The sequence below is a fragment of the Physcomitrium patens genome, chromosome 9 (genome assembly GCF_059467195.1).
Source record: "Physcomitrium patens ecotype Gransden chromosome 9, ASM5946719v1, whole genome shotgun sequence".
In the NCBI taxonomy this organism is placed as follows: Eukaryota; Viridiplantae; Streptophyta; class Bryopsida; order Funariales; family Funariaceae; genus Physcomitrium; species Physcomitrium patens.
The window spans coordinates 17,789,927-17,862,015 of NC_143418.1; the positions used below are offsets into that span (position 1 = coordinate 17,789,927).

The following is a 72,089-nucleotide window of genomic DNA, read 5'->3' on the forward strand; positions in this document are numbered from 1 at the left end:
AAGTTGGTGCTATGAATGTATTAAAAAAATAGAAGCACCATAAATGCAATCTATTCTTGAATAAAAATCAATATCTAACTAATTAGTATTGAAAACTATGTTTTATGTCCATTCATTAGAAGAATCTAAATATAAAGTTATTCATGAAGTGGACAAAATTTGAGAAATATGGGCCAATTATAGTGATTGTTATTAAGTGTGGAGAAGAAAAAAAAAAAAAAACTTATAAGTGAATGATTCTTCTAGAGCTATGATTATAGAGAAGAATAAGATCATATATGAGGCCACATTAGGTGGATTAATTGATATGCATCTCCACATAATCTTAAGCAAGCAAGATATTCAGATCATCCATTTTAATCAAAGAAGAATTTTTTATCATCTTTAATTTTTTAAACCTCCAAATTTCAACATTGTCATTATATTACAACTTATATCAATAATTATGGATCAATCAATGTCATTAATCCATCCAAATATTATCTATAGACTAACAAAAGAATATTTTTTTAAAGAAGCAATATAGTTGAATTGAAAGAATATAATAGGCATAAAAATAGATGGTCTTACAATGGTCCTTATATCTTGACTATAGATAGATATAAAATCTAATTTAAATAAATCTTGTACTTAAATTGGGCTTCTATCTCATTTTTTATTTCTCTAAGTTGCATGAGCATAAATAGATGCAATAACAATTCATTGTATTATGTCTCAACGTATTGTAGGTGTTGCACAAATACTTCTTTTACTTATAGTTTGTAACACTAGTGGTATTTTTATTAATATCTGGCATAACTTAATGGATATTAATATATAATGCAACTAATCATCTAGAAAAATCTTATATTATAAGGATTTGATCATTGCTCATATGATCATATATATCTTTGTCGTCCAAGCAATAGTCATGATGTTCTTACATACTTATGTTGGATGTAATAGTAAATGTGATGGTTGCAGACAACTTAGACTTTGTATTCTGTAAAAATATAGATATTAAATATTGAAGGTAAATATTGAAGTGAAATAGTATGGTTTCATCAAATATAAAAGTATTAATTTTGGCTCCTTGCATGAGGTCCAAGGATAAAGACCATACAAAGTATTGTGATGCAACACAATGCATTAACTTATTTTTGTTTCTAGTTACTAGTTTGGCATAATTAATGAAATATAAGAAATGTAGGTCTAAGTTATCTCTACATCGATTTTTGATATTATTCAAGTAATTCTATATCAGACTCTATTGGTTGATAGAAATAATTTCTTACTTGAGTATTAAACTTGTACCTACATAAGCAAGATGAAGCAATCAATTTGAGATAGAAATAATTCTTGGATATCTTTCAATAAAGAAGTATAATATTATAAGATTTGATACATGTTTGAAGTACTATATCCATTAGCTACAATGATGAATTCTTAAATAAAGATAAGATAGTTATCATTGAAAAAAAACTTTCCAAAAACAAATGTAGGTAGTTATATAAGATGAGTATAATGCTCATAAGTACGTTTGATATATGTCACTATAACCAATTTAATTAATGGTGAGGAAGTAGTGATAGGAGGAGCTTGCAAATATACTATTAACTATTTCTATGACATGGAAAATATTATGCAATACTTGATCCTCTAGCATGAATTCAGCTATCGGATATGTTATCATTGCTACCAATTACTCACAAAGAACTAAAAATAAATCCTTGGAATTTGTAGGTGAGGTATCTTTTGCAATTACAAATGCAATGGCTATTTAGGTCTGTATGTAGACCATCTCCAATTCTATTGTTGGGATGGTGATTCCAAATTTTTTTAGTGCTAGAAAAGGACTAAATGCATGAATTGTCAATACTTGCCATTATTCTCAATATGACAAGTTTTTCAATTTCAAGAAAAAAAATAGACATAAGAAATAAGGATTCTTATTAGATGGCATCTAAGGCTGGCTCAATTGATTTTATATTCTAATAGTACTATGAGAGGAAAAAATCCATAAAATGATATATTTTTATAAATAGAATAAAGTCTCATCCAAAGAATCCTTCTTTGGTGCATTGCTAAGGAATTACGCAAAAGTATGTTTGTTTTCTTTTGAAAGATAATAAAATATTATATAATGTAAGTAACTATGATTCTTCTGCCTAGCATCTCAATAATTAAAGTACAATAAGTCAATTATATCCAATATGATGCAAAGATTATTTTACCAAATATAAAAATTAGCCAATGGAATTCAGTTATTAGGCCATGGAAGTATAGCTAGCCATTTATTATGCAATGATGGAGCTTTGTAAATATAGTGCAGGTGATAGCATGGAGTGGTACTAAGTAGGTGGATAATTGCACTGTGGCTAAAGAACTAATTTATGTTACATAATTGATAAAGTATGAAAATTTTCAATCAAGTTGCTAATATTTGAAGTGCCTTAAAGGCTTTAGATAACTCAAGCAAAGATTAGCTATAAATGAGCTAAAAATTCAAAACTCACATTACAATTGGAGTACTCTAGGAATGGATCTTGGATCAAATCTGCTTGGATAAGAAAACAAATATAGTCTTGGCTCCAATGCTAGATAGGATTGCCTTTGGGTCATGAATTTGATAACTTCACTCCTTAAAGTTCTTGGAAATGTCTCATTTTTGCTACATGAAAGGATTGTTTGGAGATTTATAGTGGCATAAAGTAGTTTCTTTAATCAAGATCTTTTGTATTAAATAATTCAATTCCATATGCTAATCTTTCTTTGAAACCTTGTGATCTTCTAAAGAACTTCTAAATTTGTTGACATAGGATTTTTTTATTGGCCATTAGAGTAATTCATCTTTCTAGGAAAATGACAATAATTTTTTTTTCCTTTATCAATAAGCTCTGAGTTCTTGTACTTGTAAATTTTCATATTATAGCTGATGTCTTTAGAAAAGAACATAATAAATGTGATTATTATTATAATAAATTTGATATAAATAGTAATATAATATATTACTAATACATGATAGAATTAGCTCTATCAAAGGTCATCATGAATTTCCAAATAAGACTTAACTTAACAAAGATATATGATGGTGATGAGATGAAATCTATCCAAATATAATATAAATTCAATAGATATATCAAACAAATATATATCTTTATACCTACCAAGATTGTTGCAACAAGCAACTTTTATATTAAAATATTAGAGTGGAAAATATTTCTACTAGTTCTACAAATTAGGCTCTTCTATGATCTTGTTGGCTAATACAAGATTTGTGCTAAGTCCACTTCTTATTTCTATAAGAGTTCTTGTAAAATAAAGTTGTCAGCTAAGCAAGCCTCAAACAAGGCACATATTTGTAGATATTTTTGCCTTGTAAGTTTATCCATTGTAGTTTTATCATCTATTGATTGTATTTTGATTGTAAGCATGGATTTTCAACATATTTCTAAGTCTTTAGAAAAGATAGGTGAATCAAGAATGCACAACCAATAAACCAGATATGCCTCAAGTTGAACAATTACGTGAGCAATCTTGGACCAATTCTTGTATTAAAACCAAAATATGAATGACAAACCTTGTAGCCCTATAAGCAATTGTCAAAATATCAACTTTACTTATTGAGAAATTCTTAATGTCTTTCATTATATTAAATAAAGTTGTTGCTTATCATATTCTTTCACATTAAAAGAAATACTTTAATGGCCTTGTTCAAGTAAGGTTCTTTAGAAACTACACCATATTTGTCAACCTCTTCATTAATGAAATCTTTTCATCCATTACCTAACTAATATATTTTAATCTTTTCTAACTTAGGTACATCAAGAACTAGTCTTAAATCTCTTCCTTGAGCTTGCTCAAATTATTGACTTAAGAAAAGACATTGAGTTCTTATTTTCATCTTTAGGTTGTATGTTAGGTAAATTCCTAGAAGAGATGAAATTATGCAATGAAATTATAGTTTGGAAGAGGTTTTGTTGTAGCATAAGAACTAGTGTTGAACAAATTCTTTGACTAATTACTCCACCAACTCCACCCATATTCCATGTTTTGGATTTCTTGTAGACATGCACCGAAACTGCATATAGAGGCTACTACATGGATCAAAATATTTTTTGTAAAATAGTTGTTTTTTTTTAGCTTTTACGTATATAAATTTAATTTTTAATATTAATAGAAAATCTTACATTTATGAGCTCTTTTTTGGTCATCACAAATGATTTTATTTTATTTTATTTTTTATTTTATTTTTTGTCTTCAAGACTTAATAAGAATAATCAATAAACATGTTTTTTTTTAAGAGTTGTAAGTATATATTAAATATAAATCAAAACAAAACTATTTTAACATATTATGTGTTGGATCAATTTTTTTCTTTATTTTACTTCTCTAATTTTTATTTTTTCTTTTTTTAATTTTTTATATTTTTAAAGCATATACGTACATATAGAGCAAAACAACAATAAGAAGTGAATTTTGAGAATATATATATATATATCTTAAATTATACCAATTAATTTTTAAAAAATTAAAGTGATGTATAACATCTAATATATAAGTGAAATATGACAAGTTTATAATTTATTTTTTATCCAATTTAGTTATAAAATGTAGTGATTTAAATGAATAAAACAATAATTAAATCTTTACAAATTAATTTGATTTTTAAAAAAAATTATTATTAACAAAATGAAGTAAACATATAATCTTATTCCACAAAATAAATAAAGAAATAAATAAATAAATAAATAATAAAGTATAGATTATTCTATATAGTTGAATTAAATACATTAAAATATTAAAGAATTGTTGAAGTTGAATTATCTACATAGGTCATGCAAGTGTTTTATTTTGTTTTCTTTATCTTTTCTATTTTTTTTCTTACACTAATATCAGATTAAAATTAACATGTTTTTTAATCAAAAGATTCTAAAAATGACATGATCATTTTATATCAGAACCAAGATATTTATTGAACATTTTAAAGACTGTTAGAAAGAAATAGCCTTTTTAAAGCACAAAAAACAAAATTTATATAAATATTTTAGCTCAAGATTCTCTTTGACATTTTTTTGACATATAGGCCAATCTAATTCTGACGAGTGGGATTATAAAACCATGATACATGGCACCTAATAATGTTATTAAAATTCAACTAATTTTGTGCTATCTCCAGATGTAAATGTGTGGATGAAGCAACAAAAATTCAAACATCTAATTATAAGTAATCTGCCATGTTCAAGTTAGATTTTTGCCACCATTCTTTTTTATTTTTGCTCATCTCCAAACAATATCTCACACATCTCCCATCTTTTAATCCTGCTCCAACAACTCCCTTATTTGCTAATACATATCTCTTGGCCTTTCTCTTTCTCATTGTGGTTTTCCTTGTTCTTTTAATTTTTTGCTTCTTCTCTCACCCATCTATGTTAATAATTGGCTCTTTCTAAATATAATATGCACCTCCAATATTCTTACTACTTACCATCAAGTAATTTTTATCATACACCAATTTTATATATATATATATATATATATATGCTTAAAAATATAGCTATGCCAGTTTTCAAAGATTCAACATGCTTGGAAGCTCTTCATTGCTATTGCATTATATATAACTATTTATAAGTCAAAATAATTTTAGATAAGTACACATTTAGTTACCTATCATCATTATACAATATATCTTTAAGTATTGCAATTATTAGGCATTATAACCACTTTACAACCATCGTCAATTCAGTCAATCTTTTAGTGACTTTTGTTTTTAAGTATAATAAAACACATGTCAATTTAATATTACATTGTTACTGTTATTATTATTATTATTATTATTATTATTCAATTAAGTTAAAAATGCAAGAGTATTGTTGTTTGAAGAGGTATTAAAGCAACACCTAGTACCCTAGAATTCTAACCATGGAAAAAGGAACCCAATGATCAGGTTTAAAACGGTGAGATTGGTTGTAAGGCTAATAAAGCGGATTTTCAACATCCTTAATCTGATGGCTTCAAGATGTGCAACATGAAAAGGTAAATTTCTAAGTGTTACATTGGAGGGGTAACAGATTTAGTCTCGTCTTCCTCAGGTTCTAAATCCACTACTCGATACCAGTTGAAAATGCTACCCCTACCAAATCAAATACAAATTTGGTAGAAAAAAATTCCCACTGGCATAGAAACAGTAAGTCATACTACCCAAAAAGCCTAGAAACCAAGTCACATTCAAAAATCACCAAGACAGTCGGCTCTTTGACAGCCCTTTGCAAATAAAAATATAATGTACAGAATGAACAGAAAACTTTTATTGATATGACAAGGGTGCTATATACACTCTGCTCACCAAGGGTGAGAAACTGCTCGCAAATTCAGTGAACGTCTATATGAGCAACTAACCCTACCACTAAGAGGGTAGAAGTATCACCACCACATGATGATTATAACAATATCAAGAAACCGTGAGAGAATCAGGAATGTCCCTCCTTATGCCAGTGATACTGCTTACATCTGAATGAATGAGGAACACGAAGGAACTGGACGAGAAGGAAGTGATTCTAGCCTGAATTCAAGTGGGACGGAGAACGATCGAACATGACCCGCCACATAAAAGCGCGAGATAATACCATCTCTAACTCTTGATGAGTCCAATTCTTGGTCGGAATATGCTGTAAGAACAGGACCATTTCCTGGAAATCGAGCTGCTGTAACTGGTCTGACCACTGCATCCAAAAACACCAAACTCCGCAAATCAACAGCTCGATTTTGGAGAAAGAATTGATAAATGCGGCCATGAGTGGTTGGCTGGGTGGCGAAACACTCTCAAGAGAACAACCAGTGTAAACAAACGAAATCTAGCAGAGCTGGATAGTTATGAAACTGAAAAGAAAATTGCAGAAAACACACAATTGCCTCTACTTTGACAAATAATCCAACAAGAAATACGAATTAATTTAAGTTAAAGATATAGTCATCTGAAAGGAGTCGCAACAGTTCAAGGTTCTAATGATTGCAGAACTCAATGCAAATCGAGCACCCAAATTTGATGATAAAAGTCTAAGCCCAACTTACAGTGAGTAGGAAGCTGGCACATACGTATACGAGGTACTCTGGAAAGTTATCTGCTTCTGCTAACCATGTATCCCATAGACGACCCACAAGCTGGAAAGGAACCTGCTCAAGCAATCGTTAAAGATCATTACAAATAAAGACTGGTATGGCATAACTATAACTAAAAATCTGGGGAAGTCTGTCAAATGCAGAACAGTCTGAGCTCAAGTCTTCTTATATAGACTCACAGTTTACGGTGCGAGCCTTGAAAACAAACAAAAGAACATAAAAGTTGATATCCTCTTAATAAGAATCCACGATTGCTGTAACCTAATTCTTTCTAATTCTAACCTAGCTTAAATTACTTAACATACGTCAGAAGCTTGTTTGTAGTCCCTCTGGATGTACTTACGTTAACAGACAATAAGAGCTTCAAACCAAACGGATTAAACTGTTACCTCTCGGATGAGGAGGCAGTTCAGCCAACGAAATGAAAACTGAAGGAACTCCAGTCCCTCCTGCTCCAAGTGCCTCGCAACGGGTTCTGCACGCCCGAACCAATTCTTAAATGCGTAGATATGACAGAATTATTTATCATTTTGGATGATATGAAGATGGCTGTCTTTATCCGTAATTGATCTAATGTATTGATAGAGACCACTTCATTTCAGTAGATGCACACAGGGGCAAACGAAGTACTATTCCGCCCCCATCGTCTCAATAGAAACTGATCATCAGGCACGCTGTACAGCCAACTTAAAAACACAAAGGGGCATACTCTCAACTACGCAACACAAACGAAATTCGGTGACTCTTCAGTTTTAAACCAACAACTAATAAGTTACACAAGTATAACAAAACAGAGATAGTCACCATCAATGCGACGAACAAGCTCTTTGAATCTGAATACAAGCCGTTGTATGCCTGGCTGCGCAAATGTGTAATGATCTTGAATACCATCCAGCAGCTTTGACAGACACCCGAAAGAATCTGCTTCAACCTGTACCACAAACCTCCAAATCTCTTACCAAAATTCTCATAATAAGTTGGTAAGGATGTACGTCATAACAACAAGCAAAACAAATACGCTTCATTTATGGCGAGAGCTAACCTTGGAGATGATGCCTGGAGAAAGCTTGCTCAAGTCCCAGGTATCTATATCACCTTCCAGGTACTCTGATAGAAATACAACAATAAAAGGTGTAGCCAAATCATTGATACCTTGGACATAACCGCTAGCTGGATGTCGGATGGCCCTGATTGTTAAAAAAACAAAACAAAACAAAACAAAACACCAATCGAATCTTTTTGTCAATAATACGGTATCAATTATATATATATATATATATATATATGAACAAACACATCTTACGAGAAAAAATATAACATCAGCTAGCTCCTTTTCTGAGACATCGATACGCTTTTGATCAAGTTAAGCTTGTAAGTTTGTCGGTTGAAAGTGCTGCACACCATATATACAAAATGCGCTTCAAGGTCGCCTGGACAATGGGGTCCTGGAAAAATGGCACTTCAGGCAGTGTCCTTGGTGCATCTACTCCTATCTGCAGGATGACAAATCACAAAAAACTTGGTTTCATCATGTGACAGATAATTTACTTTCACGTCTTTACAACTGCATCTGCACTTACTGAGACTTGTCTCATGAAAACCATCCAATGTCAAAACGAGAAAAACAAACACAGACAAACAAACAAACATGAACAAAATCAGAATAAACTGAAGGGTACCCTAACTGTACAGCTAAATAGAAGCAAACCTGATGCAGCATGACAATTTCATCATCCGTTCGATCACTATCTGGAATATCATAGTATTGTGGAACACAATCCAGGTACTCCTGCCGCTTTCGGGCCAGAGCTGCTTCCCTTCTATCTGCATTGGGTGACGAATACCCCTTCACACGTAATATATGTCACTATCTTCTTGACAAAAAGAATTTTTGTGTAGGATTCTGAAATCGCCGCTATGTTGCTACAGGCCATATGAAGCGACTCAAAGAGATCTACCCCAAAAATATCGAAGCAAAATACTAAAGAACAATGCGAACTGACTAACCAAAAGCAGCCGCCAAACATTTGGCCTAAGAAACGGAGGCACGCCACTCCAAGCAAGTTCTCGTAGAGCATCTGCTCCAACATAGAACGCCGAACATGGTTAAATGTTATCAGAAACCAGTTTTGGAATGGGTGTCTCAGAACTTCATGCGCAGGAGAAAACACTCAAATAAAATAAAGAAGGGTAGTTGTAGCATATCACTGACCAAATTAGTGAACTACTTTCAGCCACCATATGTGTTTATTAACCACAACCACCTTAAAAGCATATTGAGCACTGAAGCTAGATGAAAATGACTCACCTACATCAACAGTTTGGGCAGCTAAAATCTTCTTAAATCTAGCGACCCGAGCAGCATCCGTAGCTCTCCCCCCTGGGAGTCTGGAGCTTTCCGACCCACTGCCTCTGCAGGAAGTATCAAATGGGTATCTGGGTGATGAAGCGAAAGGCTCCCCATTGCTGTCACTTGCATCGCTCGTGAAGCTCTGTTAATAACATGAAGAGGAATTTAGCTGAACAGGGTTCTGTGTTACTTCGACTGTACATAACAAGTAAAGCACGCAGCTGAATGAAAAAAGCTCGAGAAAATGATAACAAGCCGCGCAGATTTAAATCATAGAAAAGACTGAAAGCTTACCTTAGATTCTGTAAGAGAAGGGCCTGCACTGTCGGCGGGACTGCAACCTTCACCTCCGTCTCTGCTATCCAAGGTTGATGCTTCACCATTTGACTCCTTCCGACCCAGCATCCTCCCTACGCCTAGCATCCTGCGAATGAAGATTCGACAAAGATGTACAGATACTTGTACAACAAGATACAGCCGGTAATGTTCTTGCTTGCTGAATTTTTCTAACCAAGATTCCTGTGAGTATAGGGTTCATATTTTCCTAAAAGGGCGAAGGATGTCACATTCACATGCATGCCCACTTCTTCGTATCATTGGCATCAATTTCACATCTAGACCGTCTCAATAAGCAAAATAGTCAAATGCACATATACCGGCCGCTTAGACAAGCGTTCAGCAATGTTTAAATCTCTAAAGCTATGACGCCTAATGGTGGAAGGGGTCGGGCTGCTCTAGAACCTTGGATGTTATTTACAGCTCCATGAACAGTCTTTTCCACTGAGAAATGCTAATAGGACTCAGGGTTCTTCACAGAGCCAGGCATCTCACGCAATTCACTTGTTAAAACTGTCCCAAGCGCAAAGCACAAAGCACGAAGGGAAGAAGAAAGAAGTAGAAATAAATAAAAGTAAAAAGCGGAAAAGAAAAGCAGTGAAACACACGACAGAAATGCGTGCACATTCCTCAAAGGAACAGATCCACCGTGGGCTCCGGGAGCGCCAAGACGATGGCAGAGTGGGTGGTGGATCTGGTAGGAAAGGAGGGCAAGAAAGGCAAAAATAGTAGGTATTGAAGTATGCATGCATGTACATACCCAGTAACTTTGCGGAGGGTTTGATTGAGACTACTAGTGCGATCCCCGTTGAAGATCCCTCCGCCTCCTCCGCCTCGACCATCCATAGCGGGAGACTTCACCACTGGCGATGGTGCTACAACTGCACTAAGCTGGGGCATGAGTGCATGGCTGATCTAACAACACTAGCGCTCGATGCAATCGAATCAAAAAACAGAGTGAGAAAAAAGAGAAAACAAGACAAGTCAGAAGGAGTGTGCAGACGAGACAAGACGAGAAAGCAGGTGGTAAGTGGCTGGAGAGTTCGAAGAGAGTGGCACGAAGTGTGAGACGAAGAACATGATGCTTCAAGATTCAACGTTAGTAAGAAGCGAATTGCAGGAGGACGAGGAGAAGGCGAGTGAGTGAGGGAAGGGGACGAGGACGGGGCTGGACTGAACTGACCTAACTCAGATTGGAAGGAGGGATGGGAGTAGTGTTGGTGGTGCCCAACACAATTGAATCAATACAATAGGAAGTAGAGCTACCCCTCCCTCACGCTGCCCAGGATTCACTTCGGGCAGGGCAGGGTCGATCAAAAACAAATGTCTCCTCCTCCTTATGGATGATAAGTGGAATATCATTCATCTACGTCTCTTCATCCCCCTGTATACATGTTTTTAATAGACTCAGGTTTTTACTAAATCAATCCACCCATTGTGGGAAAAAAATGACTTCTATATTCATTTCTTCACTACTGAATTTGCAACCAATGAAAACCAACCACATTCGTTATGATTATCATATTCTTCATATGGGTAGGTCAATTTAGTAAAAAAACTGGGTCTATTTAATATTCCTCTTTAATTAATGACGTGCAAAATCGTATTTTCCAACTGAAAATTCTACAAATGTGTTGTGATGAGATGTGTTTCTTTTCTTTTAAGCTTTTATTTAATTTTAATTGTAAGGTGATGGTATTTTTGAATCCTCACCCTCATTTATATTTTGGATACATGAAATTGATAAGAAGTAGGGAATTTGTCTTCCAAAGGTTGTCAGCCATCTGTTGTAGAGTCATTTGTTACCTTACAATGAAAAAATTGTTTCTAGACAACCATCAATTTTTTATGTCTGGAATTGTAGAACTTACTACATTGATTGATTGATTGATTGATTTATTATTTTGTTTTAATGTCCTACTCTAGATTGTATGATGTTCTTTTACTATGGAATTAATGTATCCATTATCCTGACATTTATGCCCTTGTTATTTCCATCTGACTTTCAGATGACACGATTTTTCTATTTCGTCAAATTAAATAAGTATTCTGTTCTGGAATAATATAATTTATATGTTCTCATGCATGTAATTCAAACAGCAATGGTTTTGAAGCTGTATCTTTGATATTCAATCAAGTACCACTTATAAAATTAAGCAAACTTTTTCTTTGGTGGAGTTTTCATAGAGCTAAATTATTGATCCTTTAAATATGAAGATTAAATGTCTTGTGTCAAAAACATCTTTGCTTTATGGTTGGTAAACAATAGGAAATCACATGATTTAAGTTGATGGTCCTACTTTATCACTTTATTTCTGCAGAACATGATCTTCAACAATAATTCAGGTCTTATACTATTTTTCAATTGATTTTTTTTTAATGAATTGTGTTGTGTAATACAATGAATTACGTGCATTTCACATGTGTAATGTATTTGATTATTAAATCAATATCATCATTCAAGGTATAAAAAAATTAAAGAACTGAAATCCTTCACCACAAAATTCTATACATTAATAATAAACTTAATTACTAGGTCATTCAAGTTTTTGATGCGAGATTTTAAAAATCACAAGTCGGATATGATCAAATATATAATTGATTGAAAATTACAGAAAAAATTAAAAAAAAGAAAAGAAAGAAGTTTCATAACATTAAATTCTGGATCAAAAGTTAAAGTTTAAAGATGTCCTACTCATGTAACTAAAGGTTAAATGCAAATCAATATACACACACACATACATACATACATACATACATACATACATACATACATACATACAATTTTAAACTCTACAATAATTTTCAAATGATATTCACCTTGCCCTTGCAAACATCAATTAGAGATAGACATATACTTACATATGTCAATTTTTACATTACTTTTTCTGCTATTCCTCACTATGTTCTTGACGTGTAGGTGTAGATAAGTAAGTGAGTAATGTATAAATACGATTGTTTTTTATTTTTTTATTTTTTTAAAGAATATCAACATTGATAATACCCTGCCACTTCAATAAATTGGACTGGTACCATAATTTTTACGAAAGCAGTTATAATTTATACACTTTGTCGAAGTATCATTACATCAACATATATGGATCAGTTATCAATGTTTCAAAAAACTAAATTCATAGTTTTATTTCACACTACTGAACAAAAATATGATCTTCTAATTTGTACATGCAAAAGCATTCAGTTGGTCAAAATTTTGAAACTATTGTTCGATGTCCATTACAACAAACTTTGGTTATCTGTCAACTACACGTCCTATCTAGGATTGAGAATATTTTTGGACAGAGATTTCCTTGCGACTTATCCTATGGATGTGTCATTTTAAATGAGAAGACTTCTGCAAGTACACTTGTGGTAAAATGTGGTAAATACACTTGTGCAACCACACAAATATCGCTATGGTTGTTCTGGTTGTTTTGAAGTACTTCCAAAGTAAGGTTTCACTTGGACTTGAAGCATGTAATACCACGTTAAATTTACTTAACCATCCAAGTGGTCAGTTCGAATTGAATAAAATCTCAACGGTTGAATGTCAAAGGACTTAGCTAGACGTGAAATCTCTCTCTCTCTAAATCAACCCAGCATGAAAGCATTGCTGTAACATTGAGAATCTCGACAACCTATGGGAGATATCATAGAAGAACACGTTTGTGACTCACATGCCGTAGGATCCGCATTCAGATCGCCGAAATAAACACTCACTGCATTTGGATTCCCTACGTCAAAATGGATACCTGTCTAGTTTCAGCTTGACCAGGGGTTTCTAGGACAAGAGAAACTGAGGAGTTCATAATCGTCATCAGATACAACATAAGCATGCAACTGCTGAATGGCAGCAATACCTGATTCGAAAAAATCATCTCAAGGTTAGAATGAACTGGGTAGAGAAGGTTCTCAGTCGACACAACAGGAAAAGGAGTGGTTGGTGCAGAATGGCATCGCCATGGAGATGTATTATATGCCCCCAGCCGTTGCTTACTTCGTGCATCAAACGCAACTGGCACTGTTTTCGACGTACTTTCTAACGGTACTGTAGACGTTCCATTAAGTCGGTTATCTTTCTCTAAATGACCGTCTTCCTGAATCTCTCCCATCAACCAGACCAGTCTCCCCACGCCGTGCTTGACACCTGTAGCAATGCTTATCTGACGCAAGATTGAAGAAGGTGCACCTGACAACCAGCGAAAGCACAATCACTGAGTCCCAAAATATACTACACACCAAACACTCTGCTTTAGATAACAATTTTTTTAGTTGCTTAATGTTAATCGTATGAGTTTCAACGAAATGTCTAGCGAGAACCGATTGCAAAAAGAACAGACACTGTAATACTAGCCATGCCCCTCAGGACAGGCGTGTCACTGGACTTATCGTACGAAATCATTGAAACTACAGAAAAGTAAACATGAAGCATACTCTAGAAAAAGAAACGCTTACTCGGGGCATTTCCACGCTCCTGGTTTCCTCTCCTGGTTCAAATCGTGGCTTACAATGTTCCTTGTACTCACATTGTCATTAATCTCATCCCCGTGGGAACTGACTGAGACGCCAGCCTCAGTCGATCTTGAGGTAGGTAATGATGATACACTCTTAGACGTAGGTGGTGAGCCCGCTTGGGCAGCTTCTTTCTCCTCTTGTTCTTTTTTCTTCATACAACGGTCATAAAAAGATCCCTTCGGGTATGTTCTTTTCAAACCGGGTGGCGCTGGGCGTCCGAAATGCTCTTCGTATAATCGGTCCGCTAAACTCTTGTAGGGCTTATCAACTCTCTGCTCGTTATGAGAACTCGCCTCGGAAGACTCTTCTCCCTATTATCCCACGATAATATACTCTTAGAACAGGCCCCTCGCAAAAAACTAAATTAGAAGTATAACATGACCTTCAAGTGTTAGACAATCATACAAACTACACAAAGCTGCAATTAAAGAAAATAAGAAGGACCACTTACTGGTCTTGAACCCCCGTAAGTGTTTTTTGCATCAGTTCCAAAATTCACTGGCTCATTTCTGCTGTTGCGCTCATATTTTTCCATCATTCCTAACCTCCTCCACTTCTTCTGCAATCTTCCATGATTGGGGTCCTGTGGAGAAGGAAAATCGTCTAGGGAAAGCTTGTCGAACACTGCGGAGGACTTGGTTTTTTGTGATTCAAGCTTAGGAGTATCCCACGGCCTGTCAAGCTGGCTATCTGTTGCTTTAACAGGTTCCACGTCGAAAAACGTGTTCTCTGAAAGCGCACCATTAGAGGAGTCCAGTGCTTGCGGAGCCGGCTCAGATTGAATGTTCCGTTTCCCTACGAGGTCTCCAATCACGACTGTAGTAGCATCCGTTTTGAGGAGCGGAGGCTTCGATAGACTGAGGAACGACTTGGATGGTCCAAGTTGGATATTGTGTTTCTGCACGAGATCTTGAAACCATTTGTTCCGAGGGGCCGTCTCCAACATTTCGAGGGCAGCCTCGAGAATTGCCACCTCCCGCTTCTTGCTGACGATGAGTGACCGAAAGTCATCAGCCACCAAGGATGATTGAGAATGTGATGCTTCTGATGGCCGCTCACCTACCGAACCAGAACTGCTAATACCCTCGGGAAATGTATGATCACTGGAGTTCCCATTACTTCGTGGAGCTTGGTTCCCAGTAGAACCACTGTAAAAACATTGGCAAAATTCCCCAGACCTTTGAACCCCTCCCTGTCGCTTTCCAAACAGTCCAGAGAGAAGCATTTGCTTATATATGTGCCTAGGAGTTGATCCCAGAGGATTTGGTTCTGGGAAACCGTGACGCGATGCGGCGTCCGCAACGCACCCAACGCTTCGGGGTGCGATTTCAGAACGAGCATTGCGAACTAGCTGAAAAACGCGCAACGTAAGAGATTCATATTAAGCACATTACCCACGAATAAAACAGGGTGAGCAAGAAAATTTTAAAAAATCACGAGTGATTAACTTAGCAGAGGGAGAGCTAAACGACAGGAACGAGAATTCAAATTGAGGATGATGGTAAAGGTGCAACAAGAGCAGAGGTGTTACACGGAGACGACAGAAGGAGAGAAACATACCGACGCAGCAGCCGCAGCAGAGGTATAGCGCATTCGCATGGTACGAGAGAGCATTGTGAGAAAAGGAGCATGGGAAAAGAGAAGGATAGGAAGAGGGAGGGGCGAGTATGAAGAGCAAGGAGGGTGGTTACGGGGGGAGGATACGAAGAAAGCAAGCGATTACAGAAACAACCACCTCTGATCGATGAAGCATACCGGCGAGGCAGGGGACTTAAGCAGCGGGGGTTTAAGGTCAAGTGCCACAACACAGCAGGTGTTTACGAGAGCATCAGCAGGGGTTTAGGTCAACTGCAGGGGCACTGAGCTGCACACTGCTGCATGCCAAGGTTCCATCACCAGTCGCTCATCCACGATCTCTGTCCATCATTCCCACAACGTTTCTCTTCCATGAGCACTCTGGATATCAGAGGAAAAGGAGAACCGGGAACACAGAACCGCGCACTCCGATCCCCATGATTCTATGATTCCTCCAGTCCTGCCGTCTCGGAACTGCTGCACCGATTTCCTTAGCACTTACACTCGCAAAAAAGTTGTTTCCTCTGGATGGTTGTGGTGCGTGAAAATGGGTGATTCGATAACATACGTGGTAAGTTTTTATATTTTCATTCCTGGATTGATGCTCCGCACGTTGGTGGGGACGGGGTCAATCAGCAGTTTCTTACCCATGTAGCTTTCGATCTTATGAAATGGAGGTCGTAAGTATTTCTGACAGGATTTTGATTGACCGCAGGGTTCAATATTGAAAATCTTTGTGCAAGTTGCTTGCTCCTGATGCAGTATTGGTATTTCTTTCCTATGCCTTGACGGATGGGCAAGTATGTTGAAAGTCACTTGTGAGAATGTTGCTAGAATTGGCGAATACGGCGGTTCCAATTTCTGTGCGTAGATTCTCATCATTCCTTAACTTTTAAAATTGCACTTGGCAGGTGATAGCCTCTTGTAATGGCACCAAAGATGAGCTAATAGCTGAAGTGAGTCGGTTCACTCATTTTCAAAAAAGCAGTAGCTTCAACATCAAAGACAATAAGGACGCGAATGGTCTGTATCTCGGAATTTTAAAAAGTTTCAACATTAAAATAATGATATATTAAATATTAATTATGTCATTATAACCTAATTATGTCAAATAGTGTCAAATAAAATACTATCTCCAATTTATGCTTTTTTAAAAAAAAAACATTGTTAAAGTAGCCATATGTGCTATTAAATTAGAGATATGGATATAAGCAAGAAAAAATAATTGTTGACAAAGTAGGAGATCTAGTTTTTTTGATTTGCATCCAATCTTTGCTTTACCTAATTTGCAATTGCTTCATAAAGATGCTTATTAAGTTTTAATGCATTTTAAATATAATTTCTTATTTTTGCTTTTAAAAACTCTATAAAATATAGTGCTTATATTGATATTTTTCTATATGAATTCTTTAAAACAAATAAAAAATATTACAACACTCTTTAATTGCAAAGTATTTGAATTTAAAAACCTAGGATATGTAATTAGAAGAAAAGATCAAATAATATAGTCAAAATTAGAATCTTAGAAATATAGCAAATTTTACTAACTTTATTACAAATGCAAAGAAAGTATTATAGACCAAAAACACTCTAGATATTCTATTTTTTAATATTAGTCCTATGTGTGGATAAAAAGTCTTATAGTCTATATGTTATTTTCGAATATAAGAAAATATTAAATGGTTGTTATCTTATTTAATCATAGTTGGTATAAAATTACATAATATAAAAAATACAATTAATTCTTTTAAATACATGAATATTTTTTTAAAAAATAATAAAATATTTAGATAAAAATAGAATAAATTTAATTATTTACAATCAATTTTTAAAAATAAGACATAGTATAGAGACAAATTTCTTAGCTACATGTCAAAATTCTTAGCTACATGTTAAGTATATTGAATTATTTAATATACTAATCTATATTGCAAAAGATTAAAGTGGTTTTTATTAAATAAAAAATATTTTTTAGAATGACTAGTATTAAAATAGTTTGATGTTAAATAATTAATTATATGATCTTTTAAAATCAACTTATTATTTTTTCAATAAATTTTAAATATATATTAAAATCAAGTCAAGCCAAATCTTCTTAAAAAGATTTTTTTATACGAAATTCCTTTAATCTTGCTTTAAAATATATTTGTTTGATTAAATTATGTAATTTTTAATTTTTAAAAGTTATTATTATTATTTTTTAAAATATTTTCATTTAGAATTAAAGGCATGAGTGTATTGATTCCACTTCTACTATATATTCCCAATTTCAAGTCTACATTTGTTTATGACTCTCAATTTCTACTATTGCCTAAGACTCCATATTCCATGTCAATTTTTTAGCCCTATTCTCTAATTTCCTATCTAATATTCTTTTATAGTGTAGAAGTGTAAGATTCTTCTTTGAATAGTTTTAAACATGGTAGTTGTGTTTAATAAAGGTTTTGATATCTTGTGTATTTGATAGACATTGCTTACATTTGTTAGAATCATTTTTATAGATTACATTTAATTGATTATTCTTTTTGCATATAATTATCTATCTATATATATATATATATATATATATATATATATATTGATATATGCTTGAAGAGTGTTTAAATTAAGGAAACCAAGGTCATTAATAAAAATTCTTATTATAAAAAATAATATACTTTATAGCAAAATAAAACACAATATATGTGTATGTTTGTTAGGTGTGTCTTTTAGAAAATTTCTTCCAAAAATTTGTAATTAGAAATTCTTCTTACAACTCTCTTGCGAGAATTTTCACAAATATTTGGAAGTTGTAATAAAGCTAATGTATCTTAATCTTAGCTATCAAATGAAAAATAAGAAGTATTTTAATTTTTAATTTTTGTTTCTTATAGTGTGTTATTGATGAAAAAATAATTGTATCAAGTAACAATATAATAAAAAAGAGGTTGAAGAGCTATAACTATCCTTATTTGGAATTTAGAATGGAGACATTGCATGAGGAGCAACTTCCAACAATATAATGAATGTAATATCAAGAACACAATGGATGCATTATAATACACTTATTAATATACTTGTGTAAAGGTACAATTTACCCTTCAACCTAAATTACAAGATGACATCAATTAAGAGTTGTTTATAATTGTTAGTATGAAGTTAGACAAAAAAATAATAAGAATAAAAAAGACAAACACAAAAAAAGGGAAATGAATGTAATCAAGCAATGACACACTCCAAAACTTAGTCACAATTTGTTTATTAGGTTTCCATTTAGCAAAAAATAAAAAATAAAAATAAAAAGATATTTTTAAATAATTTATTTTATTATCTTTTTAATGGTATAAGAAATATATAAATCTAGTATACTATGAGTAAATTATGAAGGTTTAAAGATAAAAAGTTAAATGATTTTTTTTACCATAAGGATTATTTGCTTATAGATCAAGGATTTGAACGTCACCAAGGCTCACATATAGTGTATAAGGATGTCATAGAGAGGCCTCAAGGTCTTAGGCTTATCCTCCTACCTACATCTAAGGTACTACAACTTATATATTAAACTTGTGTACATCCCTTTTTATAAGGATTACACTAGTTGCTAGTCTTCCTATTTTTTTACTTAAATAACTATTTCTTTTGCAGATTTTACTTCACGATGGTCTTCAAAAACACCCAATAAGCCTAAAAAACTTGTATATCCTTCAAATCTTGCTCTATTTCTATATAATAGCTTCCAAAGTGATAAAATTCAATTTTACCCAAGTTTTGAATTATTTTTAAAACTTCTTATAAAATTCTAAATAAATTATAAATAAATTATAAAAATTTATATAATATTTTAAAAATATTAATATAAATCTGAGACTATATTTTTTACCTTAATAATGTTTTATATAAATAATTATTAATACATAAAATTCTTTCTTATACTTTTTAAAATTAATAACTAATATTAATAGTTATTTATTTATTTATTATATATATAATAAATATATGTAGATAAAAAGCCAATATAGTTATTGATTTTAATATAAAATATTAAAATTTAAAGATAAGAAAAATTACTCAATTAATTATGATAATTGCTTTTAAGACTTACTAAGATTCTATACTTACAATTTTTTTTTATTAAGATTTTTGTATCATATTTTTTAAAATTCTAATAAATACTTAAATAATAATAAATAATCTTTAATCCTAATTTTCTTATATTTAAATAATTTTAAATTATATTTTTTACACTTCTATTAATTAAAATCGATTGATAAAACTCACAACTTGGCACTGATACATGTGATAATGTATCTCACATTTGTCACCTTGAATAAAGTATAAGCTTACAAGCATAGGCTACAATCAATTTTGCTGCATATAGAACTAAAAAATGTATTAAATATCCTTAAAATTATAAGTAGACAAGATCTTTATGAAACAATTAGGTCTCAAGGATATTAATCATAATAAAAATTTTATTAAAATAATATGGTATTTTAATAATTAAAAAAATAATAATTATATATATATATATATAATAAAAATTAAAATGATAAATTTTAAATATAAAAGACTAAAGATTCTTAAAATAATGTTAAATTTTTTTTTTGGAAGAATGAAAAAAATCTCATTCTTATCTCTTTATATATCATCTAACTAAATATCTACGTGGCAACATTTTATAGATTGTGTAACATATATCTAATTTACAAGAAAAATATCTAACTTATAAGATAATTTTTTGATATAAGTGCTATACATGCAATTCAAAAAAAACAAGTAGTCAACATATACAATATATGGCCAACTTATTGATCAAGTTTTTAACCTATCAACCACCTACAACCATGTTTAAAGTCAAATCTGCATCTATGAAGCTTCTCTATAAGATATTATTATATTTATATATGTTTATTTATTTCAATATAATTTCTCTTATTTAATTAAATACTACTATTAAAATATATATTTGTAATATTACTCCATTATTTCTAATGAGAAGTTTTATAAAGAACAATGATTACATGTTGAAACAATCTAAGATACAAAAAATTATATTAATCACATATTATGATCTTCATTATCTTTGAAGATAGTTAATAGGTCCTTTCAACCATCAATAATATCTCTTCTTAGATCAAGAAGACTATCCAATTCTTTGCTCATTGTTAAAAACTTTATAATTTTTTAAAAATAAAACATATAGAACAAACATCAAAATTGGTTTGTATTTCTAATAATATCACCAAGGATTCGAAATCTTTTCAAAGGTTGTATTATCAAACACATTGTATCTTTTCATCTATTTGAAAAAGAACATATCTTATTGGAGGATCTTCATCTCTACTATGCCATCTTAAAGGTTGTAAAAATCTCAATGTTTTGTTTCATAACTTAATAAATAATAATTCTTGAGTTAAATATGTTGCTTATTAATTCTTTATCTTTTTAGAACCACAAATATAAAGAAACCACAAATAATGATAAAAGATAAAATTTAAAATTTATTGAATATATTTTTTTAATTACAAAGGATTTTTTGATTTGTGATCTTAATTTTGATAGATATTGTCAATAAAACACATCAACCATTTGCATTTGTAAGATTTGTAAATTTTTCTTGTATATATTTATTAATATTATATTTGTACTAATATATAAGATATTCCAACTTATTTTGGTGTCACCTTGAATTTAAGGCACCTTCTATTTCAAACTTTTGTTTATTGTTCATTTTTATAAGATGAAGTGACATATGTTATCTTTTTGGTATATTCATTTTCTTATATGGCTCAAAAAGAAATATATGGAATATAAAATGGATCTTTATAAACTCTATTAGGTATAATCAATAAGAAATATATAAAATAGTCATAGTCTTCAATAATCCAACTTGTCACAAAAATAAATAGTCTTGATATTATAACAAAATATTTATATCTTATTGCCAACATGGAATTAAGATTGTTTATTGCTATAGATATTTGCATTGATCTTTTGTCATTCTTAAACTTTATTTAATTTTTTCTTTATTGTTGCTTATAGTTTTAATGAAATATTTTTTAAATCTTTTATTGCAAGATTATCAACTTTTAAAATATTAAAAGTATTAAGTTGTGGATAATAACTATAGTTAATATAGAAATAAAAAATTTTAAGTAAAAAACTTTATTGTGTTATTATAGGAAAACTTTGTCTATAGAAAAAAACTTATTTAATCATCTCAATAATAATTGATGATATACCTCAAGTAATACTCCAAAATTTGATTCATTTATTTTATTTATCCATCATTGTGCAAATAAAAGGACAAAGATAGCTTTATATCCATCTTCAATATTTTGAAAAGATTTATCTAAAATCTAAATATAAAATTGAATTTTTCTATCTAGTATAAAATTCTTTAATAGTTCATAATAGCAAAAGATGTTATTGAGAAAAAATTTAATTATTATTTTATCTATGGTAATTTTTGTACATGGTAATTTTTTTTTATTTATTTTAATAAAGAAAAATACTATAAAAAAAATATAGAATCATAAAAGCTTAAAATTAAAAGATTAATGATAAAATCTATAGAAACAAAAGACCATGGTTGTTTTGATATATGTAATGACTAAAAAAGTCAATAAGGCCTTATACAAATATTAAATGATTTTATAAAGTCTTAAACTACTTTCTACATTTGATACCACCAAAAATTTCTTGATTTTAAATTCTAAGGTCTTGTTGTATCCAATATGTCTTATTGTTAGAAAATTCTTATAAGCTTAAAGAGTACATAATTATGCTTCACTTTTTAAAATATATAAGTGTGATTGTCGTTTTACTTATTCTGGAAGAAACCTCTCAGAATAAACCCATATACAAGAATTCGAACATAGGGAAAGACCATGTACATGAGCTCCAATTGTTAGGATCACACAATTAACTGCTACTGCTGAATGCTTATAATACCGAAGAATACTTAACTTTTCCTACTACTGTCCACTCTCTCATATCAATACGATAACAACTACGACATCAATTTCAGTACCTTGTATAATTCACGAATAAACAAACATAACCCAATGTCACAGACACAGAAATATAGATTCGAGATCTAACAAGAAGTTCAAGAAGAACTAGCAAGAACTAGATTAATCAGATGAATATAAGAATAACACCAGAGAGGTGAGCTAGAGCTCCAAGAGATGTATTGTCGAGACTGAAGAACTCTTCAGCCTCGATTCCAATATATACTCCTATTTAGGAAGCTTCTCAAGTAACTTCTACTAACTAGGAAGCTTCTAGAAGGTTCTAGAGACTTACTTCTAGAAGGTTCTAGAAACTTGCTTCTAGAAGGTTCTAGAAACTTGTCTCTAGAAGATTCTAAGGACTATGTTTCTAATATCTTCTACCAACTAAGAAGCTTCTAGAAGGTTCCAGAGACTTGCTTCTAAAAGGTTTTAGAAACTTGTCTCTAGAAGGTTCTAAAGACTATGTCCCTAACATGACCCCCTCTTTTAGCTTCGAGGTCTCTGAGAAGTGATGTTGTTATTAATCAGTACCAATATAAGAAAATAAAGATCTGTCGCATAATGTCTGCTATGAACTCCAACTATTGTTCACGAGGCAAGTGGTTCATTGGCCCTTAAAGCCAACGGTGTCATGTTGTAACATGTCTATATGATGAAAATATAAATGAAGAAGATTTATTAATATTTAGTCACCTTGGATGTTAGAAGCGGCGGCCAATTTCAGTGCAAATATTGAGAGGTCAGGTTCAGTCACCCCGTTACAGTCAGTTGGAGCATACTCACTAGTAACGAAATGCTCTGTTCGATTCCAATAACGGGAGTCAGCAGGAAGAAAAAAGACCAATTCAGCGTCGGGTGAGCTTGGTTCGGAGAGCCAATTGGATCCAATTTCAGAAGACATCTAATCCAGGTCCTATTACGGGCCTCTTATTTAGTATGAGACCTGATTTGGTCAGACAACCCAATGTGGTCCAATTACGGGGCTTCAATTCCGTTTCAGGCTGTTCCATTCTTTGTACCATTCTGGGAACGTCCTTTCTGTAAAAAGATGTTTTAAAGGCAAAAATGGGAGAGAAAAAGCTTGGTCGGCTATTCCAATTCGGGGAGTCCAAGGTTGAAGAATAGGATCTTCTCAAGGTAAAAAAGGAGGGTAGGTTAAGAAATGGATTTTTCGAGAATCGGAGTTTTAGGTCGGAGGGCTAGCTTCATGCTTTCATAAAAAAAGATGGAGAATTGGGATTTTTTTTTTTTATATATAGGATTTTGCGGAGACTAAGAGGGGGATTGTGGAAAGTAAGTGATATATTGGTGAACTGGATTTTTCTGTAAGGGAGGAAAGGCTGGTACTCTTGATTGTTGATGGAATAGAAGATACTTCTGTGGTTGAAATTTAGAGTTGTCTAGAAAGTTGAGTATGCTGAATGCATGCGTGGTTGTGTTAATCTGATTGTACGGATAGAAAATATCTGCCAACAGTTTAAAGAGGTATTGGAAGTTGGCAAATTGGGGGTTGTTTAGGGTTTCTTTGATAATTGGGGACCTATCAACAGAGATAAGAGGAATATCGGCGAGCGGCCAAGGGACATCGATGTGGATTGTAGCTTAGCCTCACAATCTGTAAGCAAGGTTGAACTGGAACTTCTTGAGCATTCGAAGGACTTGGAGAGACACTAGCGATAGATGTTTCACAATAAGTCGGAAGGACAGATTGAAGATCACAGCTTGTCAAAGTTCACGGTCTAGGATTAAAGTAATTAACGATAAAGATAAAATAAAAAAACATAAAATAAATAAAATAAAATACAAATAACAAAAGAGATTGAAGTTATATAAGGTCTCTAGGCGTTTTATATTGGAATTAAGATTTTACATTGTAATCTAATATAGATTATATTTGGATAGTCAAGAATCCGATAGATTGCTTGAGTACTAGCGAAACACCATACTACCTCCTACAGCCAGATGCCCGACACGTTCTAAAGCAAGATAGTACGTAATACGACAACGGTAGTGGATCACGCCTTCAACTTCTGACCAAGCATGAACTTCTGTGTCCTCATTGTGAAATTGTCCTGCAAACACGCCTTCTGGTTGACCATCGTAAGTAGACTCGAACTCAAATACAATCACCAATGATCGGTTACTTGGTATCCTCCGTCGTCGTCATGGTGTAGGCAGTTCTTCATCTCGGGATCGCCTTCGTGAGCTAGTTGGATGAGATAATCTGACTGGTATAGTATCTATCTCTTGGCTATCTATATCAGAAGACCAAACTATAGCTACTGAAAAAATTCTACTTTATCTTGGAGAAAATAACTACATCAACTACGAATTTTGGTGGTGCTCTCTCCCTTTCTTATATTCTTGGATGAGCAAGCTTCAGAAGGAAGTTATCATCGAACTAGCTTAGGTTTATGAGGATGTTGTTGATAAAATTCCTGTATCTTTTACGGCGTATTGGCGAGATTTTAAGCTGACTCCCACGTTTGCTCATTAATATCGTAGCCGCACCAATGAACAAGATACTCCAACTTACCTCACTTTCGCCTTAAATCCAACAGCTTTTCAATCTCATATTCCTCGTGGTTCTCGATCTCAAAACTAGGTGGCAGACATTGCACTCTTCCAAGAAAAGATGACTCTCGATAAGGCTCCAACAGAGAAACATAAAAGACTGGATGTACCTTCATAGAGGCCGGTAATTCCAAACGGTACGCCATTGGATTGATTTGCTTCTGGATGATAAATGGTACCAATCTTTGATAGTCCAACTTATCACATGGTCGCTTGCTCTTGATATTCCGTCGAAGAAGCCATGCTTTATCTCCAATTTTGAAAGTAGGTGCTTGATTCCAAAATCTATCTGCAGACGCCTTGTAGGATTCTTGAGTGGATTGTAATTGAAGCTTCAACTTATTTTGAAGCTCTGATAGTTGTTTCACAAATCCTTCAGCTGTTGGATTGTGATTTATTGACGGACTCAATAAATCAAGCTTTGGATGATACCCATAGTTGGAAAAGAATGGTGTGTATTGAGTCGACGCATAGAGGGTGTTGTTATATGCAAACTTGACTAGCGGCAAATATGCGGTCCAATCGTCTGGCTGATAGTTGATGCTGCATCATACGTATTGTTCCAAGACTTGGTTCACCCGTTCCGTTTGGCCGTCAGTTTGAGGATGAAAAGCGGAAGAAAGATTGATATCCACCTTCAGTATCTCAAAGAGAGATCTCCAAAACTTTGATACGAACTGGATTCCTCGATCTGATACGATATCATCTGGTAGTCCATGATATCGATACACATTATCGAGAAAGAGCCTTGCAGTGACTTCACTAGATGATGTCTTCTTGCGAGGAATAAAGTGTGCCATCTTTCTAAGCCGATCTAACACAACAAAGATGCTGTCAAATGAGTTCGATGATGGTAGGTCCGTGATGAAGTCTATGGAAAATAAAGACCATGGTCGACGTAAAATTGGCAATAGCTGTAGAAGTCCATAAGGGCGATGCTGAGGATTCTTGGATCTTGAACAAATGTCGCAGGAGAGGACAAAATCTTTCACGTCCTTCCACATTTGGGGCACCAAAAATCTTGAGAAACAAGCTCTAAGGTCTTGTTGAATCCAAAATGTCCCATAGCTTGAAAATTGTGGCGAGATTGAAGAACTCGGAGTCATGCTGGTCCTTTTGGAATATATAACCGTTCCTCAAAGTATAAGAGATCTCCCTCCACCTTAAACTTGTCATCATTGGCACGCTGTTTGATATCAATGGCTACTAAATCTTCAATGGTCATCGCACATACCTGATTCAAGAAGTCAGCATCAATTGGCACAAAAGTAGCGCAAAGCCAAAATTGCTCTAGCTTGAACAATGTCGTACATTATTGATCAAACGCTACTTCTCCAACCTTTGGTACAAGATACCATCTCCTCGATAAGACATCAGATAGTCCTTGCTCTTTTCCAGGTCGATAAGTGATAACAAAATCGAACCTAGATAGCGACATACTCCATCAAGCTTGATATCAATTTAGAACTCGAGCCGACATGAAATACTCCAAATTCTTGTGATTTGTATATACAATCACTAAGTGTGCAGCTCCTTCAAGAAAGTGATGCCATTCTTGGAAAGAATCCACTATAGCAAGAAGTTCCTTATCGTAGAACTTATAATTGATTTCAGCAGCAGAGAACTTTCGAGAATAGAATGCAACCAGATGGAGCTTCTTGTCTTCTCCCATTTGTGAAAGTACAACTCTCAAAGCAAAATCCGAAGCATCAGTTTCTAAATAAAAGGCCTTTGTAAAGTTTGGATGTACCAAGATTGGAGCCGTAGTAAATGCGATCTTGAAGGCTTGAAACGCCTTCTCCGCTAGAGGTCCCCATTCCAGCTTATCTTTGCATGTCAACTGAGTGAAAAGAGCAGCAACTTGAGAGTAATTCTTGATGAAGATCTGATAGAAGTTGGCAAAATCAAGAAAGTATTGTATGTCTCTAACCGTCTTCGAAACCTCCTAAGACACGATTGCTTCCACCTTCTTGGGATCCATCTTCAAGCCTTCCGTAGTCGCAACGAACTCAAAAAACTCCATCTCTATTTGGTGAAATAAACACTTCTCTAACTTGGCATATAGTCCTTGCTCGCATAGTTTCTCCAAGACCAAACGAACATGCTTTTCATGCTCTTCCTCGTTTTTGGAAAATATCATAATATCATCCAAATAGATGACAACAAAATCATCAAGGTGCTCTCGGAAAATATCATTCATCATATGTTGAAAGACCACAAGAGCATTGGTAAGACCAAAGGGCATGACATTATACTCAAAATGGCCATACCTTGTACGGAACGCTGTCTTCCACTCATCTCCTTCCTTGATTCGTATGAGGTTATAAGCTCTCCTTAGATCAATTTTTGTAAAGATCCTTGCACGTCCAAGTCGTTCTAAGAGACCAAAAATCAAGGATAATGGGTAACGATTCTTCTTTGTTACCTTGTTGAGGCTTCAATAGTCCACGTACATCCGTAATGTGCCATCTTTCTTCTTTACAAATAAGATGGGTGCTCTAACTGACGATTTTGAATGACGGATGAAGTTCTTGGCTAAATTCTCATCGATGTACTTCTGCAACTTCGCCAACTCCGTCTGCGATAGATTGTAGATTGGGCCAAAAGACGGTTGTGCTCTTTCGTGTAAGTCTATGGCGCAATCATATGGTCGGTGTTCTGGTAGCATGTCGACATTCTTCTTTTGAAACATGTCTTTAAAATCCTTATATTCCTTAGATATACTTGCTGTCGAGATCTTCTCCCCGGTAGTTGAAGCCATATAAATGACAAATGGTGTGCCTTCTTTGGACGATCTTATAAATGCTTTTGCTCCAATGAATAAGGATTTCTCTATTCGAGGTTTTCTACTAGGCTTGTTCTTGGGTGGTTTTGTGGGAAAGGTCATCTTCCGCAACCTCCAATCTATGGATGGGTTATGCTTTTCCAACCAGGAAAGACCAAGAATAACAGGATTTGATGGGGTTCTAATAATATTGAAAATAATATGACTACTATGGCCCTTAAACGTCACTTCTATAGGTTCTGATTCATGGGTGATACTACCAGACAGTAAAGGTCATCCATCTGTGACCTCAACATTAATAAATTTGGATTTTTGTACTAAAAGGATCTTATGACGCTTCATAAATTCTTTGTCTAAGAAACAAGTAGATACTCTTGAATCTAATAATGCTAAGGTTTTGAGTTTCTGAGGGCCAATAAGCAAAGGAATTGTAAAGCAAAAGGCAGGTTGAGCGCAAAGAAAGGAACCTGGTTGTTATTGTGATATTTTACTGTGCAGTCGCACGGTTCCTATTGTGATTGGGCATCCTCGTTTTCCTAAACAAACGTGCCCTTAGTCCTGACAATACGTTGATTTTGCTTCTTGGGGCAGTTTCCAACTTTGTGGCCTTCTTCATCGCAATACAAGCATAGACCTTCCTCCATATGCTGCTTTTTTTCTTCTAGAGTAAGGGATTTGACATGTACCACATCAATTTGCATGTCTTTTACCTCTGAATGTGAATTCACGCTACTTACCAACATAGTTGAGGCATGACAAATCGTATGTTGTCTTGAATGTTGGTCTTGGCAGTATTGAAATAGGCAGTTATCGCACTTCACAGCTTGGCTAATAGCTTCGTTGAGCGTTTGCGGATCAGGAAGAGTTAACAGCAAATCCTTCACATCATCCCTTAAACTCCAATAGAATTGACTTATCAACGCTTCTTCGTCCCAATTGATGTCGCATACTAATTACCTGAAGTTCGATGCATAGACTGATGTAGAGCGCATCCCTTGTCGTAGTGATCGGATCTTTGTTGTAGCCCATCGAACCTTGTCGTGTTCACCAAATGCTTCTGCAAACGCCTCCAAAAAGGTTTCAAAGTTGTTTAGTATGGATGATCGTTTCTCAAACAAAGGAGCAAACCATGATAGAGCTTGCCCTGTAAGTAAGGTTCCAACAAGCCCAACACGTGACTCCTTCGTTGGATAGTGTTCAAGTTATAAAACTGTTATCAACCTGATTTGGTTGACGAATCCTCGAAACTTGGAACATGTACCATCAAACTTGTCTGGAAGGCTAACTTGGGGCTCCTTATATTGTAGAACCAGCGGTGCTTGTCGAACCTGAGGCAAAGTTGCTTCTCCAAGTGCAGAAGTTTGAGGCTGGTGCAACCTAGATTGTGCCATTCCAGATGCTCCATCATTATGAAGCCTTGCCAAGACTCTTTCAATCTCTGCAGTTCTTTACGATAACGTAGTCTTGGCATTCATTATAGCATCCAACTTGGACTTCGAACTTTTCATCATACTAATGTCTTGGCCTCCAGCCATTCTAAGAGAAGGACAGAAATGTCTCTACAAGAAGACAATGTTGGTTTAGAAGAGGGTACTCTGTAACCTCTAAAATGCCTTAAGAGCTTCAAGAAAAGGGGTAATCTACTATCTCCAAGAAGAATAAGACTCCAATATTATAACAAAAGAAGTATTAGTTTAGAGGAGGGTAATCTACAACCTCTAAAATGCTAGTACACTTCGAAGCAGAGGGGTAATCCACACTCTAACGAGGAAGAAACTAGCTCTGATATCTGAGGTGAGTGAAGTCTTGACAAACTGTCACGGGTACAAAAATACAGACTCGAGATCTAACAAGAAGTTCAAGAAGAACTAGAAAGAACTAGATTAATCAGATGAATACAAGAACAACACTAGAGAGACGAGTTAGAGCTCCAAGAGATGTGTTGTCGAGACTGAAAAACTCTTCAGCCTCGATTCCAATATATACTCTTATTTAGGAAGCTTCTCAAGCAACTTCTTTCAACTAGGAAGCTTCTAGAAGGTTCTAGAGACTTGCTTCTAGAAGGTTCTAGAAACTTATCTCTAGAAGATTCTAAGGACTATGTCTCAAGGACACGAACTCGATGAAAAAATAATTCAGACAAGTGAGCCTTCTCTGAAAGAGAGGTAACAAAATATATATAAACAAGTATATATATTGAAAGAGAAATTGGAATGGCTATTGCCAAAAGATAAGAAAACTAAAGACCCTTGAAACTAGACTAGAAGCAAGAAAGCAGTTGATAAGAGTGAAGAAGCCTTCACTCTTGTCTCTATATATACTATCTAACTAGAGGCTATGTGGCGACATTCTATATGACCTCGAATATGTGTTGACTTTGTAAAACACATTCCTTGACTTACAAGGCAAGTTTTTCTACGTGTGGGCAACATAGTTAGCTTGACCTTCAAGCTAACAACATGTGTGGCACATGGCCAAGTTGTTGACCACGTTTCTAATCCAAAAAGTCAATTAAAAATACCTATGAAGTCAAAGCAGCGTCGATGAAGCTTCTAGGAAGCTTTCATATTAAATACTATAGAATTAACTTATTTTTATCTACTTTTACTTACTTCTACCTATTTGTATATGTAATTACTAGCTTACATGATTATGTCCGTGACATTACTCCCTATTCTAGGAACGAGTTCCACGAAGAGCGATCATCATATGTTGAGGAAATCTATGATGCGACGAATTATATTCGCCTCATATTCTGATCTTTGTTTTCTTCGAAGATGATTAGTAGGGCCTCTCAACGATCGATAGTGTTCTATACCAGGGCGGGAAAACCATCCAGTTATTTGATCATTGTTGAGGCCTTCGTAACTTCCTTCCAATAGAATATTTGGAATACCATCAGGAGTTGTTCCTACCTGTATCACAATCACCAAACATCGGGAGTCCCTTTCCAAATCATGATACCAAACGCGTTGTCGTGTTGTAACACGAGTATATAGTGAAAATAAAAAGAAAGGAGAATTTTATTAATATTCAGTTACCTCGAATATTGGGAGCAACGACCAACTCCTGTACAAATATTGAGTGGCCAGGTTTAGTCACCCCGTTACAGTCAGCCGGGGCATACTGAAATGCTCCATTCAATTCCAATAACAGGAGTCAGTAGGAAGAGAAGGACCAATTCACATGACGGGTTCGAAGAGCCAATTGGATCCAATTTCGAGAATCCAATCCGGGTCCTCTTACCCAATATGAGACCTGAATTGGTTGGGCAACCCAATGCAGACCCAATTGCGGGAACATCCAGGTTACTACTGGATTCTTATCCAATATGAGACCTGAATTGGCCGGTCAACCCAATGCAATCTAATTACGGGAAATCTAGGTCTTACTACTGGTCTTAGTCAATCTGACGTGAGGACCAATTTGACCCAATTATGCGAACATCCAGGTTACTATGGGCATCTTTCCCAATATGGGACTTGAATTGGTCGTGCGATTTAATGTGGACCCGAGTACGGGGTTTCGATTTTGTTTCAGGCTGTCCTGTTCTCTGTGCCGTTTCAGGGAACGTTGTTTGCGGTAAATGGATCTCTTAAAGGTAAAAACGGAGGAGAAGGCCTTGATGACGTGAGCCAATTTCGGATCTAAGCTCTGACGGCGGGAGCCAATTTTGGATCCAAGACGGAAGATTAAAGGAATTCAAGAGGATAAGGTTAGGGGGAGAATAAGTTTGAAGGGGAATCGGGGGAGCAGGCAGAAAGCTTTTGCAAGGTTACTAGTTCGGTTTTCATTGGAGGTTTTTTGAAGATCAAGGAGATTAGAGAGAGGGGGCTTCATGCTTCGGGTTGGAGAAGGAAAGACATAGAATTTGGATTTTTTTCTTCGTAGAGTTTTGGGAAGATTGAGGCAATCGCTGCTGAAGTCAGCATTGTAATGGTGAATCGGGATTTTTAATGAAGTGGGTTTGAATACTCTTGACTGTTTTGTGAAATCGAGTTACGTCTGTGATTGAAGGATTAAAAGGGTGTCTATAGGATTGAGTATGCGGAGTGAATGAAATTTATTGGGTTAATCTAACAAGACAGTCAGTGGATACAAGATCGTAAGTACAAAGCGGTATTGAAGATTAACAGTTTGGGTTGTTCGGGGTTCTCTGTAACGTCTAGAGACCTACTGGCTGGGGCAAAAAAAGACTTCTAGAAGCAGTCGAAGAGCACCCGTATAGATTTACGGTACATTGTTGCAGTCGTTTATATTCCAGCAGTCAAAAACTAATAGACTGCTTGACTATCGATGAATCTCCATACTACCTTCTACAGCCAGACGTCCGACACGTTCTCGAGCAGGAAATCACGTAATACGACAGCGTTGTATCTCGTCATCTATTCGAGGAAGAACATGTCATTCTTGAAGATCTTCATCTCGATTGCATCGTCTTGAAGGTTGTGACAATCATAATGTCTCATTTGATAGTTCAGCAAATGAAGGCTCTTGAGTCAAATCCGCTGGTTGTTGGTTCTCCATCTCCTGAGCATCACTACTACAAAGAAGCTACGAACAAGAATTGAAAGTAGAATGTTATCTTGCATAGATGTTGTTTCTTTTATAAAGAAGGTTTTCATCTTGATTTTGATGGATGTCGTCGATGAAAAGCCTCCACAGCCTTTGCTGCATTTGTAAGATTTTTTTATTAGCTCCCATGTGCGTTCACTAATACCATATCCGCGCCAATGAACAAGATATTCTAATTTATTTCGGCGCCGCCTTGAATCTAAGTATTCTTCTATTTCAAACTCTTCATTATTGTCCACTTCTATAGGAGGAGGTAGAGCTTGTCGTCTTCTTGGTATGTCCACTGTCTTGTATGGTTCAAGAAGAGACACGTGGAATACTGGATGGATTTTGATTGACTCTGGTAGATGTAAACGATATGCAACTGGATTGATTTGTGCAGAAATAAAAAATGCTCCTAGCCTTCCATAGTCCAACTTGTCACAAGGACGAGAGGTCTTGATATTACGATGAAGTAATCATATCTTATCACCCAAGATGAATGATAGTTGTTCCTTTTGATAGACATCCGCATTGACCTTTTGTTGTTCTTGAGCCTCTTTTAACTGCGCCTTCATCGTTGCATGTAGCTCTGACAAATGAATTGCTAAATCTTTCGCAGCATGATTATTAACTTTTGAAAAGTCAAAAGTATAAAGTCGTGGATGATAACCATAATTAGCAAAGAAAGGTGTTTATTTTGTAGAAGAATGTACCGTGTTATTGTAAGCAAACTCTGCCTATGGCAAAAGAGTTGTCCAATCATCTTGTTGATAATTAATGGTATATCTTAAATATTTCTCCAAAACTTGATTAACATGCTCCATTTGTCCATCAGTTTGAGGATGGAATACCGAAGATAGTTTTATATCCACTTTAAGAATCTTGAAAAGAGTCCGCCAAAATCTTGATACAAATTGAGTTCCGCTATCTAATATAATATCCTTGGGTAATCCATGATAGCGATAGATATTGTCAAGAAAGACTTTAGCTGTTTCTTCACGTGTGATAGATTTTGTACATGGTACAAAATATGCCGTCTTAGTAAAATGATCTACTATCACGAATATAGAGTCATAAGAACCTGAGATTGGAAGATCCGTGATGAAGTCCATAGAAACAGAAGACCATGGTTGTTCTGGAATAGGTAATGGCTGAAAAAGTCCAAAAGGTCGATGACGAGGAGTTTTCGATCTTGAATAAACATCACATGATTGTAGAAAGTCTTTAACTGCCTTCCACATTTGAGGCCACCAAAAATCCCTAGATATCAGCTCCAAAGTCTTATTATATCCAAAATGTCCTGCTATTGAGAAGTCGTGACAAGCTTGAAGAACATGTAAACGTGCTTCTCCTTCTGGAACATATAGGCGTCCTTCGAAATAGAGTAGGTTGTTCTTGAATTCAAATTTAGAGGGATCATGAGATTTAGAAGAATTATTCTTGATATCATGAACAAGAGGATCTAAAGACATACTTAACTGGACTTGCTTATGAAAAGTTAAATCAATAGTGAATGTTGATTTTATTGCTCGAAGATGAAATTGCTTCGGCTTTAAGAGAACCGTTCTTTGTTGCTCAAAAGCTGCATCTCCTTCTTTTGGTGCAAGATAAGAACGTCTAGATAAGGCATCAAACAAACCTTGTTGTTTTCTTGGCCGATAAGTGATGATGAACTCGAATCTTGATCAAGACATGCTCCAACGAGCTTGGTGACGATTTAATATGCATGCTGACATAAAATATTTGAGGTTCTTGTGATCCGTATACACGGTGATTAGATTAGAAGCGCCTTCTAGATAATGACGCCATTCTTGAAAAGAATCCACAATTGCAAGAAGTTCTTTGTCATGGATCTCATAATTGATTTCTGCTGCTGAGAATTTTCTTCAATGAAAGGCTACTGGATGAAGTTTGTCATCTGTTCCCATTTGTGATAGAACCACACCCAGAGCAAAGTCCGATGCATCTGTTTCCATAAAGAATGCTTTGGAAAAATCAACACGATACAAGATTGGTGCACAAATAAACGCTGTCTTCAAAGATTTAAAAGCAACTTCCGCTTTTTGATTCCATTGGAGTTTGTCTTTACAAGTCAAACGTTTAAGTGGAGCTACAGCTCGAGACAAGTCTTTGATGAAGATCCGATAGTAGTTGGAAAATCCCAAAAAACATTGGACATCTCTTACCGTTTTTGGGATCTTCCAGTCTATAATAGTTTGAACTTTCTTAGGATCCATCATAAGTCCATCATTTGAAATGATGTAACGTAAGAAATCGACTTGAGTAGTGTAGAATATTCACTTTTCTATCTTGGCATAGAGTCCTGCATCTCTTAATTTTTGTAATACATGATGAACATGAAGTTCATGTTCTTCTAGATTCTTTGAATAGATCAAGATGTTGTCTAGATAACAGACTACAAAATCGTCCAAAAATTCTTGAAAAACATCATTCATTAGATGTTGAAAAGCTGCTGGTGCATTTGTAAGTCCAAAAGACATGACGTTGTATTCAAAATGTCCATTCTTAGTTCGAAACACAATCTTCCATTCATCTCCTTCTTTGATGCGTACTAGATTGTATGCTCCTTCAAGATCTATTTTTGTATAGATCTTAGCTTGATTCAGCTGATCAAGAAGTCTAGATATTAAAGGTAGTAGATACATGTTCTTGATGGTAATCTTGTTGAGTTCTCGATAATCAACACACATCCACAATGATCCATCTTTTTTCTTTACAAATAGAATTGGAGCTCCTGCCGGAGATTTTGAATGGCGTATGAAATTCTTGGCTAGATTTTCTTCAATATACTCCTTGAGTTCAGCCAACTCATTTTGTGATAAACTGTAGATTGGTCCGAATGGCGGTTGTGCTCCTTCTTGAAGGTTAATTGAGCAATCATAGGGACGATGTTTTGGGAGTGTATCTGCATTCTTTTTTTCAAATACATCTTGAAATTCTTGATATTGGCTTGGAATGCCACTTGAAGTCTTTTCACCAGTAGAAATGGGTGTGGCATAAATAATATATGGTGATTCTTTCATAGCAGCATGCAAGAAAGCTTTTCCACCTATAAATATGGATTTAATTGAATTAGATTTATGACTCTCTATTTAATTAACTACACTGTTAGTTATACTTTTAGAGAAAGTAAGAGTTCGGGAAATCCAATCTATTTGAGGGTTGTATTTTTCTAATCATGATAAACCTAAAATGACTGGATTAGAGGGAGATCTAATGATATTAAATACTACAAAACTATTATGACCATTGATTACTACTTCTATAGGAAAGGTTTCGTGAGTAATATCTCCAGAAGACAATGGACGACCATCTATGACTTCTACATGAACAGGTTTAGTTTTCTTTACTAAAGATATGCTATGTCTTTTAGTAAATTCTTCATCTAAAAAACACGCTGAGGCTCCTGAATCTAACAAGGCAGAGACTTTGTAATGTTTAGGTCCTAAAATAACATTTAATGTGAAACAAAGAGAGGGCTCTGAGGAGAGAATAGGACCCTTATTAGATGTTGTGTAAGGTTCCAGCCGCACGGTCCCTATTGTAGCTGGACAAACTCGTTTTTTAATATATTGTCTTTTTTCATAGCCATACTCCTCATTTTGTGATTGCGTCATTTCTTTGGACAATGTTGAACAGTGTGCTTTGATTCTCCACAATATAAACATAATCCTTCTTGACTACGACGAGTCTTTTCTTGCTCAGTAAGAGGTTTGAAACGTACTGCATCAATTTACATATCCTCTACTTCCGAATGTATGTGTTGAAGAGGTGTTGGTGTTGCCATTGAATTATAGTAACGTTGAAGTCCGTTTGTATGGTTCTCAGATCGGAATTCAAAAAGGCGATTGTCGTACTTCACAGCAAAGTCAATTGCTTGACTCAATGTTTGAGGATCAGGTAAGTTGAGCATTAATTTTTTTACCTCATATTGTAATCCGTAGAGAAATTGGCTAATAAGTGCAGCATCATCTCACTTGATATCAGTTGCAAGTTATCAAAATTGTGAAGCATATAACGTGACTGATCGATTGCCTTGTCGTAAAATACGGATCTTATTGGTTGCAACATGAATTGCATCATGTTCTCCATACATGGATCGAAACTCCGCCAAAAAAGCCTCTAGATTATCGAATATTGGATCTCGTTGTTCAAGAAAAGATGAAAACTACGATAGTGCTGAACCTGAAAGAAGCGTACCAATGAATCTAACTTACGATCCTAAAGTTAGATAGCTTTAGGGTTGAAGTTCAATCACAAGTTGAACTTGATTAATAAATCCTCAAAACTTGGATCTGGTGCCATTAAACTTCTCGGCTAGGGCAATTCTTGATTTTCTAACATTTGAAGGACATTCCACCATAGGAGAAAGGACATAGTTTGGTGCAGATGTTGAAGCAGCTCCAACCATTTCTATATCTTCACTTCCTGCCAATCTTGTTGCTCCTTGTAGTAGTAAATTGAATTGATGCATGGCAAGCATTAACTCCCTCAATTGCTCTTGCATTTGTGCCATTGCACTCTTCATTTCAACAAGTTCTGCCATGATAACACTTAGAAGAGAGAAGATGTTTAATATCGCTCAAGACAAATAGAAGAGAGAACTTGAGAAAAAAGAAAATACTAAGGATAATATCAGTTTAGAAGAGGGTAATCCGCAACTTCTAATATGCTTTTATCTTATCAAGAAAAAGAGGTAATCCACTCTTAATCAAGATTAGACAAAGCTTTGATATTGTAGGTGTACTCTTGTCAATCTGTGAAGGACAAGAATTCGATGAAAAAACAATTCAGACAAGTGAGCCTTCACTCAAAGAGAGATAACAAAATATATATAAATAAGTATATATATTAAAAGAGAAATTGAAATGGCTATTGCCAAAAGACAAGAAAACTAAAGACCCTTGAAACTAGACTAGAAGCAAGAAAGGAGTTGACAAGAGTGAAGAGGGCTTCACTCTTGTCTCTATATATACTATCTAACTAAGGGCTATGTGGCGACGTTCTATACGACCTCCAATATGTGTTGACTTTGTAGAACACATGTCTTGACTTACAAGGCAAGTTTTTCTACGTGTGGGCGACATAGTTAGCTTGATCTTCAAGCTAACAACATGTGTGGCACATGGCCAACTTGTTGACCACGTTTCTAATCCAAAAATTCAACTAAAGACATCTATGAAGTCAAAGCAACGTCTATTAAATACTATAGAATTAATTTACTTTTATCTACTTTTACTTACTTCTACCTATTTGTATATGTAATTACTAGCTTACATGATTATGTCCATGACACTATGTCCCTAATATCTTCTACCAACTAAGAAGCTTCCAGAAGGTTCCAGAGACTTGCTTCTAGAAGGTTTTAGAAACTTGTCTCTAGAAGGTTCTAAGGACTATGTTCCTAACACCCAAACCCCGGAATGAACAACTTCCAATTTATAAAATTTGATTAAGATAATTTCTTTGATTACAATTCCTCTCCATTGAACTCACAACCTTGTGATAAAGAGTGACTGGAAACTTCCATACATCATCAATTTTTCACAACAATTGATAAACAATGATCCATAAATAACTTTGTAAATCAAACATTGATTCATTAAATCGATTGTTTTCACTAGAATCAACACTAACACAAAGAAAACAAGAAAACTAAGAAGAAGAGATAGCACCAAGCTTACCCCGGCTCATGACTATCACAGTCTGGCCTTTTCTTCCTCTCTCCCATCCTCCTTATACTACCCCGAGATATCAACTCCTATACTATGGATGATAACTACTTTTCTTGACTATTCATCCATTCTACCTGTGGAACCACCTTTTCAGCAGTTATCTATCCTTGTTTACACTATACACTAGAAATCTACATTCTGAAAATAACTACTTATTCTACAATAAGTATTCTTCAAAACAAAAAAGATTATTATTGAATTCAAACTTAAAAGTTCATATAATTATAAAAAATTATTCTCAATATTATATAAAATAGAATCTAGAACAAAAGAATGTTGAATCAATAAACAATGTCAATTTTAGTACTTAAAGATAAAATTGCTTTAATTTCAAAAGAATTATTTATTGTTGATTATAAGCTACATTTCTTTCTTTTGTTATAAGATAAAATCATTGAAAATGATGTCTAATAAAATTTATTAATTTTCTTGCAAATAAATGATATTCAATATGAATCTTTACAAAATCATGCTCCAACGAGCTTGTCAATAATTCAAAATATATCCTGATATAAAACACTAAAGATCCTTATAATCTCTATAGATAATTTTTGGACTAAAAGTGCTTTTTAGATAATGGTACTATTTTAAAAATAAATCTACAATAGCAAGAATTTGTTTATTATTTATTTCATAATTAATCTCAATTGCTAAAAAGTTTCTTGAATAAAAAATTATAGAATAAAGTTTATAATCTACTTTCATTTAAAACAATATTGCATCTAAGACAAAGTCCAATTCATCTATTTTGATAAAACATGCCTTAAAAAAATCAATAAAATAGATGTTTGATGATATAATAAAAATTATCTTTAAAGCTTCAAATTTTACTTTAGCATCTTTGTTCTAAAGTATTTCTTTACATGTCAAGTATATAAGTAGAGTTACAATTAAAATAATATTTTTGATAAAAAATCAATAATAATTATCAACTTTTAGAATTTTTTTAATGTATTTTATTATTCTTTAGATCCTTAACAATCTAATAGATTATTATTTATAGTGCCTTTGAAAAGAAAAATATTAGGAGGCATAGAAGCTACTTGTAATTCTTTTGGAATTACAATGAGTAAATTCTTTGACTAAATTAAAGAGATTATAAGTATAGGATTTGAAGCAGGCTCATCTTCACAATCTATTAAAGGTGATTTGGATTTAGATTCTTCTTCTTTTTGACTTATCTTTATAAAGAAATAAAAAGATTCTAAATTACCATCTTTTTGTTTTAATATTGGATTTCAATCTAGATCAATTTAATTTATTAGAAATATATTGTGTTACTTTTATATAAATCTTGGTTACCTTAGCATTGGATCATAACTCTCCTAAGATTGGTAATAAATTTCTAAACTACTTTTTTAGGAATTTTTATGATTAGAGCTAGGTTAGCTTGTTAAAACTAAAAAGAATAGTGCATTTAGCACAAGAAAAAAAATTTCAAAATTTGATATAAGACCAATCACCTAAATTTAATTTTTTCTAATGGAATAATACTTACTTTCACTTGTAACCAACTTAAAAAGATAAAAATTTTAACATAGAAAGAAAAAATAATAAAAATAATTAAAAAAATACTTGTAAAAATATTATTATATACAAGATTGTTTGTCTATTTCTTGTCTATATAAAATAATCATATCTAAAAGTAATTCTAATAAATTTTATTATGAATAAAAGTTTATTATTATAAAAATATTAAGTTATATTTTTTTCTTCTTTCTTTTATAATAATACTATTAAAAAATTACTAATTACAATAATTAACAATAAATATTTTAAAGGACAATTTTTTTTTTATCGACAATATACCACATTAATAAAGATCTCACATGATTGCATTGCTATTCAACTTTCTATGTATTAACAAAAGACTTTACATAATCTCAAAAATTTTCTATCTAATTACTAGCTATATATTAAAAATAAAGTTTAAAATTCTAGATAAGTGTTAGGGACATAGTCCTTGGAACCTTCTAGAGACAAGTTTCTAGAATCTTCTAGAAGCAAGTCTCTAGAACCTTCTAGAAGCTTCTTAGTTGGTAGAAGATGTTAAGGATATAGTCCTTAGAACCTTCTAAAGACAAGTTTCTAGAATCTTCTAGAAGCTTCTTAGTTGGTAGAAGTTGCTTGAGAAGCTTCCTAAATAAGAATATATATTGGAATCAAGGCTAAAGAGTTCTTTAGTCTCGACAACACATTTCTTAGAGCTCTAGCTCACCTCTCTAGTGTTGTTTTTGTATTCATCTGATTAATCTAGTTCTTTCTAGTTCTTCTTGAACTTCTTGTTAGATCTCGAGTCTGTATTTTTGTATCCGTGATAGTTTGTAAAGACTTCACTCACCTCAGATATCAGAGCTAGTTTCTTCCTCGTTAGAGTGTGGAATACTCCTCTGCTTGGAAGTGTACTAGCATTTTAGAGGTTGTGGATTACCCTCCTCTAAACTAATACTTCTTTTGTTACAATATTGGAGTCTTATTCTTCTTGGAGAGAGTAGATTATCCCTTTTCTTGAAGCTCTTAAGGCATTTTAGAGGTTACGGAGTACCCTCTTTTAAACCAACATTGTCTTCTTGTAGAGACATTTCTGTCCTTCTCTTAGAATGGCTGGAGGCCAAGACATTAGTATGATGAAAAGTTCGAAGTCCAAGTTAGATGCTATAATGAATGCCATGACTACGTTATTGTAAAGAACTGCAGAGATTGAAAGAGTCTTGGCAAGGCTTCATAATGATGGAGCATCTGGAATGGCACAATCTAGGTTGCACCAGCCTCAAACTTCTGCACTTGGAGAAGCAACTTTGCCTCAGGTTCGACAAGCACCGCTGGTTCTACAATATAAGGAGCCCCAAGTTAGCCTTCCAGACAAGTTTGATGGTACATGTTCCAAGTTTCGAGGATTCGTCAACCAAATCAGGTTGATAACAGTTTTATAACTTGAACACTATCCAACGAAGGAGTCACGTGTTGGGCTTGTTGGAACCTTACTTACAGGGCAAGCTCTATCATGGTTTGCTCCTTTGTTTGAGAAACGATCATCCATACTAAACAACTTTGAAACCTTTTTGGAGGCGTTTGCAGAAGCATTTGGTGAACACGACAAGGTTCGATGGGCTACAACAAAGATCCGATCACTACGACAAGGGATGCGCTCTACATCAGTCTATGCATCGAACTTCAGGTAATTAGTATGCGACATCAATTGGGACGAAGAAGCGTTGATAAGTCAATTCTATTGGAGTTTAAGGGATGATGTGAAGGATTTGCTGTTAATTCTTCCTGATCCGCAAACGCTCAACGAAGCTATTAGCCAAGCTGTGAAGTACGATAACTGCCTATTTCAATACTGCCAAGACCAACATTCAAGACAACATACGATTTGTCATGCCTCAACTATGTTGGTAAGTAGCGTGAATTCACATTCAGAGGTAAAAGACATGCAAATTGATGTGGTACATGTCAAATTCCTTACTCTAGAAGAAAAAAAGCAGCATATGGAGGAAGGTCTATGCTTGTATTGCAGTGAAGAAGGCCACAAAGTTGGAAACTGCCCCAAGAAGCAAAATCGACGTATTGTCAGGACTAAGGGCACGTTTGTTTAGGAAAACGAGGATGCCCAATCACAATAGGAACCGTGCGACTGCACAGTAAAATATCACAATAACAACCAGGTTCCTTTCTTTGCGCTCAACCTGCCTTTTGCTTTACAATCCCTTTGTTTATTGGCCCTCAGAAACTCAAAACCTTAGCATTATTAGATTCAAGAGTATCTACTTGTTTCTTAGACGAAGAATTTATGAAGCGTCATAAGATCCTTTTAGTACAAAAATCCAAACTTATTAATGTTGAGGTCACAGATGGATGACCTTTACTGTCTGGTAGTATCACCCATGAATCAGAACCTATAGAAGTGACGTTTAAGGGCCATAGTAGTCATATTATTTTCAATATTATTAGAACCCCATCAAATCCTGTTATTCTTGGTCTTTCCTGGTTGGAAAAGCATAACCCATCCATAGATTGGAGGTTGCGGAAGATGACCTTTCCCACAAAACCACCCAAGAACAAGCCTAGTAGAAAACCTCGAATAGAGAAATCCTTATTCATTGGAGCAAAAGCATTTATAAGATCGTCCAAAGAAGGCACATCATTTGTCATTTATATGGCTTCAACTACCGGGGAGAAGATCTCGACAGCAAGTATATCTAAGGAATATAAGGATTTTAAAGACATGTTTCAAAAGAAGAATGTCGACATGCTACCAGAACACCGACCATATGATTGCGCCATAGACTTACACGAAAGAGCACAACCGTCTTTTGGCCCAATCTACAATCTATCGCAGACGGAGTTGGCGAAGTTGCAGAAGTACATCGATGAGAATTTAGCCAAGAACTTCATCCGTCATTCAAAATCGTCAGTTAGAGCACCCATCTTATTTGTAAAGAAGAAAGATGGCACATTACGGATGTACGTGGACTATTGAAGCCTCAACAAGGTAACAAAGAAGAATCGTTACCCATTATCCTTGATTTTTGGTCTCTTAGAACGACTTGGACGTGCAAGGATCTTTACAAAAATTGATCTAAGGAGAGCTTATAACCTCATACGAATCAAGGAAGGAGATGAGTGGAAGACAGCGTTCCGTACAAGGTATGGCCATTTTGAGTATAATGTCATGCCCTTTGGTCTTACCAATGCTCTTGTGGTCTTTCAACATATAATGAATGATATTTTCCGAGAGCACCTTGATGATTTTGTTGTCATCTATTTGGATGATATTATGATATTTTCCAAAAACGAGGAAGAGCATGAAAAGCATGTTCGTTTGGTCTTGGAGAAACTATGCGAGCAAGGACTATATGCCAAGTTAGAGAAGTGTTTATTTCACCAAATAGAGATGGAGTTTTTTGAGTTCGTTGCGACTACGGAAGGCTTGAAGATGGATCCCAAGAAGGTGGAAGCAATCATGTCTTAGGAGGTTTCGAAGACGGTTAGAGACATACAATGCTTTCTTGATTTTGCCAACTTCTATCAGATCTTCATCAAGAATTACTCTCAAGTTGCTGCTCTTTTCACTCAGTTGACATGCAAAGATAAGCTGGAATGGGGACCTTTAGCGGAGAAGGCGTTTCAAGCCTTCAAGATCGCATTTACTACGGCTCCAATCTTGATACATCCAAACTTTACAAAGGCCTTTTATTTAGAAACTGATGCTTCGGATTTTGCTTTGAGAGTTGTACTTTCACAAATGGGAGAAGACAAGAAGCTCCATCTGGTTGCATTCTATTCTCGAAAGTTCTCTGCTGCTGAAATCAATTATAAGTTCTACGATAAGGAACTTCTTGCTATAGTGGATTCTTTCCAAGAATGGCATCACTTTCTTGAAGGAGCTGCACACTTAGTGATTGTATATACAAATCACAAGAATTTGGAGTATTTCATATCGGCTCGAGTTCTAAATTGACATCAAGCTTGATGGAGTATGTCGCTATCTAGGTTCGATTTTATTATCACTTATCGACCTGGAAAGGAGCAAGGACTATCTGATGTCTTATCGAGGAGATGGTATCTTGTACCAAAGGTTGGAGAAGTAGCGTTTGATCAACAATGTACGACATTGTTCAAGCCAGAGCAATTTTGGCTTTGCGCTACTTTTGTGCCAATTGATGCTGACTTCTTGAATCAGGTATGTGCGATGACCATTGAAGATTTAGTAGCCATTGATATCAAACAGCGTGCCAATGATGACAAGTTTAAGGTGGAGGGAGATCTCTTATACTTTGAGGAACGGTTATATATTCCAAAAGGACCAGCATGACTCCGAGTTCTTCAATCTCGCCACAATTTTCCAACTATGGGACATTTTGGATTCAACAAGACCTTGGAGCTTATTTCTCAAGATTTTTGGTGCCCCAAATGTGGAAGGACTTGAAAGATTTTGTCCTCTCTTGCAACATTTGTTCAAGATCCAAGAATCCTCGGCATCACCCTTATAGACTTCTATAGCCATTGTCGATTCTACGTCGACCATGGTCTTTAGTTTCAATGGACTTTATCACAGACTTACCATCATCCAACTCATTTGACAGCATCTTTGTCGTGTTAGATCAGCTTAGAAAGATGGCGCACTTTATCCCTTGCTAGAAGACATCATCTAGTGAAGTCATAGCAAAGCTCTTTCTCAATAATATGTATCGATATCATGGACTACGAGATGATATTGTATCAGATCGAGGAATCTAGTTCGTATCAAAGTTTTGGAGATCTCTCTTTGAGATACTGAAGGTGGATATCAAGCTTTCTTCGGCTTTTCATCCTCAAACTGACGGCCAAACAGAACGGGTGAACTAAGACTTGGAACAATACTTATGATGCAGCAGCAATTATCAGCCAGACAATTGAACCGCATATTTTTCGCTAGTCGAGTTTACATATAACAACATCCTCCATGCGTCGATTCAATACACACCATTCTTTTCCAACTATGGGTATCATCCGAAGCTTAATTTATTGAGTCTGTCAACAAATAACAATCCAGCAACTGAAGGATTTGCAAAACAACTATCAGAGTTTCAAAATATATTGAAGCTTCAATTACAATCCACTCAAGAATCCTACAAAGCATATGCAGATAGATTTCGGAATCAAGCACCTACTTTCAAAATTGGAGATAAAGCATGGCTTCTTCGACGGAATATCAAGAGCAAGCGACCATGTGATAAGTTGGACTATCGAAGATTGAGACCATTTATCATCCAGAAGCAAATCAATCCAATGGTGTTCCGTCTGGAATTACTGGCTTCTATGAAGGTACATCCAGTCTTTCATGTTTCTCTGTTGGAGCCTTATCGAGAGTCGTCTTTTCTTGAAAGAGTGCAATGTCTGCCACCTAGTATTGAGATCAAGAACCACGAGGAATATGAGGTTAAAAAGGTGCTGGATTCACGGTGAAGGTGGGGCAAGTTGAAGTATCTTGTTCATTGGAGCGGCTACGACATTAATGAGCAAACATGGGAGCCAACTGAAAATCTCGCCAATGCGCCACAAAAGGTACAGGAGTTTCATTAACAACATTCTCATAAATCTAAGCCGGTTCAACGATAGCTTCCTTCTAAAGCTTGCTCACCCAAGAATATAGGAAAAGGGGAGAGCACCACCAAATTTGGTAGTTGATGTAGTTATTTTCTCCAAGATAAAGTAGAATTTTTTCAGTAGCCATAGTTTGGTCTTTGGATATGGATAGCCAAGAGATAGATACTATGCCAGTCAGATTATATCAATCGACTAGCTCACAAAGGCGACCCCGAGATGAAGAATCGCCTACACTATGATGACAATGGAGGATATCGAGTAACCAATCACTGGTGATTGTATTTGAGTTCGAGCCTGCTTACGATGGTCAGCTAGAAGGCGTGTTTGTAGGACAATTTCACAATGAGGACACGGAAGTTCATGCTTGTTCAGAAGTCGAAGGAGTGGGCTACTACCATTGGCTACAAGGACCGATGAATCACTTGCCTCGTGAACAACAGTTGAAATTCATAACAAACATTATGCGACAGATCTTTATTTTCTTGCCTTGGTACTGATTAACAACAACATTGCTTCTCAGAGACCTCGAAGCTAAAGGAGGGGGTTGATGTTAGGGATATAGTTCTTAGAACCTTCTAGAGACAAGTTTCTAGAACCTTCTAGAAGCAAGTCTCTGGAACCTTCTAGAAGCTTCTTAGTTGGTAGAAGATATTAGGGACATAGTTCTTAGAACCTTCTAGAGACAAGTTTCTAGAACCTTCTAGAAGTAAGTCTCTGGAACCCTTTAGAAGCTTCCTAGTTGGTAGAAGTTGCTTGAGAAGCTTCCTAAATAGGAGTATATATTGGAATCGAGGCTATAGAGTTCTTCAGTTTTGACAGCACATCTCTTGGAGCTCTAACTCACCTCTCTGGTGTTGTTCTTGTATTCATCTGATTAATCTAGTTTTTGCCAGTTCTTCTTGAACTTCTTATTAGATCTCGAGTTTGTATTTCTGTGTCCATGGCAATAAGCTTCTATTTAAATTCCTACACCTATATCATATAAGAAAAATTAAGGCCTACCTTCAAAACTTCTTCATCTAATTAATTTTTCTTAAGGCTCTTTCTTCGAAGCTCCTGGCTTAAATTATTTAATTTCTAAAGTTAAAATAATTAAAAAATATTAAAATATAATATTTTTTTATATAATTTATATTCATTTTTAAATTCTTTCTTTTAAGCTTTTTATTCTATTTTTTTTTCTATTAAAATTTAAAATAATCAAAAAAATAATTCAAGATGAGATAATTATTTAAATGATGTATCTTGATTTGATATTCTTGGTAAAAGAAAAAAGAGCTAAGAATACCATAATTGAAAAGAAATCGTGCTATAGAGCTTTTAATAAACTTCTAAAAAGAAAAGATATGGCATGTGGTGAAGGAGATAAAATTCCTCTATAACTAGAAAAGAACTGCCAATGAAAAAAAAAGGAAGAAAAGTGATGAATCACGCTACAATTAGAAACAAAATTCTTTTCTCAATATCTATTTCATCTTATAAAAAGAAAGGATATGGTGGACGATAAAAAAAAATAAAGTCTTTTTATTTCTTAAAAAGACTAATTACAAGAAAAAAAAGAAAAAAAAGAAAAGAGAAAGTAATGAATTGCTTCAAAGCAAACTATCAACATTAAGGTGTCTATACTATAACCACCTTAATATTCTTATTAAAAAAAAGAGGATGTTGACACAAACTTGAATATAAAGAAGACAATTGTTGCACAATAAGAAAAGAAAATCTTGTCTAATAGATTATTGATGGTACTTTGTAATGATTATATCAAGGATATGAACCTCAAAAGATTAAAATGTCAATACACTCTTGTGTCACTTGAAAAGTTTAGAATATTATTTAAATATAATATATTATTAAACTAGAATGGCTATTGTCAAAGTTAAAAAGACTTAAAAAATGTGGAGACAAGACTAAGTACTAGAAAGGCCTTGACAAGAATGAAAAAGGCTTCACTCTTGTCTCCATATATACTCTTAATTAAGAGCTATGTGACAATGTCATATAGGATCTTCAATACGTATTGACTTTACAAGACTTGTATTTTAACTTATAAGGTAAGTTTTTTATATGTGTGCCATATAGATAAATTGTTTCAAAAGCTACTAATATGTGGTTAATTTGTTGACCAAGTTTCTAACTTATCAATTAACTTCAAATATGTTTAAAGTCATTTATAAAGCTTTTAGGAAACTTTTCAAGAAAATATTATGAAATAAATTTATTTTTATCTACTTCTATTTAATTATATGAATAATTATTGGAGTAGCTATATATATCTATGATATTATCTTTCTTTCTAAAGAAAAGTTCTACAAAGAGCAATCATCATATGTTGAGAAAATCTAAGATGTAATAAATTTTGTTTGCCGCATACTCTAATCTTTATTCTCTTCAAAGGAGGTTGATAGAACCTCTCAGTTATTGATAATATCTCATAGTATGGCAAGAAAACCACCTTATTATTAGATTGTTGTAGAGGCCTTTATAACTTCCTTCAAATATAAAATTTGAAATACTATCAAGACTCTTTTATATCTCTAATAAAATCACCAAACATTGGAAGTCTCTTCTAAGGTTGTGATTTCAAATATGTTGTATCTCACCATCTATTTAAGAAAAGACACATTATTCTTGAAGATCTTCATTTCAATTATATTATCTTGAATATTGTGATAATTATAATATCTTTTCAAATAAGTCAACAAGTAATAGCTTTTAAGTTGAATCTATTAGTTGTTGATTCTCCATCTTTTTAGTATTACAAATATACAAAATTTATAAACAAGAATAAAAGGTAGAATGCTATCTTTTGTTGATCTTATTTCTTTTACAACAAAGATTTTTTGATTCTTTATTTTGATTTTAATTGATATTGTCAATGAAAATCTTCAATCTTTTTTATTGCATTTGTAAGGTTTTTTGCTCACTCCTATGTGCATTCACTAATATCATATCCATACCAATGAATAAGATATTTTAATCTATTTCAGCACTACCTTGAATCTAAGACTTTGTCTGCCTTGAACTTTTGATTATTATCCACTTTTATAGCATGAGGTAACATTTATCTTCTTTCCAAGATATTCATTGTCTTATATGGTTCAAAAAGAGACTTATAAAATATAAGATGGATGTTCATAAACTCTAGTAGATGTAATTGATAAGTAATAAAATTGACTTATTTACTAATAAAAATAAATCCAAGCCTATGATAGTCTAAGTTGTCACAATAATAAGTAGTCTTGATATTGCAATGAAATAGCCATACCTTATCATTTATATTGAATTGCGTTTTTTCCTTGTGATATGCATCCACATTAATCTTTTGTCATTCTTAAGCTTCTTTTAACTATGCCTTCATTGTTACATATAACTTTGACAAATAATTTACCAAATCTTTTGTGATAAGGTTATCAACTTCTAAAAGTCAAAAATATCAAGTCATGGATGATAACCATAATTGAAAAAAAATGTATCTGTTGAATAGAAGAATGTACAAAATTATTGTACATTGTTGAAATACGTGTCGTTTCTCTTGAAAATGCACCAAACATTTTCGCTGTGGAAGATAAAAGAAAAATTACAATAACAAGTCTTAAAATTTTTAATAGATTTTTAAACAAATTATAATTAAAGATTAATGAATATAATCAAATATCAATCAAATTCAATCAAAATTTCAAAAGAATTATAAAAAGCCCAAAGAATTTCTAAAAAACTTTTAAAGAATAAAAAAAAAAAAAAAAAAAATTAAAAATATATTAAAATAAAAAACTTAATAAAATATTAAAATATAAATTTTAATTAAATCCTAGTCAAAACTTAATCAAATTCTAATCAAATCTTAGTCAAATCCTAAACAAATCCTAAACAAATCATAACCATATCCTAAATAAATCCTAAAAAAATCCTAACCAAACTCTAAACAAATCCTAATCAAATTCTAAATAAACCTTAATCAAATCCTAAATAAATCCTAAATAAATCTTAAATAAATCCTAATCAAATCTTAAACATATCCTAGTCAAATTCTAAATAAATCCTAACCAAATCCTAAACAAATCTTAAAAAAACTCTAAAAAAATCCTAGTCAAATTCTAAATAAATCGTAATAAAATCCTAATCAAATCTTAAATAAATCTTAATCAAATCCTAATCAAATCCTAAACAAACCTTAACCAAATCTTAAATAAATTCCAAACAAATCCTATTCAAATCGTAAATAAATTCTAATCAAATCTTAAATAAATCCTAATCAAATCCTAAATAAATCTTAATCAAATCCTAAATAAATTCTAATTGAATCCTAAATCTATCATAACCAAACCCTAGATAAATCCTAATAATTCCTACAATAGATTTAAACCTCAATAATTAAAGAATGAACCATTGATTTTAACTCAAATTTTGCACACCTCTTAACTATTAAGTTGACAATAAGCACAAAATTTTTGAAGAAGATCAAACTCACTAACAAGAAGTTCGAATTCACCAATAAGAAGATCAACCTTAATATTTGCTCATATGTTAGTTGACCTCCTTCTCTAATCTAAATGTTGAATTTTTAGTATGAATATCTCCTTATCAAACCATTCAAATTTCTCATATACGTAGGAAAATAAGTCTAATACCCACACATATAATTTTTACTTCAATCCAACTAATAAAATGTAAGCAATCTTAGAAATCCTCACTAGACCTAAAACTCTACTTTCCAAGATCCCAACCCACTTAATCTTCAATAATCTTTGATCCAACCGTTCAATCAAGCTCAAACTCACAGCATATATTGAACACATATGTATCTACAAATTCTTAAAATTTCATCTATAGATCTATTGCCAAACCTACAAAAATCTCCAAAAAGTATCACCCACTTTATTTCAAAAATTCAAAGTCACTCTAAAAAAATCCTAACTTTGCAAAGCTCTTTCAAAGTCAATATAAATTCAAATCATCCAAAACCAATGGTCAAAGAAAATCTATCAAGTCTGCTCCTAGATCCTACTCTTTGAACTCTAAAAAAATCCCTGAATCTCAAGAACAAAAATTTGATAAAAACAAATAAACAAGTGAGACTTCTCTCAAAGAAAGATGAAAAAATAGAAATAAGTCAATATATATATTAAGAAAGAAATTGGAATGGCTATTACTAAAACAAAACAAAACTAGAGACTCTTGAAACTAGATTAAAAACAAGAAAGGAGTTGAAAAGAGTAAAGAGGGCTTCACTCTTGTCTCTATATATACTATCTAATTAGGGGCTATGTGGCGATCTCTTGTAGGACTTCTAATATGTGTTGACTCTGTATGACACATGCCTTGACTTATAAGGCAAGTTTTTCTATGTATGGGCCACATAGTTAGCTTGGTCTTCAAGCTAATAATATGTGTGGCACATGGCCAACTTGTCGACCATGTTTTTAATCCAAAAAGTCAATTAAAGATACCTATAAAGTCAAAGCAATGTCTATGAAGCTTCTATGAAGCTTCTATAGCAAATATTATAGAGTCAACTTACTTTTACTTACTTTTACTTATTTCTACCTATTTATACATGTAATTATTGGCTTACATGCGTATGTCTATGACATTACCATCTCTTCTAGGGACGAGTTCTATGAGGAGTAGTCATTATATGTTAAAGAAATCTATGATGTGATGAATTGTATTTGCCATATATTCTGATCTTTGTTATCTTCGAAGATAACTGATAGGGCCTTTCAACCATCACTAGTGTCCCATATCAAGACATGAAGACCACCTACTTATTTGATCGTTGTTGAGGCTTTTATAACTTCCTTCAAATAAAACATTTGAAACACCGTCAGGAGTTGTTGCTACTTCTAATAAAATCACCAAACATTGGGAGTCTCTTTCAAGGTCGTGATTCCAAACGCGTTGTCGTAATACGTGAAGTCTTGCTTGAAAATGCTCCGGGCACCTAGCTGTGGAAGATAGAATGGAAATTGCAACAACAAAATCCTAACTCTAATAGAATACTAACTAAATTCTAATTAGACCATAATAATGATAAGCAAGCTTTAATCAAATTCAAAGAAACCTCAAAGAAACCTCAAAGAAATTTCAAAGAAAAAATAAGAAATCTTAAAAAAATATTAGAATGATCACAAATATATCTCAAATACATCTCAATTCAATCTTAATTTAATCCTAGTTAAAATCCTATTAGACTTCATTCAAATTTTAGGCAAAATTTAATTAAATCTTAAACTCTAAAGAAACCCTAATAAAATCCTAAATCCTAAATCAAACCCTAAATTCTAAACCAAATCTTAAATCCTAAACCAAATCCTAACCAAATCTTAAACCAAATCCTAAAAAAACCTTAAACCAAGTCTCAATCAAACCCTTAACCAAACCTTAAATCCTAAATCAAATCCTAATCAAATCTTAAATCCTAAATGAAATCCTAACTAAATTCTAAATCCTAAATCAAATCCTAATCAAACTCTAAACCCTAAATCAAATCCTAATCAAACTCTAAATCCTAAATCAAATCCTAATCAAATTCTAAATCTAAACCAAACCCTAACCAAATCCTGAATCCTAAACCAAATTCCAATCAAATCCTAAACCAAACCTTCAACCTCAAACAAATCCTAAACCAAATCTTAACCAAATCTTAAATCAAAACCTAAATCCTAAATCAAAACCTAACCAAAATCTAACCAAATCCTAAATCTTAAACCAAATCCTATACAAATCTTAAACCAAATCCCAATCAAACCCTAAATCATATCCTAACCAAATCTTAAACCCTAAATGAAATCCTAACTAAACTCTAAATCCTAAATTAAATCCTAATCAAATTCTAAATCAAATCTTAAATCCTAAATCAAATCCTAATCAAACTCTAAATCCTAAATCAAATCCTAATCAAATTCTAAATCTAAACCAAACCCTAATCAAATCCTGAACCCTAAACCAAATTTTAATAAAATCTTAAACCAAATCCTAACTAAATCTTAAATCAAAACCTAAATCCTAAATCAATCCTTAATCAAATCCTAATCCTAAATCAAATTCTAAACCTTCAATCAAATCTTAACTAAACTCTAAATCCTAAACCAAATCCTAACAAAATCCTAGTAATTTCTATAACTGATTTAAATCTCAATAATTAATGAATGAACCATTGGTCTTAACTCAAATTTTTCACACTTCTTAAAAATTAATTTGAAAACAATCACAAAAAATTTGAATAGGATCGGAATAACCAAATAGAGGATAACCTCAAAAACGTGCTTGGGTATTGATCGGCTTCCTTCTCCAACCTTAATGTCAATCTCTCATAGCCAATATCTCTTGTTTTTACCATTCGATTGATCTCAAAATTCTCATACACATAGAGAAATAAGTCTTGTATCCTCTTATATAAGTTTCACTCCAATCCAATTAATAGATTACAAGAAATCTTGAAAAACCTTCACTAGACTTAAAATTCTACTTTCTGAGACCTTGACTAACTTAAACCTCAATAATCCTCAATTCAACCATTAGATTGAGCTCAAATTCATAAAATATATTGAATACAACTATAACCATTAATCCACAAATTTTCATTTGTAGATCTATTACAAAACACTTGAAATCATCCAAAATATAAATCCTATTTTATTTCACAAAACCTAAGTCATCTAAAACAAATCTTGACTTTGCAAAGCTCTTACAAAATCAATACAGATTCAAATCATCCAAAACCAATGCTCATAGAAATCTTATTCAATTTTCTATCAAATTCCACTCTTCGATCTGCCAAAGAGTCTTGGAGTCATCGTCGAGACTCGGTTTTGTGCCTCAGGGTCTGATTTCAATCCTGGTTCATAATTGGTCCTCTCCGCATATCAACATCTAATTTTTCTAAGTAAATTTTGTTAGAATTTATTCTCAACTTCCTTCTAAAGATGCTTACATTATTTATTTTTCTAATCTATTTTTTTTTGCCTTATTTATGGCCCTACAAAGTATGTAGAAGTCACTTTTTTAATAAGGTATCATTACTACTAAAATTTTTACTACCTCCCTATCTTTTAATCAGATTTTTTTACTTTATCTTTTAACTTGGTTCTTCTATAATAAGATCCATATTATCATCTTTCACCATATAGTCATGTTAGAACACGACAATATTGTATCTCGCCATCTATTCGAGGAAGAACATGTCATTTTTGAAGATCTTTATCTTGATTGCATCATCTTGAAGGTTGTGACAATCGTAATATCTTGTCTGGCAGGTCAGCAAATGAAGGCTCTTGAGTCGAATCCATTGGTTGTTGGTTCTCCATCTCCTCAGCATCACAACTACAAAGAAGCCACAAACAAGAATTGAAAGTAGAATGTTATCTTGCCTAGATCTTGTTTCTTTTATAAGGAAAGTTTTCATCTTGATTTTGATAGATGTTGTCAATGAAAAGCCTCTATTGCCTTTGCTGCATTTGCAAGATTCTTTACTGGCTCCCATGTACGTTCACTAATATCATATCCATGCCAATGGACAAGTCATTCTAATTTATTTCGATGCTGCCTTGAATCTAAGACTTCTTTCACTTCAAATTCTTCATTATTGTCCACTTCTATAGAAGGAGGTAGAACTTGTCTTCTTCTTGGCATGTCTATTGTCTTATATGGTTCAAGAAGAGATATGTAGAATATTGGATCAATTTTCATTGACTCCAATAGGTGTAAACAATATGCAACTAGATTGATTTGTGGAGAAATAAAAAATGGTTCAAGCCTTCGATAGTCCAACTTGTCACAAGAACAAGTGGTCTTGATATTGCAACAAAGTAACCATACCTTATCACCCATGTAGAATAGTGGTTGTTCCTTTTGATAGACATCCGCATTGATTTTTTGTTGTTCTTGGGCTTCTTTTAATTGTGCCTTCATTGTTGCATGTAGCTTTGACAAATGAATTGCCAAATCTTTTGCCTTAAGATTATTAACTTATAAAAAGTCAAAAGTATCAAGTCGTGGATGATAACCATAATTGGCAAAGAAAGGTGTTTATTTTGTAGAAAAATGTACCATGTTATTGTAAGCAAACTTTGCCAATGGCAAAAGAGTTGTCCAATCATCTTATTGGTAGTTGATGGTACATCTTAAATACTGCTCTAAAACTTGATTAACATGCTCCATTTGTCTATTAGTTTGAGGATGGAATGCCGAAGATAGTTTTATATCCACTTTTAGAATCTTGAAAAGAGTTCGCCAAAATCTTGATACAAATTGAGTTCCGCTATCTAATATAATATCCTTGGATAATCTATGATAGTAATAAATATTCTCAAGAAAGAGCTTAGTTGTTTCTTCACCTATGATGGATTTTGTACATGGTATAAAATGTGCCATCTTGATAAAATGATCTACTATTACAAATATAGAGTCATAAGAGCTTGAGATTAGAAGATCCATGATGAAATCTATAGAAATAAAAGATCATGGTTGTTCTAGAATGGATAATGGCTAAAGAAGTCCGTAAGATTGATGACGTGGAGTTTTTGATCTTGAGCAAACATCACAAGATTGTACAAAATCTTTGATTGCTTTGCTCATTTGTGGCCACCAAACGTCCCTGGATATTAGTTCCAAAGTTTTATTGTACCCAAAATATCATGCTGCTGAAAAGTCATGATGAGCTTGAAGAATACGTAATTGAGTTTCACCTTTTAGAACATATAGGCATTTATCAAAATATACTAGATTGTTCTTGAATTCAAACTTAAAAGTATCATGAGACTTTGAAGGATTTTCCTTAATATCACGAATAAAAGGATCAGAAGACATAATTGACTAAAATTGCTTAATGAAAGTTGAATCAAAAGTTAATGTTGATTTCATTGCTCGAAGATGATGATGCTCTGGCTTCAAGAGAATTATCCATTGTTTATCAAAAGTAACATTTCTTTCCTTTGATGCAAGGTAAGATCATCTAAAGAGTGCATCTGACAATCTTTGTTGTTCTCCCGGTCAATAAGTGACCTTGAATTCAAATCTTGATAAAGATATACTCCAATGGACTTGGCGACGATTCAAAATATGTGCTGACATAAAATATTCAAGATTCTTATGATCTGTATATATGGTAATTGGGCTAGAAGCACCCTCTAGATAATAGCGCCATTCTTGAAATAAATCCATGATTGCAAGAAGTTCTTTGTCGTGGATTTCATAGTTGATCTCAACTACTAAAATATTTTTGGAATGAAAATCTATTGGATGAAGTTTATCATGTATTTCCATTTATGACAATATGACATCTAAAGCAAAGTCTGATGTATCTGTTCTCATAAAAAATGGTTTAGAAAAATCATCCCAATACAAGTTTGGTGCAAAAACAAAGGCTGTCTTCAAAGCTTCAAATGCTACTTTTGCTTCTTGATTCCATTGAAGTTTGTCTTTATAAGTCAAACATGTAAGTGGAGCTGCAACTTAAGAGAAGTCTTTGATGAAGATCTAATAGTAGTTCGTAAATCCCAAAAAGCATTGGACATCTCTTATCGTTTTTAGGATCTTTCAATCTATAATAGATTGAATTTTCTTAGGATCCATCATAAGTCCATCATTTGAAATGATATATCTTAATAAATCGATTTCAGTAGTGTAAAATATACACTTTTCTATTTTGGCATAGAGTCTCGTATTTCTTAGTTTTTATAATACACAACAAATATGAAGTTCATATTCTTCTATGTTCTTAGAATAGATTATGATGTCATCTAAGTAACAGATAACAAAATCATGTAAAAATTCCTGAAAGACATCATTCATTAGATATTAGAATGTTGCTGGTGCATTTATAAGTCCTAAAGGTATGACGTTGTATTCAAAATGTCCATACCTTATTCAAAATGCAGTCTTCTATTCATCTCCTTTTTGATGCGTACTAGATTGTATGCTCCTCATAGATCTATTTTTATATAGATCTTAGCTTAATTCAATTGATCAAAGAGTCCAAATATCAAAGGTAGTGGATACCTGTTCTTAATGGTGATTTTATTGAATCCTCAGTAAACGATACACATCCACAATAATCCATCTTTTTTCTTCACAAATAAAATTGGAGCTCTTGTTGGAGATTTGGAATAGCGTATGAAGTTCTTGGCCGAATGTTTTTCAATATACTCCTTGAGTTCAGCCAAGTCATTTTGAGATAAATTGTAGATTGATCCAATTGGTGGTTGTGCTCTTTCTTGAAGGTCAATTAAGCAATTATAGGAACGATGTTCTGGAAGAATATCTACATTTTTCTTCTCAAATACATCTTAAAAATCTTGATATTAGCTTGAAATGCTACTTGAAGTCTTTCCATCAATAGAAACAGGTGTGGCATAAATGACATAAGGTGATCATTCTTTTGTAGCATGCAAGAAAGCTCTTGCACCTACAAATACAAGTTTAATTGTACTAGATTTATGACTTTCTACTTGATTAATTACGTTTTTAGTTATACTTTCAGAAAAATAAAGACTACGAGAAGTCCAATCTATTTTAGGATTATATTTTTTTAGCCATGATAAACCTAAAATGACTAGATTAGAAGGAGATTTAATGATATTAAATATTACAAAGCTACTATGACTATTAGTTGCTACTTCTATAGGAAGGATTTCATGAGTAACATCTTCTAAAGACAATGGATGACCATCTATGACTTCTACATGAATATGTTTAGTTTTCTTCACTTAAAGTATGCTATGTCTTTTAACAAATTTTTCATCTAAGAAACATATTGAGGCTCCTAAATCTAGCAAGGCAGACGCTTTGTGATGTTTAGGTCCTAGAATAACATTTGTTGTAAAACATGGAAATGGTTCGCAGAAGAGAATAGGACCTTTATTAGGCATTATATAAGGTTCTAGCCGCACGGTCTCTATTATAGCTAGATAAATTTGTTTTTTGACATGTTATCTTCTTTGATTCTAATACTCCTTATTTTATGGTTGCATTGCTTCTTTAGGCACTGTTGAGCAATATGCTTAGGTTCTCCACAACATAAGCATAATCCTTCCTGACGACGAATAGTCTATGCTTGCTTAACAAGAGATTTGAAACGTATTACATCAATTTGTATATCCTCTACTTCTAAATGTATGTATTGAAGACATATAGGTGTTGTCATTGAATTATAGTAATGTTGAGGTCCACTTGTACGGTTCTCAGATCGGAGATAAAAAAGATTATTATCGCACTTCATAGCAAAGTCAATTGCTTGATTCAATGTTTGAAGATCAAGTAAGTTGAACATTAATTTTTTTACGTCATATTGTAATCCATAGAGAAATTGGCTAACAAGTGTAAGATCATCCCACTTGATATTAGTTGCAAGTTATTAAAACTATGAAGCATATAACGTTACTGATTGATTAGCTTGTCGCAAAATATGGATCTTATTGGTTACAACAAGAATTAGATCATATTCTCTATACATGGATCATAACTCCGCCAAAAAAGCCTCTAGGTTATCCAATATTGGATCTTGTCGTTCAAGAAAAGATAAAAACTATGATAATGCTAGACTTGAAAGAAGCATACCAATGAATCTAACTTGCAATCCTGGGGTTGGATAGCTTTGGGATTGAAGTTCAATCACAAGTTATACTTGATTGATAATTCCTCTAAACTTTGATTTGGTGCCATCAAACTTCTTGGATAGGGTAATTCTAGGTTCTCTAACACTGAAAGGACATTCTATTATAGGAGAAGGGACATCATTTGGTGTAGATGTTAAACAGCTCCAATCATTTCTATATCTACACTTTTTCCTAATCTTGTTGCTCTTCGTGGTGGTAAATTGAGTTGATGCATCGTAAGCATTAACTCCTTCAATTGCTCTTACATTTGTGCCATTGCAATCTTCATTTGAGCAAATTCAGCCATGATAAAACTTTAAAAAAAAAGATGTCTAATATCACTCAAGAAAAATAGAAGAGAGGACTTGAGAATAAAAAAAATACTAAAGACAATATCAGTTTAGAAGAGAGTAATCCGCAACTTCTAATATGCTTATGTCTTATCAAGAGAATGGGATAATCCACTCTTAATCAAGATTAGATAAAGCTTTGATATTGTAAGTGTACTCTTGTCAATTCGTCAAAGATAAGAATTTGATAAAAATTAATAAACAAGTGAGACTTCTCTCAAAGAAAGATGATAAAATAGAAATAAGTTAATATGTATATTAAAAAAGAAATTGGAATGGCTATTGCCAAAAGATAACAAAATTAGAGACCCTTGAAACTAGACTAGAAGCAAGAAAGGAGTTGAGAAGAGTGAAGACGGCTTCACTCTTGGCTCTATATATACTATCTAACTAGGGGCTACGTGGCAATTTCTTATAGGACCTCTAATATGTGTTGACTTTGTAGGATACATACCTTGACTTACAAGGCAAGTTTTTCTATATGTGGACCACATAGTTAACTTGGTCTTCAAGCTAACAACATGTATGGTACATGGCGAACTTGTTGACCATGTTTTTAATCCAAAAAGTCAATTAAAGACACATATAAAGATAAAGCAGCATCTATAAAGCTTCTAGGAAGCCTCTATAGTAAATATTATAGAATCAACTTATTTTTATTTACTTTTACTTACTTCTACCTATTTATACATGTAATTACTAGCTTACATGCATATGTCCATGACACTGAATTATCATCAGAGCTCGGTTTTGTGCTTCAAGGTCTGATTTCAATCCTGGTTCATAGTTGATCCTTTTTGGGTATCAATATTTAGTTTTTTTAATTAATTTTTGCTAGAATTTACTCTTAACTTCCCTCTAAAGATGCCTATATCATTTATTTTTCTGATCTACTTTGTTTTCCTTATTTATGGCCCTACAAAGTAAATAGAAGTCATTTTTTTAAAAAAGATTATTTTTACTAAAATTTTTATTACCTTCCTATCTTTTATCTATATTTTTTTACTCTATCTTTTAACTTGGCTCTTCTATAATAAGATCCATATTATCATCTTTCACCATATAGTCATGTTACAACACGACAACGTAAATTCTACCAATAGCAAAAATATTGTCTAATCATCTTAATGATAATTAATAGTATACTTCAAATATTACTCTATAATTTAATTCATCTATTATATTTGCCCATTAGTTTGATGATAAAAAGTCAAAGAAAGCTTTATATCCACCTTTAAAATCTTGATATAAATTGGATTTCTCTATTTGATATAATATCCTTGGATAATTTGTGATAGTAATGGATATTATAAAAAATAAGCTTAGCTGTTTCTTTACTTGTGATAGATTTTTTATATAGTACAAAATATGCTATTTTGATAAAAAGATCTACTATCATGAATATAGAATCATATGAACTTGAGATTAGAAGATCCATAATAAAATCTATAGAAACAAAAGACCATGGTTGTTTTGAAATAGATAATGGCTGAAAAAGTCTATAAGATTCATGACAAGGGATTTTGGATCTTGAAAAAATATCATATGTTTGTATAAAGTTTTTGACTACCTTTCACATTTAAAGCCACTAAAAATCTCTAGATATTAGCTCTAAAATCTTGTTGTATCCAAAATATTTGGTTGTTGAAAAGTCATGATAAGCTTGAACAAAACATAATTACACTTTGTCTTCTAGAATATATAATTTTTACTTGAAGTAGAATAGATTATTACTGAACTCAAACTTGGAAGTATCATAAGACTTAAAAGAATTATTCTTGATATTGTAAACAAGAAGATCAAAAGTCATACTTAATTGAGCTTGCTTGACAAATGTTGAATCAACTATTAATGTTGATTTTATCACTCAAAGATGAAAATGCTTTGACTTCAAAAAAAATATTCTTTATCAATCAAAAGTGGAAACTTCTTCTTTTGATATAAGATAAGAATGTCTAAGAAGAGCATTTCATAAACCTTATTATTTTTTGGATCCATAGATGATCTTGAAATCAAATTTTAATAAAGACATATTTCAATGAACTTGACAACAATTCAAAATACGTATTGACACAAAATTCTTGAAGTTTTTATAATCTATATATACAATAATTGGAATAAAAGTGCTTGATAGATAATAATACCATTTTTGAAATGAATCCATAATTGCAAGAAGTTCTTTATTATGGATCTTGTAGTTGATTTTGGCTACTATAAAGTTTTTGAAATGAAAAGATATTAGATGGAGCTTATCATCTGCTTTCATTTGTAATAAAACAACATCTATAGCAAAGTCTGATGCATCTATTTTTATAAAGAATATCTTAAAAAAATTAAAAAAATACAAAATTAGTATACAAATAAATGTTGTCTTTAAGGCTTCAAAGATATTTCAGTTTCTTTGTTCTACTTAAGTTTGTCTTTACATATCAAACATATAAGAAGAGCAGTAATTTGAAAAAAAAAAATCATAAAGATTTGAGAATAATTGGCAAATTTCAAAAAACATCACATATCTTTGATTTTTTTGAGAACTTCTAATCTATGATAGTTTGGATCTTTTTAGGATTCATCATTAATCTTTTATTGAAAATGATGTATTTAATAATAATATATTAATATATTATTATAATCTTTAATTGCTACATCTAAAGGAATAATCTCATAAATAACGTTTTTAAAAGATAATAAATGATCATCTATGATTTCTACATGTATGGATTTAATTTTCTTGGCTAAAAATATTTCTTGTTTTTAAAAAAAGTCTTCATTTATAAAACATGTTGAGGCTCCTAAATCTAAAAATATAAAAATTTTATAATTTTTAGGTCCTAAACACACATTTATTGTAAAACAAGATGAAGGATTTGAAAAAAGAATAAGATCTTTATTAGGTGTTTCACATAATTCCAACCACACGGTTTCTATTGTAGCTAGAAAAACTTGTTTTTTGACACATTGTCTTTTTTGGTAATTGTGCTCATGATTTTGTGATTGCATTGCTTCTTTGGACAATATTGGACAGTGTACTTAGCTTCTCTATAATATAAACACAAACCCTCATGATGACATTGAGTATTTTTTTGCTCAATGAAAGATTTAAAATATATCATATGAATTTACAATGATTTTAGCTTTAATAAATAAGTTTTTGAAAACTTAGAAGTTGCCATCATTACTTGGCTTATTCCTCTTTAGTCAAGTTTTTATTCTTGAAGCCTTTCAAATAATCAATTTTCACATGCAATGGCTTAAACAATAAATTATTCTAAATTTTTTGCTTTTGGCATTGTTAATAACAAATCTTTGATGTTATTCTTTAAATCATATAAAAAATGATTGATAAGAGCTTTGTCATTTTAGTCCACATCACAAAAAAGGTTTTGGAATTCAACAATATATATGGTAATTGATCGTGATTCTTATTGTAAGGATAAGGTCTTAGTTTCCACTACTCTTTCTTCATCACTATCTCAAAATATTACTATAAATACTTTTAGGAATGAATTAAAATTATAAATGAATTACAAATCTTTTTCTATTAACGATGCAAATTAAAAAAGAACACTTCTTCATAGAAGTACACCTATGAATCCAACTTGAGTAAATCCATCAAGATATTAGAAATGATGTAATTTTATATAGAGCTTGACTTCTTGAAAAAATCTTGAAAATTTTGTTCTCATTCCATCAAACTTATTAGGCATATTAATCCATATTTCCATCGTACTTGTACAAGCAAAACTTCTTGGATTTAGTTGTGACGTTGATGATCATACTTTCTTTAAGTATAGAACTTCTTATTATAGATTTTAAACTTCTTCAATAGGCATAGGAATAGTGTTTCTATAGTTGGTGCTGATGATGTATGAAATTTCTACTCTAAGAGTATTGACAAGTTTGTGAAGATTTGGAATAATTGTAAATCTATTCTTACTTTGACCAAGTGTAGCATCCATGATTTTTTCTTCAATTTCAAATAATTTAATAAATTCACAACTCAAATTAAAAGAGGGTAATCTACAACCTCTAATATCAAATAAAAATTTCTACAAAAAAAGATAATCTGCTCTCTTTAAGAAAAAAAAAAGATATTAGAAAATTAAATAGTTTGTTTCAAGGTGGATAATCGATAACCTTCAAAGTACAATAATAGAAGTAGAATAATCTACTTACTTCTGAAATAAGATAAGAATAATAAGTTAGCACTCTTATCAAATTATCAAGGATATGAATCTCAAAGAATTAAATTATCAATACACTCTTATGTCACTCAAAAAGATTAAAAAATCACTTAAAGATAATATAGTATTAAAATAGAATGGCTATTGTCAAAGATAAGAAGACTTAAAAAGTCTTGAAAGAAGACTAAAGAGTAGAAAGGCATTAACAAGAATGAAGAAGGCTTCATTCTTGTCTCCATATATACTTTTAACTAAGAATTACGTGGCAGTGTCTTATATGACCTCTAATATATGTTGACTTTGCAAGACACATATCTTAACTTGTAAGGCAAGTGTCTTACATGTAAGCCATATAATTAACTTGTTTCAAAAGCTATCAACATGTGATTAACTTTTTGATTAAGTTTCTTACCTATTAATTTATATTACATAGTCTAATTTTATATAAGAGGCATGACTCTATCTATCTTTAATAAGTTAATGAGGACTCCTATAGTAGAATATCTATATTTATTTTATATTTATTCTTATATTTATTTTATATTTTTTAGAAAGATATTTATTTACAATTTTTTAACACTTCATTATAATATTCTGTTATACTTTACTTTATATAATATAGCATTCTTATAATAGGATATCAAAGCTAGAAATATGATAGAAAGAGTGTGTTACAATGTAATTATTTTTTAGTCATAAGTATAAGACTAATGGATCTAGTTATAACACAATCTAAGATGCTAGTTAGACTAGAAAATTACAAATCATAAAAAAATACAATTTAAAGTGTATTACAGAAGAAGGATCTTTAGAAGATAGTTACTTCAACAAACACAATATTATAGAATATATCCAATAGCAAAATATCATCAAGCACAATAGTGACAAGACAAACAATACTAATATCACATTATATCTTAGAAATAAATATCTTAGAAATAAGAAAAATTCTAAAAAAAGAAAATAAGAGCCATAGGCTTTTTTAAGGTATTCTTGATTGACATGATAAAACCATATATCTTATATATAATTGATCTTTGAAGTGCTTGGAAAATCCTTGCTAATGTTTATTCAATGCAGTCCATCACAAATATGATGAAAAATTTGAATAAGTAGGAAAGCCTTAGAATGTCAAATAAAATAATAATATCTATCTTTATGCAATACATATATGTCTTTTTGAATGATCTAAGGAAGATCAATAAATTACCATAGGACATTGTCATAATTCATAAGGTATTCAAAAATCTTCTTGTGAAATTTGAAACCTTTATAAAAATATTACATTCAAAAAAGATTATTATAACTCTTGTAAGCATGAAAAGCAACCTATATATAAAAGATTTTGAAATGAATCTTCAAACAAAACAAAACAAAGATGCACTATCATTAAAATTCAAAAGTAACTTTGAAGACAAATCATAAATAAATTTTAGACAAAGAGCCTTGACCTCATCAAACACTCCATCTTGTATCATAGTACTGCAAAGTTGACCATTATACAAGTATGTAGGTAAAAAATGTAAAGAATAATTATATCATTGATGTAGAAAATTAAAGCATATAGCTCACTTTTTTTGAGTGTAAGAGTCAAGCCAATAACATTTAAGAATAAATTATGTAATTTATTTTTTAAATAATTATAATTCTACATCAAATGAGATACAAAAAGCTTTGCAAGCACTATTGGTAGTTTCTTTACATGATAGAGAATAGATTATTAATAGTAGCACATTGTCATAATATGTGGTATTTGGCTTGAGAATGTACTGGGCACCTAGCTATGGAAGATAAAAGAAAAATTACAACAACAAGTCTTAACAACTTTAATAAATTCTTAAAAAAATTATAATTAAAAATTAGCAAATACAATCAAACATCAAATCAAATTCAATCAAAATTTCTAAGAAATTATGTAAGAAACATAAAATATTCTTAAAGAATCTTTAAAGAAATCATAAAAAAATAATATAGAATTTAAAAATATACTAAAATAGAAATTTCAAATCTTAAATAATTCCAAGTAATTCCTATTGCAAATTTAAACCAAAATAACTAATGAATGAACCATTGATTTTAACTCAAATTTTGTACACCTCTTAACAATTAAGTTGATAACAAGCACAAAATATTTGAAGAAGATTGGACTCACCAAAAAGAAGATCAATCATAATATTTGCTTGGATATTTGCTGGCCTCCTTCAATCTGAATGTTAAATTTCCAACATTAATATCTCCTTATTAAACCATTTGATTGATTTTAAACTTCTGATATACATAGAAAAATAAGTCTGTTATCTATACATATAATTTTCATTCCAATCCAACTAATAGATTGCAAGAAATCTTAGAAACCCTCACTGGACCTAAAACTCCACTTTTCAAGACCTTGACCCACTTAAACCTTAATAACTCTTGATCCAATCCTTCAATCAAGCTCAAACTCATAGCATATATTGAATACATATATATTCACAAATCCTCAAAATTTCACTTGCAAATCTACTGCCAAATATACAAAATTCTCCAAAAATTATCACCCACTTTAATTCACAAATCCAGAATCACCCAAAACTAACTCCAACTTTGCAAAGCTCTTACAAAGCCAATATATACTCAAATCACAGAAAATTAACATTAAAAAAAAATCTATCAAATCAGCTCCTAGACTTTATCCTTCAATCTCCCAAAGAACCCCAAAATCATTGTTGAGGCTTGGTTTTGTGCCTTGAGGTCTGATTTTGATCTTGGTTCATAACTCGCCTTCTTTGGGTATCAATACCTAGTTTTTCTAAGTAATTTTTGCTAAAATTTACTCTCAACTTTTTCTTTAAGATGCCTATATCATTTATTTTTTTAATCTAATTTGATTTGCCTTATTTATGGCTCTACAAAATAAGTAGAAGTCACTTTTCTAAAAAGGTAGTATTACTTTTAAAAGTTTTACTACCTTCTTATCTTTTATCTATATTTTTTTACTTTATTTTTTAACTTGGCTCTTCTATAATAATATCTATATTATGATCTTTCACCATATATTCATGTTACAACATGATAGTCAAAGCATTTTTCTAAAAAATTAATTTTTTTTTTTGAATTTAGAAGTACTAATTCATTAAAATAGAGTAGCCATTGCAAATGATAAGATACTTTGATGAGAAGGCTAGGCAATATAAACATTGTTGTTCAAAATGAAAAAATAATCTATCTTAAGGACATTCTTTATGTGCTTGAAATAATTTGTTTTTTTTATTATTGATAGGACAATATGTGAAAAATATCAATCAACTATTGATCTTAGAAAAAGAATAGTATATAGCATTGATTCAATCAAATCCATTAAAGCTAGTGACACTAAGTTATTATGATGAAAAAATATCCTCTATATAAATATAATACAAAATCCAAAATTTTAAAATAGAAAAATTTTCCATTTTAGAAACCATAGCAAAAAATGTGAAGTAATTCTTGTCATTGATCAAGATAATAAAACATAATTATATAATATTGTACTTCTATTCAAATATAATATTGATTTGGAGTAGATCACCTATTTATGGTATTTTTACCTTAGCCATGTAGGATATTTTATATTCATGATGATAGATTCAAAATACACACCAATATTTAGTATAAATTAGATTATGTATCAATATTGTCTAGAAATGAAATAAATCCAAGAAGCTATACCTAGATTTGGAGCCAACAGATTAAAGAAAAAAATTTAGAATTAATTCATGTGAATTTATTTGGCCTATTATCCATTGCAATACTATCAGGTATTTGATGTTTTTAACTCTTAGTTGGTGATTATACTAAAAATATTTCATATATATATGAATATTTAATGAAAAAAAAATTACAACAAAGATTTATATTTGGTAGTTTTATTAGTTAAGATAAACAAAAAAAAAAACTATAGAATATATTTATAGCTTTTATAAAAAATTATTAAGACTAAAAATATAGTTTTTGAAGAATCTAAATATGTTGATATGAAAATATTATACAAAACAATAAATCAGACAAGTACTATTATGAGATAAATCATAGCTTGTCTATTAAGCATACTATTCTTTCAAGTTCAAAATAGCCACAATAGTTGCAAATAGACCTACTTACTAGGACTGCAAATCCAAAAAACAACCAACAAACTATCTCTCTTTTCGTTCATCAAAAAGACTAAAATCTATCAATAATCTAATTTAGCTATCTAAAGATGGATGGTTCATAATAGAAGCTCATCCATGCAACTATAGCTACTACCTTCATCAAGTAACTCACCTTCATCTCTGCAGCAACAATATTTTGGTCATATATCAGCAAATTTTTACTGAAAAAAAATTATATATAGATATTACCGCGGAGATGTCTTGATTAGATTTATTATCAATTGCAACCTCAAATCTATACATTTTAGATCAAAAGTCACTACATCCAATATGAATGTCACTAACCATGACAAGAGTTGGCCAACAAACTCGATAGCTATGTTTGCTACAAAATCACTTTATTTGTCTTATGAAGATTCCAGACTTAGAACCAACAACATATCATGAGGTTGAATATAAGCAATAGCTAATGAAATAAAATCTATTTATAAAAATAAAACATGTCATCTTATAACTCTTCTACTAGATAAAATTTCCATCTCCATTGAATGGGTCTACAAAGCAAAACTCAATATAGACAGATTCCTATAAAAATACAAAGCCAAATTAGTAGTCCAAGGCTTTGAATAAAAAGAACGAATTCACAATGAAGAAACCTTTGCATCTATAATAAAATGGATAAAAATTAGAGCTATGATATCAATTATAATTCAAAAGAATTAGAAACTACATTACATGGACATCAAAACTACATTTCTTTATAGAGAATTAAAAGAAGAAGTTTATGTCATTTAAACTCAAGGTTTTGAAGTATTATTAAAAAAAATTGGTTTATAGATTAAATAAGGCATTATATGGATTAAGACAAGTATGGTACAAAAAAATAGATTCTTACTTATAAGAAGTAGGTTTTCAATAAGACACATGAAATCACAACCTATATTCTAGATTATCACAAAGAAAAATCATTTTCATTGCTCTTTATGTAGATGACCTTCTAATTATTGATAATTAAGCAAAAAACTTGCTAAAATTCAAAGAAAAATTATATAATAAATTTAAAATGTTAGAATTATTAAAAAATAAAAAAACCCTCTATATTTAAAATCAAAATGCATACAAATAAAAGATAAATATTTATGATACAAAAAGCATATGCATAAAATATTTTTTCTAATTTTGAAATAAAAAATTATGTTCCAATAAAAACTTTTATGGAGAAAAAAAATCCAAAATTAACATGGAAGAAGTGGATCCAACAAAATATTGAAGTAGTATAGGAAAATATCTCTATTTAATTCATACTCTACCTAATATACAATTTGCAACATGAATTGTCTTATGACAAGATTTCAATAATTTCATGTACTTGCTGCAAAGAAAATACTATGCTATGTTAAAAGCACATAAGACTATAGAATTCTATATTGTAACAACAATCAAATCAATCTTTTGAAATATGTGGATCAGGATTGCCTTGGCAACCTAGAACAAGCTAAATCCACTAATAGGCTCATATTTAGCATTGAAACTAGGCCTATTTCATAGTCATTAAAAAAACAATTCATTGTAGCATTATTATCATCAAAAGCAAAATATAGAACTCTAGTTCATAGATCACTAGAAGCTTCATGGTTCACAATGCTACTCAAGGATTTGAATGTAGAAATAGAACTACTAGTAGTCATACATTGCAATAATATTGGTAGTATCAAGATAGCTACAAATCCAGGAGTAAACCTCAAAACAAGACACATAATAGAACACTATCACTTTACTAGAGAAAAGTTAGTTACTAGAAAAGATTCAATTAGGAGAAGTCTCACATATGTACATAGGAATAGGTGGCAGACACTTTTACAAAACTTTTTGGAAGAGCTTTATTTGAAAAGTTCAGAAAAAACTGAATGTAATAAATATATATAGTGTAACCAGATTGTAATCCTAGAACTTGTTTAATATATCTCTTTCTACATCAACCCTGGTCCAAAAGACCTTGAACTTAGCGCCTTTAAAACCCTTCACTTCAACTTTGCAATCAAACCAGGACATGTAGATTCCAAGATTAAAACCCTTCTAAACTGCGTAAAATTTCTTGCAACTATCATCATCAGAGTAAGAAACATCTTGTGGTACAACTTTTGTTTTTAACAAATCAGTTGAAATTTCAAAAGAGGGACTCTGGTAGAAATAAGAGTGTACTGGCAACAATTTCGTTTTGTCTAGAAGACATAGTCGAAGAACAAAACATTCGGCACTCTAGTAGGTCCAGCAACGAATTACAAACACTCGCCATAAAGATCACCATAAAGGTGAAATCACAAGAATGAAAGTTTGACACTCCAACAACAGTTTTCAGATATCATCAACAAAGAACGCACAAATAGTTACCGAACAGTAGAAGAATGTTTTTGAAACTCACCGGCGTGTTGCGACATCATTCTTGGATCTGCGCCATTGTCTCACATCGCAACCACAGTCGTACAAAACCCAGAAGTAGTATCAAACCCTCAACGCAGCAATTTTTAGAATTCCGTGAGCTAACCCAAAAGGAGTATCTAGATAAAAAGAAACGTAACCAAGCTACATAGGTGTTGACGGTGTTGACGAAATGCCGCAGTATCTAAGATCTCTACCTATCGCATCGGGTATGAACCAAGAACTAGATATCAACCAGTTAGTAACAAATAGTCTAATTTTGTATAAGAAGCGTGGCTCTCTCCATCATTAAGTTGACGAGGACTCATGTACTGGAGTGGCTGGGTTTACTTCATGTTCATTCATGTGTTTACTTTGTGTTTATTAGCGAGTTACTCGTCTACAGTTGCTTGGCGCTTCACCGCAGAACTCTGTTACGCTTCGCTTTGGGTAACACATTGTTCTTGTAACAAGTAGTTGCATCCATTCCCCTTGGATCAACTTCCAAATTGGACAACATAGTCTGATTCTCATTGCCCAATGGCAGCGACTTGAACATGTCCACAGTCCTTGACTTCAAGATGAGCCCTTCTTCCTGCCAACCTTCATCACCAAACTGGAAGACAACTAAGCCTTGGAAGATTGGGTTGCACAAGTCAAGCCGGAACACTATGATTACTTGCAGGTTGATGACAAGATAGATTAAGGCAAGCGTCCACACTCAGTACGTCAAGCACGCACGACTATATCCAACAATTACAAACCTCGTCGGGACCAACATTCCCTGAAGTATCACCCCAGGACTTAAAGCCGATTGGGTAATATCAAAAACTTTAACAATTTTTTGATTCTAGGGGAACAACTCTATATGATGTGACGATCAGTTTCAGCCACCGCCGGAGAATAATAACTGCAAGATTATCAATTTAGAAAAGACAAGCAATGTAGAAAAAAACACTAAAACCGAATGAGGAAGCTTCGACGCTCAAAGGATGCAAAAACAAGAGGGAAGCCGGAAAAAGACGGCGTCGCAACTTCACCGCAGGGTCGCCAGCAAGCGTCGAAGAAGGACCAAGCTCGGGCCCTCCAGTCCCCCTGAAACACAAAGAGGGGGAAAAAAAAAAAAAAAAAAAAAAAAAAAAATACTAGAGAGTGCAACAACTAGCACCTCGACCGTTGACAGCAGTTGCAACGTCGCCACGGCCCCGAAGAAGATAACCGCAATAAGAAGAACCGCCGTTACATACCAAGAGAGAGAGGACCAAGAATCACAACAGCGGCCCGAAAGAATGTCTAAGACGTCAGCAATAGTCTTGATCAAGAAAACCAAGACAACAACCAAGTCAAGGATCATAAGGGCTAGAGCACCTCCGACCTCAACGCCGCTCACGTTTCCACCGCAGCCGAAGATGGCATCGAGCTCAATACACTTGAGTTAATACAAGGGTTGCACAGACACTTATTAGGCAACCAATGTAGCCATGATGTCGATAAACAGAACCAAGTTGGTCATTGAGCCTCAACACCACCAGAATCTAGGAACTTGTAGAACCATCACCAAGACGCAACTTAGAAAACAGGCACTTGGCTTCAATTGCTCGCTACTTAAGAAGCCCAAATCCTTGTCAATGCCATGCCTGATCCGTCAATAACCATCACAGACCTGCAACAATAAAAAATTGAAAAAAGATGAACAAGAGAAATGCAGCAGCTTCACCGCATTTGACACTACCGCCACACCAGGAATTAGAACGCGAGAGACCACAAGAACAGGAAGAGCAACCACCAACAGCTCCACCGCTGGAACCGCAAGCGCGAGAAAAAACCAAACTGGCGACACCACCGTAGAACCAGAGAGGAAGAGTCAAGCACAACGAAGATGGGAATCGAGAACAAGTGAGATGGACAAGAAAACTAAGAGAGTCCGGCAGCCAGCCAAACCCCCCTCAACGGCTTGTCTTCCCTCAGCAAATTTTGGATCAGCTCACATCAACCTCAGATCTGCTGCCTCTAAACCGTTGCTTGCACCACCAAAGGAAAACTCAGAGATGTTGACCAGGCTACGTCCACCACCTTCCAGCTATTTTAATTCCATCCATCAATATAAATAAAAGGCATTCACTACTCAAATGTTTGGAGCTTCTCTTGTAGCTAAATTCTAGAACATAAAACTATTAACTACAACAAATGTAATAAGAATTGAGAGAATATAATTATTATAAAACTTTATATAAAATTCCTACAAGAAGTCACATTCTCACAATTAATACTACTAATCCACTCATATAGAATTTCTTACACCCATTTCACCTAAAAATTATGGTTTTTGTCACTTAAAGTGTTCTTTTTTGTTCAAAAACTAAAAGTGGGCTATTTCAATGACCTACATCTTAAGATTGTTGATAAGCTTATAAAAATCTCTAATAATTGCAAATTGATTCATATTTCTACAAGGTGGAGTATCCATAACTTTTCCTTCTATTTTTACAATAGACAATTTAAAAAAACCCACAAGTCAAATTAGAAGAGGATAATCCACAACCTCTAATATCAAATAAAAATTTCTATAAAAAAAAAAATAGTCTACTCTCTTTAAAGAAATAATCAATTTTAGAAGAAAAAAAAAATAATGTAAAGATAGGTAGTTTGTAACTTTTAAAATAAAACAAAAGAAGTAGTATAATTTACTCACCTAAAAAAAAAACAAAAATAGTAAATTAGTACTTTTGTCAAATTATCAAGAAAATAAATCATAAACAACCAAAAAATCAATATACTCTTGTGTTACTAAAAAAAATAAAT

The 72,089-nt window shown here is 32.7% G+C and overlaps 2 protein-coding genes across 3 annotated transcripts; both read right to left on the reverse strand.

Annotated features, from left to right (window-relative positions):
• Window positions 1-6,265: 6,265 nt before the first annotated feature.
• LOC112287119 (uncharacterized) lies at window positions 6,266-11,011 on the reverse strand. Its single transcript, XM_024529828.3, has 11 exons — window positions 10,545-11,011; window positions 9,743-9,872; window positions 9,407-9,590; window positions 9,106-9,176; window positions 8,807-8,944; window positions 8,500-8,591; window positions 8,141-8,285; window positions 7,903-8,029; window positions 7,488-7,573; window positions 7,051-7,152; window positions 6,266-6,701 (listed from the first exon to the last, which is right to left on the reverse strand). Exons 1-11 carry the CDS (start codon window positions 10,682-10,684, stop codon window positions 6,537-6,539), a joined length of 1,380 nt encoding a protein of 459 aa, XP_024385596.1. The 5' UTR covers window positions 10,685-11,011; the 3' UTR covers window positions 6,266-6,536.
• Window positions 11,012-13,262: 2,251 nt separating this feature from the next.
• LOC112286405 (uncharacterized) lies at window positions 13,263-16,133 on the reverse strand. Of its 2 annotated transcripts, none has more exons than XM_024528266.3 (4): window positions 15,857-16,133; window positions 14,748-15,647; window positions 14,237-14,607; window positions 13,263-13,970 (listed from the first exon to the last, which is right to left on the reverse strand). In XM_024528266.3, the coding sequence occupies exons 1-4, from the start codon at window positions 15,908-15,910 to the stop codon at window positions 13,853-13,855; spliced, it is 1,443 nt and encodes a 480-aa protein (XP_024384034.1). In that variant the 5' UTR covers window positions 15,911-16,133; the 3' UTR covers window positions 13,263-13,852. The 2 variants fall into 2 exon arrangements, with proteins under 2 accessions (XP_024384034.1, XP_024384035.1); XM_024528267.3 differs by having other exon boundaries at window positions 14,308-14,607; window positions 15,857-16,056.
• Window positions 16,134-72,089: the final 55,956 nt, after the last annotated feature.

What these genes read in the sequence shown, in the direction of transcription:
- LOC112286405 (XM_024528266.3), bottom strand. Translation starts at nt 15,910, where the DNA reads ATGCTCTCTCGTACCATGCGAATGCGCTATACCTCTGCTGCGGCTGCT. An exon ending in CTTACGGGGGTTCAAGACCA is followed by an intron (nt 14,608 to 14,747) that starts GTAAGTGGTCCT and finishes GTGGGATAATAG; the next exon opens with GGAGAAGAGTCTTCCGAGGC. An exon ending in GGAGCGTGGAAATGCCCCGA is followed by an intron (nt 13,971 to 14,236) that starts GTAAGCGTTTCT and finishes GCTGGTTGTCAG; the next exon opens with GTGCACCTTCTTCAATCTTG.
- LOC112287119 (XM_024529828.3), bottom strand. Translation starts at nt 10,684, where the DNA reads ATGCCCCAGCTTAGTGCAGTTGTAGCACCATCGCCAGTGGTGAAGTCT. An exon ending in CTTCTCTTACAGAATCTAAG is followed by an intron (nt 9,591 to 9,742) that starts GTAAGCTTTCAG and finishes TGTTATTAACAG; the next exon opens with AGCTTCACGAGCGATGCAAG. An exon ending in CTCCAGGCATCATCTCCAAG is followed by an intron (nt 8,030 to 8,140) that starts GTTAGCTCTCGC and finishes TTTGTGGTACAG; the next exon opens with GTTGAAGCAGATTCTTTCGG.